Genomic DNA, 60948 nt, shown 5'->3' with positions numbered 1-60948 from the left:
AGGCCACTCCAAAGAGAAAAGTTAGCTATTACTCATTGCTAGTCTGTTGGCATGTGCATACCAGTAGGGGAAGGTTCATGGTGTCTGCTTTATTGATCCTTCTAGTTCTAGAGCTTGGGGGAAAAAAGATTTAGTCTCCTTACTCCTTGTCACAAGGTTGAATTTAGGGTTTTAAAGCACAAAAGCAGGAAAGGAATGGAACCGCTTTGATGCCCTGCAAAGTATGGGTACCAAAACACCCAAGAAAGGTGGAAGAGAACTTACTGCTTCCTGAACTTGTCATTCTATTGTCAACCTCCATGCCTGGAACAGGCTTGTGCTTCAGGACATGGAATGCACTCTCTCATATTACCTCTGCCGTTTAGAATCCCCAGCTTCCTTTCAAGACTGGCTCATATACTTGTAGTTTGTCCTTTGGTCTTGAAGAGGACCATGACATCAAGAAGGTGATGCCACGACTTGCAGGTGAATTGCTTTTAAGTGAGGGAGGGCTACGCAAAGTCACCAGCCACACTTTCTCCTCCAGAGACATCTGGGTCCAGTGGGCCGATATAGATCAGGACAACTGGAGATGGCCCCAGTGGCTCATAGGCTACCGCCTACAGGAAGACTTTCCTGATGAGTTAGTGGTCTCTCCCTCCTCAGATTGTCATGTATATGTATGTGTATGTATATATGTATATGTATATGTGTATGTGTATGTATATATGTATACACACACACACACACACTCACCTGTTCACATGTTGTATTCTCCCAACCCTTCCCCCGCCCACCCAAGAATATAAGCTCCTTGAAGGCAAGGACTATTTTTTATATTCCCACTACCTTGTTCATATTTTCTTTAAACTAGACCAAAGTAGAAATCTCCCAATGAGGAATTTCTCTGCTGAGCAGGGAAGGATGCGATAGCTCAGTAGGGAATGATAGTGTAACTGAGTAAATGGCCTGTATAGGCCTTCTTGGGTGGTCCATTTTGTGCCATCAGTATGTTCCTGTTTCTGCCATACAAACACTGGCCGCATCACCCATACCTCCTGATTTTGGAAATGGAAGTTAGGGAGTTAGCTCCTACTGATTTACTTCTACCCATGCAGCTCTCTGCAATTTTCTGTGGAAAGACAGGTGCCTAGGGCCCTGAGAAGTTGTGACTTGCGCATATCACACCACCAGTAAATGGCAGAGGCAAACTAGAACAAAGGTCTTTATAACTCTAAGATCTTCTCTCTCTTCTCTGTGGCATGGTGTTTTTCATGTTATGGGCCTTACACTTAATAGGCATTTAATAAATGCTTGATAGGTGAGTTGGAAGAAAGATAGCTATCTCTCCTTTGTCTCCTGCTCATTTTGGACCTGTAGAAATTCAAATCAGAAAACTGGAAAGTCATTCATTTACATATTATATTGCGAAATGAACTCTCAGGTCTCAAGACTAGATGAAGGACTATTACCCAACAGTGCTCCAAAGTCCCTCAGGGACTACAGATATAAGAGCTGAGACTTCTGCCCACATAGGATTGCCTCAGACATTGAAAGCTTCTCTATGTCAAGGAAGGCCTTATTATACTCCTAGAATCTTACAGGAAAGTCTCTTTTCCACTGTCGTTCACCTTGGCATGGCAGGCAAGACTATGTGTCTAAGGCAGCAGTTCTCAAACTTTTTGGTCACAGGAGTATTTTACATTCTTAAAAATTATTGAGGACCCCAAAGGATGGGTAATAGCTTTCAATGTTTAACATGTTAGAAATGAAAATACCTTAGTATTATGAAAATAATTTTGATCTTGTAGATCCCCTGAAAGTGTCCCTCAGGGGTCTCTGGATCATGCTTTGAAAACCAGTGGTCTAAGGTATCACTCTGCTTGATGAAAAGGGGGAAAACTATAGATCTCAAAATGAAATAGCTCTTTAAGGTCATCTAGTCCCTCAATTCTCGTTTTACAGATGAAGAAACTGAAACCTAGAGAAGTTAAGTGACTTGCCTATAGTCATCCAGATAGTAAGTAACAGCTGAAATTCTAACCCAGGCCCTCTGGGTTAGAATTCCTTTGGGAGGTGAGAGTAGGAACAAAAAATAAAGAGCTCCTGACTGTGACCATGACATGGGGGGAGGGGAACATGAGAGAACTTTCTCCTCTCCGCCCCTCCAAAATATCAAAATCTATTGGACATTTGCCTAGGTGTCTGTGGCCTTTGCATTACTTTTTCAGACTGAGATGGGTAGGAAAAAACTAATGTCATGCTACTTTTGGAAGCTCGGCCTAGTCGTCTGGCATCATGGGAAATTGTCTGAAAATGACCATGGGAAATTTTTTGGAAGTCATCGAAAGCTCTTCACCCCATCTAGTATAGTGTCTCTGTTCCCCTCTCCACCAGCCCTCCCTGGGAAATGTGAAAGACCATTTCTCCCTCCATTAACCCCACCCATCCCAGATCAGGCAGGCAGGATGCAGCTCATAGGGTGGGATTTTTTTTTCTGAGTAGATTTTATTTGAAAACCCCAGGAGGTGCCCCACCCTCACCCAAGCCCACCCCCTTCCCAGACATGATGGCTGTGAGCTGACATATGATGACAAGTGACACAAGGCTGTGAGCTGCTCACAGGAACACAGGGGCTGTGTTCAGTATAACATTGAAAAAATATACATTATATATAAGACACCCAGGGCACCTCTTCCACCATCCCCTGACCCATCCTCATGGAAACAGGGACAGGATGTAGAGAACCCCAAGACTAGAGGAGGGGACTGGGCGAAAGATAAAATGGAGGGACCTTGGGAAGAGGTAGGGGAGGGGAAGGAGGAAAGGGGGACTCCCCCCCCCCAGAGTAAACTGGGAAAAGGGAAAGAATACCAAGAGAAGGAGTGTCCACATTGAGGGGAGAAAAGCTTAAAGGGAGGGGAGGGAAGGGGAAGCAAGGGGTTTTCTCTCATCATTTCCTCAACCCCATTGCTATTAGCCTTTCTGAAGTGTAGTAACTATTAAGCCCAATCAGCAGTAATGAAGGAACAGAAACCCCAGTAGTGTTGGCTGTCATAGGGGACAAAATAAGTAACCCAAGAGGGTCCCTTCACCCCACCCCTTTCTAGTACAAGCATCCTGGGTTCCTAGAGGGGAAAGAAGATTCTTGGGAGTGGGAGCAGATGCTGAAGAGTAAAGGTTTAACAGGGAAGTGGGAGAGACACTATTTGGGGGAGGGGAGAAGAGTAGGATTCCAAAGATAGCTCATTCCAGGACTTCCCTAGAGAGGGTCTCACTCTTTCACACTCAATTGCCCTTCTACTCTAAGATGTCTCATTCCTTGTCTGTGTGGGTGTCTCTTCTCTCCTGGGTAGGGTGCTCTCTCTCTGGGGAAGAGGCCTTAGTAGCGGTGTGGGGCCGACTCAATGATGTGCCTCTCTTCATTGCTGGGAGAGTCAGCTGCCTCCGAGTCACTGCTGTCCTCGTCCTCCTGCTGCCCCCCAGCAGCCCCTGCTGCACATGCCTGCCGATTCTGGTATGACTGGAGGGGCAGAAAAAGCATAAGGGAGAATAGAATCAATGCTTCCATCATGCATTCTAGTGCCTCTCCTCCTCAATCACACCTCCCTTAGTCCACTCCCAGCCTCCTTTATCTCTCTTTCTTGGTCGACTTGGGCTGCCAGCCCTTGGTACTTTCCTTCCTGGAGAACCCAAGTTCCAGCCCCAGCCTTTGTGCTCTAGAATTAACTTCTTCTTCTTGGGCCCCACCACAGCCCTAGCCCTCACCTCCATGGGGTTAACAATGATGGTGAGAGCTGAATCATCCCAGAAAAGGTCAGGGTCTTTGGGATCATCCGAAGCCCCTGGTGAACCTCCGACTCCTGAGACGCGCTGGTGCAGGGAATGGATCCGCACCAGGCCCAGGACAACCATGAGTGCCAGGAAGCCCACACATACCACTATGATGAGAGTCGCTGCACTAGGAACCACTGTGGGGAAAAAGGAAAAAGAAGATCCTGGAGATGGAGGCATGGGCCAGTTCCCAGAGAGAAGAACAGGGGGCGCCAAAGGGCATAAACACAAAGTAGAGGAGATACAAAAAAAAAAAAAAAAAAAAGAAGATAAAACATAGACACAGAAATGAGTTCAAATCCAGATTCTACCAATAACTACCTAAGCTGGGCAGCTTAGTCTCCTCTCTGGGACTCAGTTTCCTCATTTGTAAAATGAAGGGATTGGATAATCCAACCTCCAAAAGTCCAAAAGTTCCAAAAAAATCTCCGAAGTCCTTTCTAGCTTTAGACCGATAATTCTATGACCCTCAACTTGAGATGCACAGATGGAAATAGGACTAAACTAGGAAACAGGGTGAGGCAAGACAGGCCACAGACACTGCTGAATCAGGGACTCAATGTTGGAAGGAATCTTGGAAATTTTCTACCCTAAATGTCTATCCAATGCAGAAATCCACCCTACAATACCCCTGACAGATAGATGATCATGAAGTTTCTGCTTAAATACCTCCTGTGATGAAAACACATCATCTCACGAGGCATCCTCTTTTGTTTTTAGATAGTACTAATTCAAGAGTTCTTAACTTTATTTTGTGCTATGGACTTCTTTGGCAATCTAGTAAAGCCTTTTCAAAATAATATTTTTAAATGTATAAAATGCTTAGGATTACAAAGGAAACCTATAATTTTGAAATACAGTTATAAATAATAATACAATAAATAAAATAATAATAGTAATAAATGGAAACCAAAAAAAAAAGTTCACATAGCCCAAGTTAAGAAAGTTCTTTTTTACATTGAGCCAAAATCTCCTTCCCTCTAACTCCCTTCTAGCAGCATATATCCCACGGCTATACAGAACTGATAGCCTTTTCAACTGATAACCTTTCATCTTCAGTTCTCTAAATAATTTCTCCTCTGACATTTTTTTTTCAATCTTTTCAGCATCCTGGTTGCCTTCATCTGGATGCACTCCAATTCATCAACCCCTAAGGTTATGTCACCACCCAGAACTAAATAGTGTTCTAGTTAGAGGAATTCTGACCAGCTGCCCAAAGACCATCGCCACCCTTGCTCTAGATACTTCAGGGAGCAATGATTTCAGTAGTATGGATAAGATCATAAGATTTAGGTTGCCTAGCTCAAATCTCTCATTTTACCTGTCAGGAAAATGAGGTCTGAAAAAAATTGGGTTATTGCCCAAGTTTACGGGTTAAATAGCAGAGCTGATATTTGAAAGGAAGTCCTCCACTCTTCTCACTGTGCTATGTGGGTTATTCCTTCCTCATTCTGGATATTATGCTTCTAATAAAGTAAACTAAGATTTAATTAGCTTTCTTGGTAGCCACAATCACAATTGATTGAACTTTTGATCGAATAAAATCCCTAGGCCTGTGTCTTTATCTTTCTTTTTAGACATTCTTTAAAATTTTTCTTTTGCTATTCTGAACTTGACAAACACTAGTAAATATGAACTGGTCCATGTACAATGAAGAACAGGAAAAGAAGATTGTATATGAAACTGGAAGTTACTATTATGTGAAGCCTAAGCCTTTTTTCACATGAACTACTAAGCCAAGTCTTCCCTGGCTTATATATACATTTAAGCTTAAAATTGCATTAGCACTTTTGGAAGACACTTTATAGAGTTGATTATTAGCATTTAAGTTCGAGATCTTATATTTGTCCATATTCAAGTTCATGTTTTTAGATTCCTGTTGTTTAGATTTTTTGAAATCTTAATTTTGTCAAAGGCAGCAAGGTGGCTCAGTGGACAGAACTCTGGGCCTGGAGTCAGGAAGACCTGAGTTCAAATCCAGCCTTAAACACTTTCTAGATGTGTGACTCTAGGCAAATCACCTACCTTCTGTTTGCCTTAATCCACTGGAGATGGAAATGGCAAACCACTCCAGTATCTTTGCCAAGAAAACCCCAAATGGGGTCACAAAGAGTCAGATACAACTGAAAAGACTGAACAACATACATAATTTTGTCAAGCCATCTAAGCATTGTGTCTTCTACAAATCTGCGGAGCATGGCAGTTAAATCTTTATCTAAATCATTGACAAAAAAACACTCAACACTCAGGGGTAAAGAAGAGAGACAGATGAGATTTATGAGCAAATAGAGGAGGGAGAATGCACAGTGAGAGGAACACTCAATCCACCCAAATTTCAGGGTGTTTATGAGCAAAGGAGAACAACCACTTCCCACCTCTAAAGATAGACACAGCATCAGCTTTTCCTTGTCTTCTCTGGAGGTGAAAAGAGGCCAAGCAGGGCAGAGGAGTTGGGGAGGCAGCCAAAAGCACGTGCAGAGGGATCTCTGCTACTTTCAACATCACCTCTATCCAAACCTAGCTAGGAATGAGGAAACTACAAGTAGCTTTTGGACCTGAATGAATCAGGCTGAAGCGTCTTCAACAGGGAAGGAACGCGGTTGTAGGATAAAGAGAATTGGAGCCCCAGGTTGAAGAAAGAAGAGATAGGTGTGAACAAGACAGGGAAAAACTGAACAATAGAGCAGCATCCCATTCCATTCACCCACCTGAAATGGACTCCCTCCGGAAACTTGATGGGTTCTGTTTTCTTGTGGACTGGGTATTTTCCGAAGTCTGAAGTTCCTGCTCCCCCAAATTCTCTTCCTGAGAACTATCCAGCTCCTCTCTATCCCTCCCTTGTCTCTTGCCCCATTGCCTCAAATTGACTCTCAAGTCCATTGGGGCATGGAGCCTGAGGGGCAATGAGAGGCGGAAAGGGGCATGGACCTTCACTGAGACCTTTGAGCTTATAGCAGCAAAACAAAAATGTAGGCTTAGGCCTATGCCCACCAGGACCGTGTGGGCGAACATCCCAGCAAAGATTAAGACTGGCCTTACCTGGGACAAAATATATACAGAATACCTGCTAGCCTTTGTGACTGCCAAGATCAGCCATACCATGAACTGCTTAAGCGAGGACTTCATGAGAAAATCCCTGAGTGATTTCAGTATGGCCCAGGAGGTTTGTATATGCAATGTCACCAAGCTCATTACCAACTGGGTGACCCAGGCAGTCCCTAGCAGAAACATGCAGACACAGCCAATATGGGCCCTGTGGGCCACAAATTGAATACTCAAGACCACAAGTTGAGCTCCTGACTGTGCATATACATATGGCAAATGAAGAAACATATAGAAATACAATCTTCCTACCCACAGCCCCAGGTCCCAGAGTTTCATACATACACCTACAGCCCATAGACGGGGAAACATAACACTTGTGAATCCACTTGGACTCACAGAGACCCAGCTATTTGCAGAGGAATCCATTACACCCAGAATTTAGTCCTGAAGGGATATAATTGCCTGAGGGGGCACAACATACCACTGCCACACCCCAAATAAATGGGCCACACAAGCCTACATATAAGTAGTATACCTATCCCAGTATACAACTGTACCCTGAGAAGCAAATTTATACATAAAGAGAGAACTGAACAGACTACCCCTTCCCATAGCACCTGGAAAAACTCACTCAGCAACACACTTCAAGAGCAACAGGTGAAGCAGAATGTAGAAAATAATCCTTCCATACAGTCTTGCCTTTGAACACACATGCCCAGTCCCACCCCATAAGGGAGCAGCCATCCAGGCTAGGTGAGACTTGACCCATCCCACAACCCACACAACAGGCCCTTCCTCCAGTTAGACCACACTCTCCAGAGGTACCTCCCCAGGGCATTGGCATCATCCCCCTGAGAAGAGAGCAACCAGTTAGACCAATGTGTCCTAACCATGCAGTGGTATGGGGGAGGGAAGAGGAGGGAAGAGTTGCTCCTTTCTGGGGCCTCCGAGAAAACAAAAGATTGCTCAAAATCTTTTAAATGTGGCTTTGTAAGATCTATGGGATCTTTCCTCCCCACCCCCCAATCCCCAGCAGCAATCTCATTCTCACAGTGGTCTTTGGCTTGTACCAATATGCCAATGCATTTGCTCTCTTACTACACACAGCCACTGGATTGTGGCTGCCCAAGAAGGTGTTCGTAATGTAACTCATCATCATTTCACACCCTTCTCCAAAACCTCTTGTCTTCCATACTTCCCTTTGTTGTCAAGGGTATCATCCTTCTAGTCTCCTAGGCTTGAAACCACAGTGTCATCCTTTACTTCTCGATCTCTCTCATCCCACATATCCAATCTGTTGCTAAATCTTATCTTTTTTTAACTTCATGACATCTCATGTACATGTCCCCTTTTCTCCTCTCATAGCTGCCTCCATAGTTCAGGCCCCATCACCTCTTGCCGACTACCGCCTAAGACTTCTACCTGGTCTCCCTTACTTGAAGTCTCTTATCGCTCCAATCCATCTTCTACTCAGCTGCCAAGATGAAATCATTAAAGCACAGGTCTGACCATGCCTCTGTACCCCGGCCCTTGACACTCCCACGGTCAACTGCGGTGGCTCCCTATTAACTCCAGGATCAAGTACAAAATCCTTCCTTAGGCATTGAAAACCCTTCCCAACCTGACGCCTTCCTACTTGTCCAGTCTTCTCACACTGTACGTCCCTCTGTGGTCTCTATGACACAACACTGCCCCGGTGATTCCTCAAACAGGCCTCTCCATCCGTGCCTTTTCTGGATTGCTCTTGCTCCTCATCCCTACCTTCTACTTCCTCTGGCTTTCTTCAAGACTCAGTGGGAATATCACCAGCAGTTTGCCCATCCCGATGCTAGTTGTCTTCCCTCTGAGATAACTTTCCATTAATGCTTCCATTTATATCTTGTACATATAATTTTTTCCATATTGTCTTCTCCCTAAGAGTGTGAGCTCCCTGGGGGCAGAGGTCATCTTTCATCCCTTCTTTATATTCCCAGCACTTAGCAGAGTTCCTGGTACATTGTTATTGTTCAGTCATTCCACAGTATCCAACTCTTACATGACCTCATGGACAAGTCCATGGGATTTTCTTGGCTAAGATATGGGAGTGGTTTTCCATTTCCTTCTCCAGTGTGTACTGATGAGGAACTGAGGCAAATAGGGGTTAAGTGATTTGCCCAGGGTCACACAGCTAGTAATTGTCTGAAGCTAGGTTTGAATTCAGATCTTCCTGACTCCAGGCCCGGTGTTCTAACCACTGTACCACCTAGCTGCCCCACCTGGCACATAGTAAACCGCTCATCAGTGTTTGTTAACTGACTGATTAAAGGAAGGAAGGTTCTCAGGAATAATCATGAACCACTGGAAATAGAAAAAAAAATTTTTAAATGATGTTTTATTTAATTATACTAAAAATAGATTCATATTACTCCCAATCACATTCAAGAGGATGTCATTTCACCAGAAATATGCTGAGTAAAGGTAGGGGTGATAGCAGACTTTTTAAGCTTGCTGCAGATAAAGAGTTTAAAAAATCACAATTGCCTCCTCCTGCCCACCACATGAAGTCTGAACTCCTCATTTAAAGCCCTATTCAAAACCCCTGGACTTATTTCCCACCCCTTCTCAACAGATCCCTTCAGCTCCAATCAGAGAAGGGCCCTTGATGCCTCTTCCTCCTCACGCATCACACTCATTCTGGCCTCTATGGCACTGCTTGACTGAACAATGAGCTTCCACTCTCCACTTTTTCCCGCCTGTCCAAATCCTACCAGTTGTCAGATGCCATTCCCTTCCCTGACTACTCTAACATATATTGAGTCCTCCCATTTCTGAAGTCCCTACTGTATTTAAAAGTTATTGGGGGGTGAGGAAATATGACCAGTTTTTACTTTTTAAAATATAACTCCTGACTATTTTCACCTTTAGAGGCTTTATTATCTTATCTCAGTAAAGTTGTCATGGCTCACATTTCTGGAATTCATTTTATAGAATTGCCATCAAAGTCCCTGCCACACAGTTATGGGAATCAGGGACTATCCAGAGGCCATCTACTTCACCTGGAACATTATTCTGCTTCCCATGGTGGGAAATCTTCATCCCACAAGGGGAGATTTTTTTCTTTAGAAAGAGTCAAAAGTCATTTAAATTCTAGTCTGATGGGAAAGGTAGGTTATCAAGCTAGGTAATATTATTTTTGGTTAAAAGATATATGACTATAAAATAAAAAGGTTAATCGTATGCATGTACATGCATACATGTATGTAGCTCATGAACTGGTTCTAATAGCAAATCCAAAGAGAGATTCCAAATGACTTTTGACTCTTTCTAAAAAAAAAAAATCTATCCTTGTGGGATGAAGATTTACAACCACTGGAAGCAAAATAATGTTCCAATTGAACTAGATGGCTTCTGGATTTTCCTCGATTCCCATGTTTTGAGTAGTGGCAGATGTTTAGTCATTTTTTCAGTCCTGTCTGACTTCTCATGACCCTTTTTGGGGTTTTCTTGGCAAAGATACTGGAATGCTTTGCCATTTCCTTTTCCAGCTCATTTTACAAATCAGGAAACGGAGGCAAACAGGATTAGGTGACTTGTCCAGGGTCACACAGCCAGTAAGCATCTGAGGTCGGATTTGAAATTCAGGTCTTCCTCAATCCAGGTCCAGCCCTGCGCCACCCACCTGCCCCCAGCAGAATAGGCCATTCAATCTAACCTGTATTCTGTAGGAATCTATTGGACGGTCTGGGTTTGAATTCTAGCTCTATTACCTGTGTGACCTTAGGTAAATCACTTCCCTTCTCTGGGCCTCAGTTCTTTCATCTCTACAATGAGGGAGTTGTAGTAGAATAGTCTGAGGTACCAATCTTTCTAACTCTAAATCCTATATTCAATAAATAAGTATATAACTCCCCAGGTTGACTACTTTGGAGTACAACAATCATTTGGATGTATAAGTTTTCATTTGTTTAAGAAGTCAATCATATCACGTAAGTGAAATAGGGAAAGGAAGGAAGGGAGGGAGGAAGAGAGGAAGGGAAGAAAGAAGGAAGGAAAGAAGCAAACATTTATTAAGCACCTACTAGATGCCAGGCTGTGCCAAACACTTTACAAATATTATCTTATTTGAATTTTACAATAACCCTGGGAGGTAGGTGCTGATATCGTGTTCATTTTACAGTTGAGGAGGCTGAAGCAGACAGAGGTTAAGTGACTTGCTCAGAGTCACACATCTAATAAGTGTCTGAGGTCAAATTTGAACTCAGGTCTTCCTGAGGCCCAGCACTCTATCCACTGTGCCACCTAGCTGCCTAGGAGACTATCACCATGCCAGAATGCCATAGGCTCAGCACATGATCATTCTCTATTTATTTTTTGTGTGTGCTAGTCTTGTCTTAAAGACCGAGATCTGTTAAGGATGAAGGCCCCCCCTGCCACTGCCCAAGCTGACATAGTTTATTATTTGTACCCCAAATTGGACTCCCTGTGTGTTCTTGGGAGTCAAGGCAGGCACCAGTCAGTCTGCACTAGGCTGAAGAACTTTCTTGTGCATCTGGGACCCCTGTAGTTACCTTCATGGTCCAGCAGTTCCCAAGAAAAAAGAATGCAGTTTTTGCTATGGCCTTGCTCCTCTCCTTCAGGAGGAGTTTTGTCCTTTTCCCACCTTTACAGCACCTTTCCCCCTCTCATGCCACATCCTTTGAGGTAGAGATTTGTGTTTTCTCCTCCTCCCTTTGTTATACTGTCATAAATATGCAAACTTCCGTATGGATTGTGAACTCTGAGTTCCACATGCACGTCCATTTCTCTTGTAATAAGCCTAGTTTTCACATAAGTTGTGATTGCCTGTTGACAGATCAAACCTGATCTTATATCTCCCCCTGAGCAGCTGTTCTGAGCACATAGTAAGTGTTCAATAAATATGATTGATAGGAGACTCTTTCAGGTCAAGGACTGACACAATGTGATAGAGGGGAAGCAGCAGCAGCAGCAAGAGCCTGAAATCCCAACCAGGCCTCATCATGCTAGTGATGAAGACAAGGGAAACTAATGGTCCAGAAGGAGGAAGGGTTAGGCTCAAGGTTCCAAAGCAAAACAGAGGATGAGAGGTCTGGACACACCCACTCCCCCACAATTTCCATTGCTTCCCACCTACGGCTACGAAGTGGAGGGACAGCACTAAGCCCAGCACGATCACCCACTATCCCCCTCTATTTGTCCTATCCTACCCCGCCTTACTTACTGGAGTTTTGGTGAGTGCTGGCGATGCTGTGTCCAGCCATCTCCGCAGGTGGCTGGTGTCCATGGTGCAGAAATTGCTGGGAGCTGAGCACATGGCTGGGGTAGGCAGCCCGATTCATGCTATGCAGGACATTCGCCTGGAGACAGAGAGTCAATGACCTTCAGACTTCCTACCACTCCCGAGCCCAAACCCCAGTTTTTACCATCTCCACTCCTCCACCTAAAACAGTGGCAGGATTCTGTCTCTTAATGTTAGGGCTCCCAATCCCACTAACAAGATATTTAGCCACGTCATCCAACCCCACTGGGCTCTCCCAATTGGAGCAAGCTTGTAGAGGGAGGGGAAGTCATCTTGTACCTCTACAATGAACTCATTGCTGGAATATCGGCCATTCATTTCGGAGCAGGAAAGCCTGAATTTCCTCGAATAGAGGGCGGCCCCATGTCGCAGCTTGTAGCGTGCTTGCCTCAGCACCTCCTCGTACACGGTGATGCTTTCCACTCCTGGAAAGGTGGGAGGGTGATTTGGCACAACCCAGATGGGACCCACCAGCTTAGCAACCTAAAGGTGATCCTCTGGCTCATATGTGTGACTCTTACCTACTAAGACTTCACTTAGCCAGGGGCGCTAAGATGGTGACTCTAAGTAATGGAAGAAGCTTGTGCCTTGTATTCTTTAGTAATAAGTACTAAATCATATCATTTAAGTGAAATGGGGAAGGAAGGAAGGGAAGGGAAGAAAGGAGGAAGGAAGGCCAGTACTACAGACCTCATTGTACAGAGAAGTATTAAAAACACATTAGAGTATGTAGCAAGAAATCAAAAGAAAGAAGCTTGAGCCCCAGCTGTCCTGGAGGCCATTTTAAAAAAATCTAGATGATGCCTAAAGGGGCAGCAATGCAGGTGGAGGTTTCCTGTGAGGGCTAATCACAACCCTATGTCACCCTGAGCAGCACTCCTGTCCCCTCCTTCCCCAGCCCCACCCTGCCTTCTTCCTGAACTGGGGATGGCCCAAGGACCTGCCCTCCTTTTGCTCTCCTCACCTTCTCTTGCCTTCCTGATTTTAGAATTTGTCATACCTACTGTTTTAATGAAGCTGAGGCCCTTATTAACTTACCTGACTCTGGAGAAACTGTTGGAACTGTGCATGGAGCTGCCCAGAGCTAGCAGAAATGAACACTTGGTGCTGGGTCTCTCCTGGGTTTTTTGGAGAGTTTGTATTTCCTAGTACCGATTTTCTGCCTGGGCTCTACCAATCTGACTTTATAGGAAAACAGGAAGACCCAGCCAGCACCATGAGTTTGCGGAATATCTGCATCTAGAAGGGGCATCAGGTTCCTGGCCCAGCTATGAGCAGGCTCTGGCCACTCTTAATCCTAGCTTGTCTTTCCTTGGCACTGCCCATCTCTAGTGAAGCTAGATGAAACTTGCAGATTGGGAGGAGATGAGTCACAGCTGCCTTGTGGCTCTCATGACCTTAAGCACAATTCTAATGGGCTTATGCATACCTATCTTCCACTGTCCCTTGAGAGGCTGGGCTGCCTCTGCCTAGCCCCCGATAACCTAGATTGCTGGCTGGTGGGGGGAAGAGTGTCAGCTATATAAGAAAATGAATGATCCAAATGGTGACTTCCCTTAACTCCTTAGAAGGGGATCACACCTCCCAAAACTTCTTTCTGCCTCATCCCCCTCATTCTCCTTAAGATGTGAGTCCTGTTCCAAAGCTTTCTGCAAGTTGCCTGAGCTCCAGAATCCTTTGCTTTCACCTGCAGCTGTGCTGCCTGGGACCACATAGACCTCCCCTAACCCTGCTGCTCCCTGTACAGACTTTGTATTCTGAATTTTGTATCTAACTGACTGCTGTAAATTTCTTTGTCAGTGGAACTTAAATTATGGTGGGGATACGTGATCTTAAAAAAATAGGAAGGAAGGAAGGAAAGAAGGAAGAAAAAAGGAAGGAAGGAAGGAAGAAAGGAAGGAAGGAAGGAAGGAAGGAGGGAAGAAAGAAAGGTAAGGAAGAGAAATTAGAAAAGAGGAAGGAAAGGAGGGAGGATAGAAAGGAAGAAAGAAAGAAGGGAAGGAGAAAGGGAAGAATGGAAGGAATGAGGAAAGGAAGGAAAGAAGGAAAGAAACAAGTATAAGTAGTAAAGGATACAATATTCTAGCCTCTTCCATTAGTTTGACCTCAATAGTTATGATGTCTGTAGTTGTGGACTCTTTTTGCAAAACTGTTTCTATGTGTTAGAAAGAGCTTGGAGGCATTATTGGGAAGTGACAATGATGCTTTAAAAAAAAAAAAACGGGAAGCATCAACAAAAGACAAAAAAGCAGTATGTTTTGGAGGCAGATAAGCCCCTAATGAGTTGAGAGATACAGGATAGACTAATAGCTCCTTGGCCTCTAGGAAGGGAGGGAAGGAGGACTGGAAGATGAAAGAAAGATAGAAAAAAATGAAAAGGGAGAGAGAGATGGGTTAATGGATAAGAAGACAGGCTAACTGATATGCTGGTTGGTCCCTGGAGAAATAGAAGTCTCCCTTCAGAAGCCACAGCACTGCACCTTTTAATTTTTTTGGACTGGACTAATGACTTCATTGGAACAAGGAATCCCCGGTGAGAAAACTCTTGCAGATTGGCAACTGCTCCGCAATTTAAAGTCTTTGAGAATTAACTGGGGCACTGAGAGATTGGATCAGTCAACAAGCATTTTATTAAGTGCTTGCTAGTGCCAGGCATGTGCAAGGTGCTGAGGATACAAAGAAAGGCAAAACCAAACCAAACCAGAAAACCATAGTCTTTGCCCTTGTCAGTCTGTAGGCAGGATCTGAACTCAGCCCTTTCTAATTCTAATTCTAGTTCTCTTTCCACTATAACATCTGCCACTCTAGATTTCTGCCTTTGATCAGGGATTGAGGCTCTAGCTTTGGGTTCGGAGTTTTATTTTATTTATAAATAGGTAGACTGACAAATGGCTAAAGGATTCATTAGACAAAGTAATTGATGCTTATTGGATTGAATTGATTTAGTAGGCACATGAACAGAGTGAAGGGATGAGAGAATTTTGTAGTTGGAAGGGACCACGGTGGCCCACTAGGCCAACCATTATCTGAGTGAGAATCCCCTTTGCAACATTCTCAACAAGTATTCCCATCCAGCCTTCCCTTAAGACCCTCTAGGGAGGGAGGTCCCCCTACCTCATGGGGCAGCCCATCCCACTTAGGGGTAGCCCAGATTGATAGGAAGTTTTTCATTATATTCAACCTAAAGGTGCCCCTCCCAGATCTCTCTACCCATTGTACCTACTTCTGCCCTTCAAGGTCAAAGAGAACAAGTTGGATACATGCTGACTCTTCCACATGACAGCCCTTCAAATAGACAACTCTTCTGTCTCTTCTTAAGTCTTTTCTTCTACAAGCTAAACATTCCTAGTTTTTTCAAATGATTCTTGTATGGCATGTGGTCTGACCAGGGCAGAGTATAACAGGAATCCTACCTCCCTCATTTCAAATATTATTCCTTTCTTTTTTTTTTTTGGAGGGGGAAAGGCAGGGCAATTGGGGTTACGTGACTTGCCCAAGGTCACACAGCTAGTAAGTGTGTCAGGTGTCTGAGGCCAGATTTGAACTCAAGTCCTCCTGACTCCAGGGCCGGTGCTCTACTCGCTGTACCACCTAGCTGCCCCCACTGTTCCTTTCTTCATTAACTTTTTCTGGATCCCATAATACCCTCCTGACTAGTGTGGAACTTGCAGTCCCTTAAGACCCTCAGATCTTTTTTTCTGACAAACCGATGTCTAGCCACACTCCCTGCCTCACCCACTGGTTATATTTGTGATGCTGATTTTTTGGACCTAAGGGTAAGACTTGACATGGATTCTTACTGATTTTCATCTGATTTGAACCCACCCAATATTCTGGCTGGTTGAGGTCTTTTCAGATCCTGAATTTGGAATCAAACACTATCCCTGCTAGCGTTGGATCACCTGCAAATGTGCCCAGGGAGAGGGAAGATGGAGGTGATCGATGGAACAGATTGCTTTGCTTTTGCATTTGTGTCCCTAGGATCTAGTGCATTGTCTTGAAGAAAGCATGTGTTTAATGAATGTTTGTTTAATTCAGGGCTTTGGGTGTGGATGAATCTCTAGCAGGATTATACACAGAAAGATATGAGAGGAAAAGAGGGGAAAGGCAAATATTTGGAACCTGGATTTGGAGTCGCTTTCATGAGGTATGAACATATAAGATAGTTTTCTTTCTCTGGAAGGATATAAACAACACCTGGTCACATCTAAAAGAAAGGGCCCTCCCTGTTTCCTGTTAGGTCCTAGGGAAAAGTGAAACAAAGGTCAAAGCAGAGCTCTAATGAGCGTGGGGCTTTGCCCCAGGGTGCTGAAATGGGTGGGGGGCTACTTAGGGTCCTCCACTAGCCCCTGCACCCATTCCTCATCCGTGACCTGTCCCTAGGCTGCCATCCCCAGTGTTCCATTGCTATGGCTTTCCCCTTCTGTGGTCTGTCTCCCATCCCACCCACCTAGATAGAGGGATGGGAGGGGAGCCAAGAACAGTCAGTCATTCAAGTCAGATCTTAGAGGACTGGCTACTTCTCTCCTGGCATAATCGCACCATTGATAGGTTGGCTTCTAGGCTGCCCTCCCTCTCCCATGAATTGAATGTATCCCGGGCACAAGAGTTCCCAGTTATGATTCTAGGTGGAAATAATCCTGGGGCCCCACTAACCAGAAATGGTGATGTAGGCAGAGGTATTACTGATCTCCAGTCCTCGCTGCTGCAGGGATGCTGCATCTAACAGCAGGCTTTCTCTCTCTGGGTCCAGGTCATCCCCAACCAGTGAAATTTCACAGCCATCCAGATTGTGCACGATCTCATCAGACATTCGAGTGTCTGTCACTGGAAAAAGGAGAGGGTCACAGATGAAGGCTCTCCAGAAGCAGTGGATGCCTCCAAACCCCATGAAGACAACTATCCTCTCATGGCCTGATATCTTCCTTCTGTAAATAGTCATTTCTTGCAAAGACAAATACCACCTGGTGTTTCTAGAACCTTTTCCAATCCATGATCCCCAAACTCCCTACAATCCTCTTCCCACCAACATTATTTCTGAGGGCCAAGTACTCATGCTAATTCCTCTTTCAAAATCAAGTTACTAATTTGGAACTCAAAGTTTTAAAAACAAATGTTAAAAATTTACATGCAACTGGGAAATAAGATATACAGGCAATGGGGTATGAAATCGATCTTGCCCTACAAGAAAGTAATGGGAAGGAGGATAAGGGAGGGTGACAGAAGGGAGGGCAGACTGGGGAAGGGGAATCAGAATGCATGCCATCTTGGGGTGGTGGGGGAGAGGAGAGATGGGGAGAAAATTTGGAACTCAAAATCTTGTGGAAATGAATGTTGAAAACTAAAAATAATTCAAAAAAAATTTTAAAAATCAAGTTACTTTCTTTTTATGAAAAACTTGTTTTGCAACTCCACTGTCTCTTTCTGACCTTGTTTCTAGGGCAGCCTTACCTGTACCCTGCCAGCTCTCATCTTTTTTGGCCTCCACCTGGTGGGAGATGGAGCAGGTGATCTGGAGCTCAGGAAACAGAGGGACTCCCTCAGGCCCTTCGAAGTCCACAGCAGGGCGCGCTAAATGGGTCATACCACTTAGTAGGATCTGAGGAGCGTCTGGCTGGAGGACCACAACATAGCCCTCCACATCAGGGATAGAGACACAGGACTCCTCACTGAAGCACCTGTGTTGAGAAGGATTGTAGGAGAGAGTGAGCTATACCATGATGCAGTATTCTTTTGCATTCTCTTTCTAAGCCCTGTCTCTTTAGGCAAAGACCCTCTCTCACAAGGAGGGTGGAAGAAGAGGAAGAGTTAGTAATTCCAACCACCCACACCAGTGGAGCAAAGCAAGGGGAAGAGACTTCCCTTCCTGATGTCATTCCCAACTGTAGGAAAGGTTCTGGGTAGGGAGAATTTGTCACTTATTTCAGTACCTTTTAGTCCTCATAGGGGACCATGGCTTAATTGCTTTCCTTATATTTCTCTGTCCATTGTCTGATAATGTTATCAAACATAAATGAAAAACAAAATCAACTTAACACTGACCTGCAAAAATAATGTGCATAAACACCTGTGTTTTGTAGCATATTTAATAACAATGGAGACTTTAATCACCCAAAGAGCATTACTATGAATTCAGTATCATAACAAGCAATGTGAAGAGACAACTTCCTGCTCAATGTGAGAAGGGCATGCTTCAGAGTGATCTACTCTGGTTATACTGGTTCAAGTCCTACCCATTCCTATCAGTCCTTACTGATTCTGTCCTGATGGCATCATGACATTAAGCCTTGCCTTGAAGGAAGAGCCAAAGCCAGGCAGAGCATAACTGCTCTGAACCACCCTTCCAGGACGACAATATCAACACCTCCCAAAATAAGTTGGGCATCCAGCTGGCGTTTGCATGTTTGCTAGCTAAAAGATTCAGAGAAAAAGGTATATACCCCGTCCTGTATTTTCTCAGAAAGTGTCTCATCTTCCTGAGTAAAGTGAGTTTGTTGTGGTGAGGAGGGACTTCCTGTGTACTAATAGAGGCCATTTTGCTTGGAGAATAATTACTGTTTGTGCTTCTAAACAGGTTTGATGTGATTGCTGAAGCCAAGGGAGAGGGGGCAAAGTACAGCAAGTATCCCTTGGAGGGATAAACAGTCTGGAGCTTGTCTCAGCAGGGAGGAAGGAATCTCCAGTCCCAGGGTCACTGTGACATTGAGGAGCAGAGTTCCCAGGTTATGACATCCACATCATTATCCAAGGCAGCCTAAAAACAATGCAGTTTTGGAAACAGTCCAAGATGAAAGGCTGGTAGCCATCTGTATGTGGTTTAGAAAAGGATTTTTACCAGCAAGGTGAATTGTCCGTTTAACTGGTTCTAGACTGAGACAGTAACTTCCCAAAGTCACTCTCTGGTTGTGTCGTCTATACAGCTGAGGGGAGTTTGGCAATTAGCAAACACAGAAAACATCTGGAAAACATCAGCTTTAAGATTACTTTGGGAGCTTTGTGAAAGGTGGTTGGGAGAGCGGGGACCGGAAGCAGGGAGACCATTGAAGAGGCTGTTTAGCAATAGTCCAGGGAAGACACAAGGAGGATCTGAGATAAGGTGGTAGTCATGTGAGTGGAGAGGTTGGGATATAGGAGAGACTTTTCTGAGATAGAATTGGCAGATGGAATCATCATTAGGGAGGGGCTACAGGGGCTGAAATTTGAAGGGCATTGCAACAATTGTACTGCTTCTCCAACATAGAAACAAGTACTCTTAGCACCCAGTTAGAGAGGACAATTAGTTAAAATAAGAAGCTACCAAATGATGCCCTCCATCCCTTGCCCCACTGCCCCAAACTCTCCCACATCAGCTTCCTCAGCAGCAGCCTGGTAGTATTACAGGATCTCTATCCCCATCCTATCCTCATACGGCTCTTAACTGAATTGCCTGTGTGACAAAACTGCTGGTTGTGGCTGATTGCACCTGGTGACTGGTTGGATGTGGAGAGAAGGAGGAAGAGGGAGACGTAAAAAGTGACCCAGAAATTTTGCGCTAAGGCGATTGCGAGGAAGGTGGTACCATTAATAGAAATACAGAAGTCAGGAAAAGGGTCTGACCTCAATTTTGAACATACTGAATTGGAAGAGACATTAGGACAATGGGGCAGAAATAATAATTAGCATTTATGTGGCATTTTAAGGTTTGCAAAGTTCTTCATCTATGTTATCTCATTTAATCCTCATAACAATCCTGTGAGGTGCTTGCTTTTACTGTACCCATTTTACAAATGAGGAAACTGAGGCTGGGAAAAGTTGAGTAACTTGCATATAGTTAAGTACTCAAGGCAGGATTCAAACCTAGATCTTCCTGACTCCAATCCAACACTATCCACTGTACCATCTACCTGCCTACAAGTAGGTACCTGGAAAAAAAAAGCAAGTATGAAATAGATCAGGGTTCAAGATAAGGATTTGGATCATATGATTGAGATAATCATGAAAGGCATGGGAGTGGAAAGAGATGATCAAGGCAACCTTGGGGGAAATGCATGTAGTCAGTCATTGCATCCACAATTCTGGATAGTCTAGTGACTGAGACCTTTCCTCACTCTCCGCACACCGTTATTAGGACAGCCCTCGTGTCCCCACTTCTATTTATGACATGATGGAAAGGGCATTGAATTTGGAATCAGAAAATGTGGGTCCAAATCTTGGCTCCATCATCTACTACTTTGTAACCTTGGTAACAAAGGCTCCTCTAGGCCTCAGTTTCCTCAGTGTATGAAATGAGGGCATTAGAGTAGATGGACTAGATGCCAACTCTATAATGTGATCCGTGATCCTATGATCTACTTGTTAAGGAAGGTAAGTCCCAGAAGAGTTATTCTCTTCCCACCCAACAAAGAGAAGGTTAAATCTATCCTTGACCAGTGTGGTGGTCAAGGCTTCAATAAAGAGCTCTGAGTCAGAACAGAAGATATGGTCCTTCCATCCAAAAAGAAATTCCAAAAGCTGTTTATCTTCCTTTGGACAATTTAGGAGGTTTTTATCTAGAGAATAAGAGAGTTTATCTCCTTCCTACACCTGAACTGAGCTGAGCTGTCCCCAGTTTAACTTCAACTATACCTGCCCTGGCCAAAGCTTGGGCCATACCCTGGCTCTCTAACCTGGTTTCCAAAAACCCCTTCCCCCACAGCTCTGGCATGGAATCTGTTATCAGTCGCCAGTCACCACCAGCGAGTTAAGAGCCCACCATAAATTAAAGCCCATCCTTATTCTCCCTAGGAGATAGGAAACTGTTAGGGAAGTTTCTTCTCAGGTTGCTGATGGAGAAACTAGGGCACAGCAGGGGAAAGGGATTTAACAACCAGTGGGGGGGGGGGGGGGCGGGGTGCAAAGAAAGTGGGGGCAGGGGAGTAAGATAACCAGTTCCATCCACTAGATGGCAGTATGTCCTAAAAATAGGTGCTCAATAAGAAAACAACCATTGAATGACCAACGCATACTTGGCACTGTGATTTTAAGCAATCGCTTGTCTCCTCCTAAAAAAAAATCAAGCTCAAAATGTTTCACCTATGGGTAAGCAGTCCCTCACATTGACTTGGTGAGGCAGGATTTGTAAGAATAAATGAGGAAAAAAAAAACCAGAGAGTGAAGTGCCTTGTGCTCAAGGTCACTCAATGGGTCAATCGATAGTCTGGCAGGACCAAGAGCTAGGTCTCCTAACTGAGCTCCATTTAATAGCACTACAGTGAATCATCCTTTTTTCTTTTCCTGCTTAGAGAAAGGAACAAAGAAATAAATGGAGACAGAGAAGGGAAGAGATTTCCCAAAAATGTCATTGAAATGGGAGCTTGATTCTGCCACTCACTATCTGTGTAACATTGGGCAAGTCATTTAACCTCTTGGGCCTGTTTTTTTTTGTCTCTAAAATGCAGAACTATGGCTTTCGTGAGGTCCTTTCTTACTCTAAAATTCTCTAATTCATCCCCACACTCACTTGACAGCAGTGGCAAGGCGCAGGGGCCGGACACCAGGTGTTGCAAAGCGCAGAGTGTTCATGTAAGCCACATGCTGCAGGGCGTGATTGAAGGTCTCCACGTCATCTCCCTCCAGGGTGAGTAGGGACTGCGAGGGATTCACGTGGACCTGGGCCCCAGACATAGACATAGCCGTGAGCAAGACCAGGGGCAGGAAAAGGAGGGGCCAGAGAGGGCAGGGGGCAGGAAGACATGCTAGGCAGGTAAAGGAAGGCCTGTACCTTCATGCCTTTGCCCAGGCTCTCGAAGTCCCTATAGTCCAGCCCCTCCCGACATGCATAGAGGCATTCGATAACCTCACGGCTCTCCAAGCGGCCTGAGCGCACGCTGAAACCAGCCAGGTAGCCATGGAAGTAGTGGTGAATCGGCAGAGGGTCTCCTAGGGCAGGAACATAGGAGCAGGAGCAGGAGATGAGGGAGATAAGAAGAAAGAGGGAAGAGAGAACAGGAAAGAAAGAAGGAGGGAGACAAAAGAAAAAGAGAAAAGGGCAAAATAGAGGAGAGAGAAGGGCAAAAGGAGGACATGGGAGAGGGAAGGAAGAAGGAAAAGGGATCAGGAAAAAGATGCAAAGATACAAGGGAAATAAAACTAGAAGGGAAAGGATAAACTCCTGAAGGCCAAAGGAGAAGCAACAGCACCAAATGACCAGTCCGGTGGAGCATGAACTGAAACAAGGAAATCAGACCAAGGAGAGAAGAGGAAAGGGGAGCCACACAGGAGTCTGAAGGAGTGGTCTGCCAAGACACAGTCCAGTTCCCAAGCCAGGCTGTACACCTTCCCTCCTACATGGCCTAGCGAGACTACTCAGAAGGATTGGGTGGGTCAGCTTCAGAAGATGCTCAGATATACCACCAACTCCTCCTCCTTCCTACCTCTGTCACCACCACCCCAGTCAATGTCAGGCTAATTAGAAGACCCCCTTACCTCATTCTATGGAAGTACACCACAGAAATTAACGGGCCCTGTACTGCTGTCTTTGCTTAGCTCATGGTCCCCTAAAGAGGGATGGAGTGGTACGTGATGGGGCTGGAGAGGGTATGGGGGAAGAAATACGCATCGTTCCAGTTCCCCAATGGAAACTGCTCTTTGCACAAACATACCATACCTTGGTTCACATCTGTGCTGTTGTCTCCCCCTTTTTCCTTCTCTTTGCTTTTTTCCTCTGCAAGGAAAAGAACCTGTGAGCTTGGGGTGGTAAGAGCAGATGAGCCAAAAGGAATGAAGGAGAGACCCTGCCCTTCTGCAACCAGAATCCTAGCCCCAAACATGTCTTACTTAGGATTCGCTGGACAGCTTCCAAACTGGACCCTCCTCCCACCAACTACTCAATACCAATCTCCCAGACCTCAGTGTGATCTGATGAAATTTCAAAGTGGTGCTCTGGAATCCATAGCCTCAAATAACAAAAGTGAAAGGAGAAAAGCTTTATGATGGTTTCTGAAGGGTTCTTCTCCAGAGGACATGATTCTCTTCTCCATCTCCACTAATGATGGAGCAAGGACCAAAGAGACAAAAATTACAGGAGTGAACCTATAATTAGGTGATTATTATCGGTGAGCCATTAGGAAGGTTTTTCTAGCAGTCTGAGATGCTGCCCAATTTCTATGGCTATGGAATCTCTTTCTCTCAAGCTCTTTAAATAAAGGAGATTTCTGTTTTTCTTTCTTTTTTTTTTTGAGGGGGGAAGGCAGGGCAATTGGGGTTAAGTGATTTGCCCAAGGTCACACAGCTAGGGAGTGTGTCATGCATCTCAGGCCGGATCTGAACTCAGGTCCTCCTGACTCCAGGGCCAGTGCTCTACTCACTGTGCCACCTAGCTGCCCCAATTTCTGTTTTTCTGAGCTCAGGATTTGCTTACTCTGATATAAGGGGATGCATGAGACACCTTCTACCAGTCTAGCAAGTATAGGCTACCGTTTCCCTATCAGTCACCCTCCTTTCCCTAACCCTAACTCACCAACCACTCCTTAGTGGTCCTCATCTTGGTTTTGTTCTTGAGTGGCTTCTGCATGGGGGTAAGAGTGGGGCAGGACTCACCAGTCCAGCAGGCCCCAATCATGAGGGCAGGCTCTTGCCGAGGTGGGTGGATGAGGCCGTTGTCATGGATGAGAGCAGGGTCAAAGGAGATTCCATCCACATAGAGTGTGACTGTGGGGAACTCAAGGTTCAGAGCATAGTGGTGCCACTCATCATCACAGACCTGGAAGGGGTTAACAGAGACAGGAGGGGAATTAAGGCAGGACCCAGGACCATCCTCCCCTAGTTAGTCACTAAGGAAGTCTCAATAGCAATAATCCCTGCCTCCTGGGTGAGGAGGGAGATGTTATTTTTCAACATCAGGATCCGCCTTCAAAGTAGGTGATAAAAAGAAAAAAATTCCATTACCCAGGTGTCACAGTGCTTGAATTTCTACCATTAGAGATTCCCTTCTTTTAAGTATTGCCCACTCCATGTATGTTTCTAAATATGGAAATATCCCTTAGAGTGAGCTCATTTTTCACATAAGAGTACTGGGCCATTGGGGTCTCAAAGGGCAGGGAAGAAGGATCAGGAAAATGGGAAAACCTAAAAGGCAAATTATCTCTTTCATACTTTTTCTGGGACTAACCCTGACTACATCTGGAGTCAGGAGGAGAGGCTGAGTAATGTAGAAAGGACAGAGAAGGCAATACAAAACTTTAGAGCAGGGGTGAGGAACCTGTTGCCTTAAGGCTACACGTGGCCTTCTAGATCCTTAAGTGTGGTCTTTGGAATGAATCTTTTCTGTAAAATTTGGATTCAGACAAAGGAGGAACCTAAGAAAGCTCTACATTATCCCAGGACTGAGAATCTAGTTCCTAGATTATCCAGACCTTTTGCTTCCCTTCTAATCTCTGCCCATTTTGCATGTGACCAGCCACTTGACTAGAGCATAAACAGGAAATATCAAAGGAGAAAAAAAATCAGATTCAGCTGCTTCTTGTGGTCAACTAGAGATAGGTTGGTTGAAAATGGCTCTTGGCTCTAATTAGCCTTCAGATTTATCCACAGATTTTTAAATTATACATGTTCTTTGTCACTTACAAGCATAGATAATCAAAGGTCAGCAGCGTGAGGACTATACATAGAAAAGAACTAAGAATAAGGCCTGTTTGAGGTTAATGGCAGTCTACTCCCTACTCCCTCTCAAAGGCTTTCTGTAGGAGTCAGGCTTTGCAAGAAGAAAAGAAGAAAAAAAAATGGTAGCTGTGGAGAAATTTCTATAAGCAGAAGACTCCACACTGGAAGAAATGAATGGGAAATAAGGGATGAAAAGCGTCTCTTCCCAGTATTTTTCCCATCCATCGAGTGTCTCCAGGAGTCTGAATTTTCCATCGTGCATCCTCACCTGCTCCAATTTCCAGAGGAACTTGACTGGACGGGCACTCTCCAGCAAAGGCCAGTAAAGGAAGGCAATTCGGCAGCCGTGGACTGTCAGCCAGTAGTGAGAGAAGCCATCCTCTGTGGGGATAGGTAGAGAGACAGAAATCAAACATCAAGACTTGGGACAAGAATAAATTAAGGCAGAAAGAGAGAGTAGACATTTGAGTCCTGTGTCAAGGTCAGGGACCAAGCTAAAAGAAGTGACTTGCCTAAGGTCCCACAGATAGAGAAAGAGTAGGAAGGTGGATGTAAATTCATGCCTAAAGATATCCCATTAGAGTGGGGGAAAGGGTGGAGTAGGCCCATACTGGGGGTGGGGGAGGGAATTAAGCGTGAAAGAGATAATGATATTCTGCTAGCTATCCATTCATTCACCCATTCAACTTTTATTGTTGTTATTTGGTTGGTTTTTCAGTTGTGTCTGATTCTTGGTGATGCCATTTGAGGTTTTCTTGGTAGAGATACTAGAATGGTTTGCCATTTCCTTCTCCAGCCCATTTTATAGATAAGGAAACTGAGACAATCAGGGTCAAGAAACTTGCCCAGGGTCACACAGCTAGTAAGTGTCTGAGGCTAGATTTGAACTCAGGAAGATGGGTCTTCCTGACTCCAGACCCGGTGCTCTATCTACTGTGCCACCAATTCAGCTAACATTAATTAAATGCCTGTTGTGTTTGGAATATTGGGCTAAGAATTGGTTTGGTACCAATGCATGATGAGGGTGAACATTCCAATGTATTGCAGGCATATTTGGTTCTCTACCTGGCCACATTTGTGGGTAGAGGTGGATTGTATATTTATTAAGCTGGAAGGGACCTGAAAAGTCATCTAGCCCAACCCTTTCATTTTATAGATGAGAAAACAGGCCCAGAAAGGCTCAGTGACTTCGACTTCACAACTAATTTACTGCAAAACAAGGTCTAGATCCTCAGCCTACTGCCTCTTGGTTTCATGCTCACCGTTCTGCACAGTGTTGCACACGATGGTTTCCTCCTCTTTCTTGCCCTTGCTAGGGGTCACTCCATGTTTCATCCAGAAGGATAAAGTGAAGTGGTCACTGAGGCCATCTTGGGAGCCAGATCCGACCCCACCCCCATTGCCTAGGGGGACCTGCACAGCCTGGGTCCCATTGAACCAGTAGATGAGGCTGCTGTCTTGACTGTAGTGCACTGAGAGCCCTGCTGTCCAATTAGCATTAGGGCCAGGCATAGGGAGCAGATCCACCTCCCCTGTGGCAGCACCTGTAGGGCATCCCCCCACCCCCAAGAAGACAGAATCATTAGAATCAAGATGTGGATTGAGTAGACCAAGGCAGTTGTTCTCAAAATGGGGGATGGAAAGAAGAAAACTTTGAAGTATCTTTTCCAGCTTGCCTTACAGAAGTCATCATGCTGCTCTTTTAAAACTCAGGTTGAGGCCAGCTGCACCAAGAAGCCTTCCCTGGCCTTCCCAGCTGACTCTCCAACCCCTGTTCACCCTCAATGCACTTCAGCCATTGTACTGTTGTGTTAGAATTGTTTCTGTTAATTATCTCTCCCATCTCAACTTTTTGGAAATGGGGAGAAAATCTAATAATCCAATCTTTCCTATACCCCAAGTACCTAAAAGCTATAAGTGGGTACTTAGCACATACTTACTGACCCCTAGATGGTACAAACAAGGATTCTTGGGAAGAGGGAGACAAGGTCAAGGGGTGCTGAGGAAGAGCAAAAAAGAACATGACTCAGGATTGGGGTAGAGAAGGGGGGCACACCACAGAGTTTTCGAAGGGCCCTTTCTGAATAGTTGTCTCGATCACAGCCTTTGGCCACATGACTGGTCTGCAGCTCAATGGTGGCCTGGATGTTCCACAGTGGCTCATCACAGGTTTCTAGGCGGATGCCAGGAAATAAGGCCAGGCTCCCGGCACCAGGGGCATACTCAATCCTTTTGCTCCAGCCTATAGGGAGTGGGGGGCAAAAGAAAAGAAAATAAGTCTTTTCACCCATATTTGCCATCCTATTTCCAATTCCCCACAACCATCTTCTCAGATTCCATGGAGTCTAGCTTAGTCCATGGCTGGTTTTCTCAGTCCATAGGTAATACTGCAAAATCCCAGTCTGTTGCCTTCTACACCTTTTGTCCCTCTACTTTGTCCCCCAAGCTGAATCATGTGAGCATCATGAAAGCCCAGAGATGGGCAAACAGAGCCAAATGTTAAGTTTACTTCATCCAGGTCAGGATGGGACCAAGGGATTAGGGTGAGGTCTGGGATGCTCACCTTGCCAGCTGGGCTTGCATGTGGGCTTCACCTGGATCTCTACTTCAGCATCGTCAGCTGCCCTCTTCTTCCCACAGTCATAGGCTGTCACTGTGAATTTATAGAGCCGCTCCCCACTGTATTGCAGTTTCTCCGTGTTCTCAATGTTCCCTAGAAGATAAGATGAGGGCCCAGAGCAAGTAAAGAAAGGCAGGAAAGAGGAAGGGAGAGAGGAAAAAGAAAGAGGGAGGAGAGCAAGAAAAAGGGGAAGGAGGAGAGGGAGGACAGTGAGAGAAGAGGAAAGGGGAGGGAGAAAGGGAAAGGAAGAGAGCAAGGGAAGGGAGAGAGAGAGGGAGAAAAGAGTGGAGAGAGCAGGAGAATAGAGGGAAGAAGGAAAGAGACAGAGACAGAGAGAGAAAAAGACAGAGAGATGGAGAGAACGCACAATGATGAAGAGTAAATTGGATAATAGGAAGTTGTCTAGGAAGATGTGGAACGGAGTAAGGGGTAAGCAAGGATTTGTGTTCCATTTGAGAGACTGGGGGACAAGAGTTACGAAAGAGGGTGGAACTGCGGATGAACTCACCATCATTGTCAATGAGGAAAGGAGTATTGGGGGTAAGAATCTCATAATAGCAGATCTGACTGTATTGTGGGGAGCAGTCACCATCAATTGCCTCCACTCTTAGAATTCGGTCATACAACTTCCCCTCTGTCACTGATGCCCGGTACAGCCGTTCCACGAATACTGGGGCAAACTCATTCACGTCATTTACCCTCACGTGCACAGTTGCCCTGTACAGATAAGGAGAAGAAGGTTAGCATTTTCTCAACATCCAGAGGGTTTAGACTGCAAAAGCTTGGGCCAGAGAGGGAGAATTCCAGAACAGAACCACATCGAAGCAGTCTCTGAGTCTGTGGAAGGACTATATTCCTTAGGTCCCCTTGCCTCAGTCCCCACCCAGCCCCTAAATGTCCTAGACTGAGCTATCATAGCCCTTAGTCAGACCCCATGGTAAAGAGCATGAGCCCAAAGGGAAGAGGTGCCCAAGGAAGGAAGTGAAGCACCCACCTCAGGGGAAGGGGTTAAATGGTTTCCTAAGAGATGATGTAGTTAGCTTTATAAGGGGATCATGGGGAATCTGGTCTCCTAATATGAGGCTGGGGATGCCAGACAGTGAACTGGAGAGCATTAAGAGTCCTCCTAAGGGTTCAAAGCATTTGTCCTCATGAAGAGTTGACAGCTAGGTGGCACAGTGGATAGAGCACTGGGCCTGAAGTCAGGAAGACTCATCAGACACTTAGTAGCTGAGTGACCCTGGGCAAGTCACTTAACCCTGTTTGCCCCAGTTTTCTCATCCATAAATTGAGCTGGAGAAGGAAATGGCAAACCACTCCAGTATCTGCCAAGAAAACTTCTAAGGGTATCATGAAGAGTCAGACACAACTGAACAACAAGAATTGACATCAAGTATTTGGGAAATGTGAGAAATGAAGCCAAGAGCAAAATCCAAAGTGAAAAAGTAAAACTAGGAGCAGCTGGATGGCACAGTGAATAGAGCACTGGCCCTGGAGTCGGGAGGGCCTGAGTTCAAATCTATCCTCAGGCACTTAATGTTTACTAGCTGTGTGACCCTGGACAAGTCACTTAATCTCTATTGCCTTGCCTTCCCGCCTCCAAAAAAAAAAGTAAAACTAGCTATAAAAAGTAATGGGGAATGCATGCAGCATTTACATATAAGGGGCATGTGCCATGTAATGTATGTGTCAAATGTTTGGGGAGAAAGAATGTTGTCTGTGTGGCATGTGTTACAGATCTGTGTGATTTGTATGGATGAAGTGTACAAATACAATCTATAGGACATGCGTACCTATGACAGGAAGCTTCTGAAGGGCATGGAGCAGCATGTATGACACTGAATGTTCTAATCGCCACCCATCAGTGTGGATATTGGACAGTCACTGAACAGACGTGCTATGGGAGTGTGCTGATATTAGTAAGGAATCAATATGACCTTAGGAGAAGGGACAGAAGAGGACTCTAGAAGTGAAAGACTCCCTCACTTGTGTGATTTCTTGGTATTGGCCCCATCTGGACCTTCGCCACAGTCATAGGCCTGAATGGTGAAGCTATGCTCCTTCTGAGCCTCACAGTCCACTGGTTCCTTGGCTCGGATCAACCCCTCTCCAGTCGCCTTGTCCAGGATAACAGCCTCAAAGGGAACCCCAGCCCCATGCAGTCGGAACCCACAGATTTCACCTGGTTGAACGAAGACCATATGATTCCCATCAGCTTCTTCTCTAGCTTCTCCTTTACCCCCACCTACAGTAACCCCTCCCATCTTCTGTTGTAACAGGACCTGACTCTCCTCCCAAACCTTCACAACCATCTCCCTTTCCCTCCCTGCGACCAGATCTATCTAGTTCTAGCCCTTTGCCCTCCCCATGTTAACAAGAACCCAGCCCCCTTCTTCCTGTGCTTCCGGAATGGAAATCCTGATAAGCCCTACTGAATTCAACCCCTGCCTATGTCTCTGAGCTCCCTTTTTCCTCCCTTATCCTCAGGTTCCCCTTTCCCTTGCCTCTATTCTGCCTTCCTGAAGTTTTTCGTATTCTCTTCCTTCTACTCCGTCTCTCCCTTCTTCCTCCCCATGCCTTCTAATTTCCTCCATATACATTCCTATGCCTGTTTCTCCTCTTCCTTGTCTCTGCATACCCCACCCCTGGTTTTCCCTCCATTACCAGCATAACGAAGAGGGGCATCCTTGTCCAGGGCAAAGAGTGGTGGATTGAGTAGGACGGTGTTGTCATTCTCCATGACAATGCCCTGATACTCTGCTTCGATCCATGGCTTGTGCTTGTTGGCTGACACCCCGGGGAACAGAGAGGAAGACCCTGTGAGTCAAGATCCCACTCTATGAACAACCCCTCTAGGCCCAGGCCTTGGCTACCCTCCCCCATCTTCTTCACCCACCCCTCCCCCACCTCCAGCTCCTTGCCTTTGTTATCCTCCCTCTAAACTTGCAAAGATAATCTTTTTTAGAGCTGGAAGGCTCTAAAAGGGGACCTTGGAGGCCACTTAATTTGACCTCCATCATTTTTCTCCTAAAAAAGCTAAAGCCCAGAGATGTTAACAGACTTACCCAAAGTCAAACAGGTAATTAGTAGCAAAGGCAGTATTCTAACCCTGGTCTTCTGCCCCCAAATCCAATGCTCTTTCCATTCTACTACATCCTGCTGGTAGGGCACCAGCCCAACCCCAGAGAATGGAATGAGGACATGACACAAGCTATGGAGGTGAAGGGCAGAACATATGGTCTGTTCCTTCTATTTCTGTGGCAACCAACTATACATAGGAGACCTAAGGTCTGCTCTGAATATCAGGGTCAAGAGAATGAGTGACTCATCTTGAAAAGGCACTTCAGGTCCTTGGGAGAGTGTCAGGGAGGGGGTAGGTGGGATAGGGAACACCAGGAATTGACCAGGAAAAAGCCCTGAAAAGAGGATAAGGAGAGATTGAGGTCATGGCAGAGATAGGGAGGGAGAGAAGAAAGGGTTAGAACCCCACTTCCTCTGAATTTCAATTTAAATTCCCTCATTTCTCACATCTTCCATCCCAGCCAACTCTCAATCCAGAACCATACCCTCAGGGGCAAGTAAAGGAATGGGGGAGGAAGAAAGAGATATAGGGCAAAGGGAGGGACACTCCATTGGAAAGATCAGGGATAGAGGAGAGAGATCAATGCCAATGATTGGACCCAATGGTGCCAGCATCCTAGAGAATTATTGAGCTGGCCTACATACATCACTAATCCTCCCTGCCCCCACTGCTAAACACACTCACTCAGTACACATCTGCCAGTCCCCAGAATTGTATCTCCTACAGCCTTTATAACTAATCCTTGCCTGGAGTTAGCATCTAAGGAACTTTAGCAAGCCTTGCTCCTACTGTTTTGTTTCTTATCCACATCCAAGATTTAATCTTCATTCTTTCTTGCTATCTGAGATCATTCCAAAAGGGGCACAGCTTCTCTCCCCATTTCCACCCAAAGGGCTCAGGGAACCCTCCCCCAATCCTCCCTCAAAGATCATGTTGGCTCTGAAGTGAGGGATTTAAGACACAAGATAGGCCATGTGGAGGAGCCATATCAGTGTCCCAATGAGCCCAAATTTCCCAGTAAGAAACTTGGTTTAGAATTTCACCTTCTGCCTCACTGCCCTTGCTTGCTACTCAACCAAAAAACTCCACTGGGGAATAGGCAGCTATATCTGTCTTGAGCCCTTCTTCACCACCAAATCCTAGGCTCTTAAGTTATATTAATGAAGACACAATTTCCTTTGTATGGGAGGGAGAGATGGGAGTCATGTCACCAAAGAACAATTGAGTCACTGAGAGGAAGCTTATCTCGGATGTCATATAGGGAATCTGCTGCTGAATCCAGAATTCCTGACTGCCAGGATTTTGAGGGGGCAAAGCAGTCACCTGAGAATGGAACTCTCATGTACTGGACTCTCAGCCCCTTGTGCATTGTAGACATCATGCCCCTCCCTGCTCCCCTCCACAGCTGAGGGATGAGCCACAAGATGGTGAACAGGATAGAAAAGGATGTGGCAGGACACCAAAAAGCTGAGGTTGAGGCAGGAGATACAAAGAGAAGAACACAAGCTATAGGCAAGACAGAGACAGAACACAAGATGGAGGGGGACAGGTGGAACAAGGGCAGCTTCTCTCCCTGGTTCTCCCCCTCAGCTGTGTCTCCCCTTCCTCCCCCCCCTTCCTTCCTCTCTCAGTTCTCACGCTCTCCTTCTCCCTCCTTTTTATCTATCTTCTCTCTCTTCCTTCCTCCAGGGTTCTTCTCCCTTCTCTTCTCTCCCTTCCCTGCTCCAATCTCTCCTCTTTCCTTCTTTCCTCCCTTCTCCTGTCCCCTCATTTCTCTCCTCCCCTTTCTTCTCTCCCCACCAGTTCTTCCCTTCCCTCTTTCTCCCCATTTCCTCTTCCCCTCTCTTCTCCCTCTCAGTTCCCTTCCCTTTTCTCCCCTGAATTCTCCCCTCCCCTTTTTTCCTCTCCTTTCTTCTCCCTCCCCCAGTTCTCCTCTCTCAGGTGTCACCTCCCTTCTTCCCCCCCACCCACTTCTCCCCTTCTCTTCACTTCTCACCTTCTCCCCAGTTCTTTTCCTCTTCTTTTCTCCTAGTTCTCCCTTTTCTTCTCATTCCCCAGGTTTTCTCCCCTCCCCTCCCCCCCAGTTCTTCTCACCCTGTATCTTTCCTTTCCTCTCTCCCTATCCTTCTTCTATGCCTCATCATCTCTGCTAAATGAGTGTCTTTCCCCTCTCTTCTCATTTCTTCTCTTTTCCCCTTATTTTTCTTCTCATCTCCCCCTCTATTTTCATCTCCCTTTCACCTCTGATAACTCTTTTCTCTCTTTTCCTTCCTCATATTTTTCTCCCACACCTGTTTCTCTCATCCTCTTCCTCCTACGTCTGTCTCTCCATTAGCTTTCTGCCCCAAACCTCACCCTCTTCCTCTTCTCTCTCTCTCTCTCTCCAGCTGAATTTATGAATTTATCACCTGCCCTTTTGCTAAAGGGCTCCTGGGCTCTGGTAACCCACAGCCCAGCTGTGTGCTGGCATTAGAACATATACACACATGAACATGCAAAAACATACGTGCTCTGAATGGCTGAACTACAGAGAATGGTTTCTCCCTGGGACTGTATAGAGCAAAATCAAACAAATTTGCCACACACTCACAGAAAATACACTCCCTTGAGAATTGTGTAGATATGAAGAAAGATATGTATCACCCCTCAGATACAACTTCTCCTGAGAGCTGAGAAACCAATGTGCAAACACAAGAAGAGACAAGCAATTAATATGGTGTGATCAGGAAAGAAAGGTGGGGAAGGACATTGGGCTCAAGAAGAGGGGAATTACCTGGGGGTAAAAAGAAGGGGAAGAGTGAGAAACACATGGGTGAAGAACATGTGAAGAAGCATGCAACACTGGGGAAAGGGATGGAGAGAGGGATGGATGGAAGGAAAGACACAAGTCATACTCAAAGAGCCTTAGTATCTCCTGCCCAACTCCCTATCCCCCTTCCCCCCTCCAGTGCCCACCCACCCCCGTCACTCACCTTTATTACAGAAGCTGGTGGGGAGCAGGGAGGTCAGAAGGAGGGGGAGCAACAAGGGGGCCATAGTGTGGGGCAGGGCAAGGCGAGTGCTCTCCCCTGGGAGCTTCTCTCCTTATTCCACCTTCAGGAAAGGATGCTGTGGGGAGGAGGGTCAAAGGATAAGCAAGGGAGTGACAATGAAGGGGAACCTCATGGATTAATCCGTCGGAGCAGACCAGGGCAGACCAACCCGTGTAGATAAGGTGGTGGGGGAGGGGGGCTAGCAATGGCTCTCTTTCCCTCCCGCTCCCCGGGTTTTCTCGATCCCTCACTCACTCCCACCCCATCCCTGCTACTGCAGAATGATGTCAGCATAGCCGGGTGGGGATTGATGGGACCTCTAGCCAATGGGGCGACTGGGGGGGCTGGTGCTGCAGGGAGGGAGGGGACCAATGGGACTGTGGTGCTGGTGCTGGAGAATGTGGTGGGGCTTTTTTTTCCCTGACTGCAATTTGGGGAGCAGGGGAACTGCAGGGGAAGCAGGAGAGCCATGGAATGAATGGAAAACCAGAGCAACGTGAGATGAAGGAGCTGTACAACAGGGGGTGGGGATGTGAACCTTTAGAAGATTGGGGAGAGAGCTGTCTCCTAAACATGGCCCCTCCTCTGCACCTATGCACTAGCCCCCCCTTTGCCCCAACTTTCCCAAAGTGATCCTTCAGCTTCTCCTATAAGCCACAGGGACTAAACCCATAGTCCCAACCAAGAAGACCTCAACATCCCAGCTCCCAGCCTAAAATATTCTAAGAGACATCCTGGGCTTCTCAGTATGAAAGCAGAGAGAACTCCAGGGTTAATGTAAGAAAACCAGTGTCCCCTTTCTTACATCCTCCTGCTGGGGCAATTCACCTGTAACACCTACAATCCACCCAGAATGTGGGGAAATTCATCCAGTGGACCAAAGATGGACACAGACACAAAGGCATCTATGGACATCAACATTTTTTTTCTGTCAAGGCTCCATACTAGTGCCTTACCATTACTTTCCCGACATTCAAAACCAAGCTAATACCGAGTCCTGCTTACTCCAGGACTTGGGAGTTTGGGAAAACGATATGTAAGAACTGAGGCTGGGACCCACAACAGAACCCACAGCTTAGATATAGGAAGAAGCCAAGAGAGATTCTAGGGGCAGAGATGTATAGACAAGGCCAGAAGAGGAAGGAGCCATTGCTGTGGGAGGGCTTTTTCCTGGTGGCAAAGGAGAAACCCTGTGTCCCAAGCCAGAAAGTTGAGGGTTCCTCTAAACACCCAGCCAGGCTCATCATTCTTCCAGGGCATTGGAGCTGTGGCCCAATTCCTCCTCAAGCTGCAGGTTTCTCCTTTAGGGTCCAGTGATTGTCACCACTCCTTACTCCTGGCCTCAACCCAATGGAAGGAGAATGCCATAGTGAGGGGGTGGTGTGTGGGGGAACGGATGCATGGAGTTCAATTCCCCTCAATGATAGCTGGCCAGCTGCCTGGCTGGCATCATCTTCTATCTTTTGATTCTCCTGGATCTGTGACTCAGTATTGGACTGTCAGGATCCTGTTAGCCCACATCCCAGTTGAATGCTGAGTGGTCCCATGAGATCCCTCTGCACTAGCCACCTACACCCAAGAATAGTTATTCTGCCTACAGAGAAGACATACTCAGCCTTCTGAAGCATTACTAGGAAGAAGTTCAGAGTCTTCCTACAAGGAAAGAAAAGGCCAGTTTTAAATCAGGAAAAATTCAGGTGCTCTACAACCAACACTAACACCCCAACCCCTATCTCCTTTTGCCTAATTCCTCAGGAAAAACTGAAGTCAACAACAACATGGCAAAATTCCCATTAGTCAATAAGTTATTGTATCTGAAGAACCTACTATGTAGTAGGCATGTTGCAATCCAGTCCCAATCCCAGTCATCTGGCTGACGCTAGCTTCTAGTTTACTTGTGCTTTCCTTTAGAAGAAATCTACTAGGAGACCCCAGCCTTCAACTTACCAGCCCTACTTATTTAGATAAGATACTTGCCATACTCCCATCTGTCTGTCTGTCTGGAATATGGGTTTTCCCCATCCTTCCTATTCCTTTTGCTTTACAATCTTTACCCCTTCTACACCTCCCTCCATCCTTTGTTCTCTTAGACTTTTTGATTACTTTACCAACCCCTTAGGGAACATTCCCCAGGTCTTCTTAATATTTGGATTGGGATGAGTAAATTCCTTTCAATTCTCTTCATGCCCTTGGCTGTTAGCACTGAAGCCATGCAGATTATCCTAGAGCTAGAGGGGCCAAATGGAACTATTGACCTATGTCCTGTATTCCTGTAGCTACATACAAATTGGTGCCTTCCTTCCATACTAATATTTGTAATTATTTGTAAATATTTGTAATACCTCTAAGTCACATAAAATACAAAGGAAATTTTTTTTATCAGGGCACACATAAACATTCATCAGCTACACAGTATATAACATCCATGTTACAGTTACATGTAGAAGCTGACACATTTCCTACAGAAACATAATATATAGCACATAGGCAAAATTGTATACTATAAACCAAATACATCAATCACATGCATTACATACCATGTAGCATATTACATAGCCAAGTGGCATCCTGCAGACCACATTCATAGGTCATATGCAATGCATAGCATACAGAGACAAATTACCTACTGGAGACCAAATATGAAGGTCAGCTGTGATATACAACATGTTACACTTTGAAGTTATATGCACTTCACCAAAGGGAATCATGTGACTATATGGATAACTTTCTCTACCATTATATCTAGAGTATCATAATTTATTCTGGTCACTGGCCAAATAGATGCCTCAGATATAGATGGTGCCTTAGATTGTAACCTGCTGTCCTGAGATCCAGTGACCTATAGAACTAGTCCTAGTCCGTGGATGACTCAGTCTCACTCCCTCTGATTTCAGTCACCCACAAAACAATTTTAATAGGAATTCTTTGGTGTCTTTGGGCCTCCACAGCTGGAATACATGGAGGAAAGGGGCAGCTCCTGAATTTAGCTCTTCCTGTCCCAGCAGAGGTTCGTCTTTGGCCAGGGAGGTCAATTGAATTTACTGACTCTCTTAAAGGTTCCAATGTGCATTTTATTCTTCACCTAAATGACAATTTGGATCCTTTCCCTATGAACCATTATCTGGCATGCAAGTTTTAAAGGCTAGCTGTTAGTTATATTCCCCAGGTAGTAATACAAATTGGTAGCAAAGCCCTTTGAACACTCCACAGGCACAGTCTCATGCTTCCTATTGACATCTGAAGCCAAATTTGGCCAGTAGCACATATTTCATAACAGCTCCAGAACTATCTCTTGGCCCAAGTGTCCAAAATCACCATGGTTATGTAGTAGTTTGCTTATGGTGGCACCAATTGTTTTCTTACATCCTGTGTTGAATCAGTCAACATTTGGTACAGTGCATAGTTCCAACATCTTCCATTCTCTCAGTAGTGAGGTGTCTTCTAGGGAATAATGCATGCATACTTAAGGGTCATGGCCTTATTTCTTGACCTGTATAATTTTCCAAAGACCTTCATTACATAGTTGCTCTTGTCCATCCAAGAATAACTGGAATAAAAAGAATTAGTACAATACCATGAAATTTATATTTACTGATTTCACACTTTCCAGAGGAAGTCCTAGCCATACATTTATGGATTAGTAGCATGTCACAGATCACCTTCACCCCTTCTATAGGCTCTATCATAACTTAGGACACATGAAACTATTAGCAATAGCTTCTATACAGATAGATAGGTAGACAGACAGATAGAAGGGCACAAAAGTCTTCTAAATTCAGAAAGAAATAAAAGGCTAAGGGGATATGTAGAGGAGAGAGGCTAAGGGAGGGATTTTAGGGTGGGAGGAGAAGACAAGGGAGAGATCTTTGGTCATGGATAGGTTACAGAATAGGAGAGCAAAGTAGCAGGTAAAAGTAAAGGAGTCAAAAGAGATAGGAAATAGGAGATACACACAAACATAAAATAAAGATCAAGAGTAGAATTTATTAGGAAAAAAAGTAGGGGCAGTAATTGTGATCTCAGACAAAGTTAAAAGATCAAGTGTGAAAAGTAGGGAAACTGTTAATCAGTACTGTTTTGGACTATTTAAAATAACTAGACAGTATAAGGTTGGAATGTTGCTGTAGTGTAGTAAATGATGAGCTGGTAGACTTAGAAAAATATGGAAAAGCTTGGAGCTAAGCCTCAAGTGTCTCCTTTCTCCCTTCTATCTTCCACATAGCTCCCAAAATGACTTTCTTAAGCAGTCATCAAACCATGTCATTCCCTTAACCAAATAAACTCCAAAGTTCCCCATTTCCTCAAAGATCAAATATAAACTTCTTTGGCTTTTAAGGTCACACTTTCCACAACCTGTCCCCAACCTCATTATATATTACTCTTCTTCCTGCATTCTAGCCAAATTGGCCTTTTCTCTGATCTTCTCTCAAAGCACTCCCCTTGCCTCAGTGCCTTTTCACTGTCTGTCCCCAACGCTCATCTCACCTCCACCTCATGAAATTCCTCACTTCCTTCAAGACAGCTCAATGACAGCTTCTGTACAAAGCCTTTTCTGATCTCCCCACCTGCTAGTGTCTTCCCTCCCTCACTATCTGGCATTTATTTTGTGAATGTCATCCATGGCTCAAAGTCTGCACAAAACTCTCTTGATTATACTCAATGATTCCTGCCTTTGTGAAGGGTGGAATCAGTGAGAACTGTATATACTGTAGAAATGGCATTTGGTGGGAAAGAAGCTATATATCCAAGCTATGTATCCAAGGCTTGACTCCCTCCCTACCAGATGCCAGTTCCACAAAGCTGATAGCAAGCAGAAACCAAAAAATGTATATAAATGAGAAATACAAACTAGACAATGAACTGAGTGAACAATTTCTTCCATTGGGAGCAAAATATCTCAGCTCAAAAAAGAGTAGTACCAAATCTCATCTAAGAGGAAATTCCCAAAGTCTCTAGCGTGGTAAGCTTAGGATAGGAGACATAAGTGAGGTTAGGCCTCCTCTACATGTCAGCTTCTTCCTAGAGTCTTTCTCTTCCTTCAGGGAGCTGAAGAGAATATAGAAACATATCTTCTCTCTCCAAGGTGGAAGCCAGAAGATCAGGATCTCTTGTCCCAAGCTTTTACCAACTCTGCCTCTCACCCAAACATGGGACATTGAATAATCAACATCCACTAATCAGGAAAGTCATGTGGGAATGGACTTTGAGGCAGGGATTACATATTTATTCTATAATAACATTACATATTGTTTCTCCTGATAGAATATAAGCTCCTTGAGAGCAAGCACTGTTTCATTTTCCTTTTTGTATCCTAGCAAATGGCCTGGCCTATAATAAATGCCTATTGATTAATTGGTTGACTGAGTAAAGTATCATGACCAGAAGTGCTGTATTTTCAGTGTATTGTCAAAAGCAGGTCCCTGGAAGCTCTCTAATAATCATATATGTTTCTCCGCATCAGTCCCCTACTGCCTTTATATCATATCACTGGTATGTTCCAACAAGATATTAAAGGCTTCCTTTTCTGGTGGGCAGAGATTTACTCCTGAGAAGGACAGGAACTTTCCATATTGAGTCTCATGTAGCAAAGTAGTTGGGCTGACAGTCAGACATCTTATAGTAGCTATTACCAGAGGAGGATCGTTGGTCGCTGGGGAAATCCCAAGTTTCCCAGTTACCCAGGCTCACACCTCTGTGTCATCCTTGACTCTTCACTCCTACTCATAACAAATCTCTTGCCAAATATTTGTTTTTACCTTTTGACATCTCTCATACATATCCCCTTCTATATACTTACATAGCCACCCAGTCTGGCACAGGCTCTCATCACCTGTGCCTTAACTATAGTAATACCCTTCTGGTTTGTTCCTTTGCCTCAAGTATCTCCCCTTTCCAAACCATTCTCCACTCAGCTGTCAGAGTTATATCCCTGAAGCACTGGGTCTAATCAGGTCTCTCTACTGCTCGACAAAGGCCAGTGGATTCCTGTTACTTTCAGGATCAATGACAACAACAGTAAAGAATTACTAAGCACTATGTGCCAGACACCATGCTAAGCACAGGGAAGACAAAGAAAGACAAAAACATAGCTCCTGTCATCAAGGAATTCACATCCTAGTGAGGGGGACAACATGCAAATAACTATGAACATGAAAGATATATACAGAGTAGATGGAAGGGAGTCTCAGAGGTGGAAAGGAAATGGAAGGGCTTCTATGGAAGGTGGAACGTGAACTGAGATCTGAAGGAAGTCAGGAGGCAGAGGTAAAGTGGAAGAGCATTCCAGGTTTGAGAGACAGCCAGTGAAAAGACACAGAATGGAGAGATAGAGTATTGTGTGCAAGGTTCAGCAAGAAGGCGAGTGTTCCTGGATGGTACAGTACTTTTGTTGGTGTTGTTAAGTAATTTCTCAGTCATGTCTGACTCTTCACAGCCCCATTTGGGGTTTTCTTGGCAGAGATACTGGAGTGGTTTGCCATTTCCTTCTCTGGCTCATTTTACAGATGAGGAACTGAGGCAAATGGGGTTAAGTGGCTTGCCCAGGGTCACACAGCTAGTAAGTGTCTGAGGATAGATTTGAACTTAGGAAGATGAGTCTTCCTGACTCCAGGCCCAGAGCTTTATGCACCATGGTGCCACCTAGCTGCCCCATGCTACCATACAGCAATATTGGCCTTGCTGACCCTTGCAAACAACACCCCATCTCCCAGCTTGGTCTTTTCACAGGCTGTCCCTCACACCTGAAATGCTCTCCCACTTTTGCCTCTGTCTTCTGACTTCCCTGGCTTCCTTCAGTTCTCACCTCAAATGTCACCTCCTCTAGGAGGCCATTTTAGCTCCACTCTACTGTTATGCCTTCTCTCTGAGATTCCCTCCCATCTACTCTGAATGTATCTTCTATATTCATAGTTGTTTACATGTTGTCTCTTTCGTTAGACTGTGAATTCCATGAAGGTGGGGACCATGTTTTTGCCTTTTTATCACCAGTAACTACCACAGTGCCTGGCACATAGTAAACGCTTAATAAATGCTTGTTGGTTGGCTGTTGATGATGGTGCTACTTCTGAATCATGAGCTGCTGAGGAAGTGTTATTCTTTGTCATCTTTACTCACTTCTCTCACCAGGAATTCTTTAAATCACCTCCCCATCAACATGACGGAGTTGTTTAATAACTAGTTTCCCAAACAGTCCCATTAACAGTTATCTCTTTGGGGATGCTAGAATGTATCACTGTTTCAGGCAGTTTACACAATACAGCTATGATGTCTTCATCCCTGTAGTTCTTAACCCATACATTACATTCTTCCAAAGTATCCATGCAATATCTTCATCATCTCAGTCAATAGATACCACCCAAACGAATAGTCTTTGAAGAGCATCGTATCCTGTTTAAAAAACAAAACATACAACAATTTTTCAACATCTGCATGGCCACAGTAATTTTATCTTCATGTGCAAATATGCAATATACAATAGCAGCGTAACAACATACACACACACACACACACACACATACAACCTCTCATTAATGCTTTAGCACAAAACAATATCCTGGCTATCAGAATTAATTAGTTGGTGGTGGGGTAGAGAATAAGCATTTATTAAATCCCTACTATATGCCAGCCACTGTGCTAAGCACTTTTAAAAATATTATTTCATTTATTCCTCACAATAACCTTAGGAGTTGAGCATTTTTATGATCCTCATTTTACAACTGAAGAAACTGAATGAGACAAAGATTAAATGACTTAATTAAGATCACACAGCTAGTAAGTATCTGAGGCTGGGCTTGAACTCAGGTCTTCCTGACTCAAGGACCAGTGCTCTATTCACTATTCAATGTACAATATGCACCTATTTGAAACCTTTGGCCCATCGGATGTGTTTTCTCATAGACCAGTCAGTCAATGAGCATTTATTAAGCATTTACCATCTTCCAGGTACTGTGCTAAGTGATGGGGATAGGAAATAAGGCAAAAGGCAGTCCCTGCTCTCAAGGAACTCACAATCCAATGGGGGAGAAAGCATGAATATAATTATGTAAAACAAGAAACATACAGGATAATGGAGATAATCAAGTCACTAGCATTAAGGGGTATCAGGAAAGACCTCTCAGAGAAGGTGGGATTTTAGCTGGGACTTTAAGGAATCCAGAGAAACCAAGAAGAAAAAATAAAGAGGGGGAGAATTTGAGTCACAGAGGACAACCAATGAAAATGGCCAGTGTCTTGTTTGAAGAACAGCAAGGAGGCCATCGTCACTGGAGGGGAGGAATGTAAAGTATAAGAAGACCAGAAAGGTAGAAGGGACAGGATAGAAAGATCTTTTGAATGCAAGAGAATGTTATGTTTGATTCTAGACGTGATAGGAAGCCACCAGAATTTATTGAATGAAAGGAAGTGACATGATCAACTTTTTGCTTTAGGAAGATTAAATTAATAGCTAAATGGAGGACAGACTGGAGAAGGGAAAAACTTGATGTAGGCAGACCAACCAGCAGTCTATTGAAATGGTCTAGGTGTGAGGTGATAAGGGCTTTCACTAGGGTGGTAATAGTGTTAGAGAAGATATGAGGGCATATATGAGAGATGTTATCAAAGTAAAAATGACAAGACGACTCCTAACTGGATATGGGGGAGTGAGAAGTCAGGATGGCACCAAAGTTTCAAGTCTGGGTAACTAGGAGGATGGTGGTACCCTGAACATTAATAGGTGAGAGAAATGATTATTAATAACAAGTTAGGGGCAGGTAAGTGGCACAGTGAGTAGAGCACCGGCTCTTGAGTCAAGAGGACCTGAGTTCAAATCCAGCCTCAGACACTTGACATACTTACTAGCTGTGTGACCTTGGGCAAGTCACTTAACCCCAATTGCCCTACCTTCCTCCCTTCCCTCCAAAATAGAATAACAAATTAATATGGGGGAGGGGGAAATCTAGGGTGTTTTCCCTTCCTATTTCGTTATTCAGAAACCAGGCCCTGTAGGTTATTCAGGCGGCCTCTGAAGGACAGGGCTATTGATAAGATTGGGTTAACATTCTCCTCAATCTTGGGCAGGACTCCACCCAACTGGGAAAGTTTAATCTAATATAGATGAATTCCCCCATTGTTCAACTACATAAGTGGTTTGGGTGGACATGAGTCTCTTTGTCCAAGAGCTAAATAATAGGAATCAGTTCCAGCCCCTTATTAGAATAAACCCACCTCTCTTTATAATATTGATTCTCTCATTAATTGTTAACCAATCAGAGCTGATTTCTGCCTGTTGGGAATACACACTCTTCTGAGGGTTTTTAAGCATTCAGGTGCCTCCAAGGTTCATCTTTGGTTTCTGAGATGGCCACTTACCTCAATTTGTTGACTATTTGTTAGCCATAATTAATAAATTGATTATCAATTACCCAGAAACTATGTCTCTCAGACTTTTCATCTTCAATATAGAGAAGTTAGGAAGAGGGAAGGATTTTGGGGAAAAGATGATGAGTTCAGTTTTAGACATGTTGAATTTAAGATGTCAGAAGGACACCCAGTTGAAATGTCTAGTTGGAGACTTGAGACTGGAGGTCAGGAGAAAAATTAGGGCTAGCTAAGTCAACCTGAGAGTCATCTGCATAGAGATGATAATTGAAACCATAGTTAATAAGATCATCAAATGAAATAGAAGAAAATGAGAAGAGAAGAAGGCCTACAAACAGAGCCTCAAGCTAACACCAATATTAGTGGTTATGACATCTAATGAACATCCAGCAGAGGAGACAAGAAAGAGCAGCTGGACAAGTAAGAGGAGAACCTGAAGAAGGCAGTCATGAAAACCTAGAAAGAAAAGAATATCAGGGAGAATAGGGTGATTGATAGTGTCAAAGGCTGCAAAGAATAGTCAATAATCAATAAGCATTTATAAAGAGCCTACTGTGTACCAAGCTAGGGAATACAAATACAAATAAAAAGAAAGCCAATCTGCCCACAAGGGGCTTACAATCTAACAGGAAGCTGAATCTAGCTACAATCTAAAAGGAAACTGAAGGGGTAGGGAGTGGGGAGGAAGGTAAAGAAGGTACCCAGTATGGAGGCATGATGGAGGAGACTGAAGAAGTCCAAAAGCAATACAGCTGGTGGGAAATGGGAGAAGAAATGGGCCGTCTCCTTAAATGGAGGTTTTGAAGCTCATAGCTCTGCCCACCAGTTAGAAGGACGAGGATTAAGAAAAGACCAGTGGATTTAACATTAAAGATTGCATTAATAATTTTGGAGAGAGCAGCTTCAGTGGGGGTTTCACAAAGTTCATCATCTTGAAGACACAAAGACCCATAGGTGTGCATTGAATGTAGGCCAGATGAACCGGTACAATGGGCACACCTGGCCCACTATCTACGCATGGCTAACTATTCTGTGTTACTGACAGTAATGTGATAAATATAGCTCATACAAATCCGGGACACAGAGGCGGAGTACCAGAGATTGCAGAGGAAGACTTAGAAGACCATGACCTACATACTCACAATCAAATCTGCTCTATGGAAAACCCTCAGCATGCCAAGATGAGCACTGGGGGTAGAGAGAGGGGCACAAGCATTTATTAAACACCTACTACGTGCCAGGCACTGTACTAAGTGCTTTTACACATATTATCTTGAGTGATACTCACAACAACCCTGTTAGGTAGGTGCTATTACTATCACCACTTTGCATTTGAGGAAACTGAGGCAGACGATGCTTAAGTGACTTGCCCAGGATCACACAGCTAGAAAGTGCCTGAAGCTGGATTTGACCTCAGGTCTTCCTGACTCCAAGTCCAGTGCTTGTACCACACCAGCTGCCTCTACCTCTTCAGGATCATAAACAATAACCAGCAAGATATAGGACTCACTCGTGGCTGCCAAGAAAAATGTAGAATGGGATTTAGAGTCAGAGGGCCTGGTTTCAAATTCTGACTCTATGACCCATATGACCTTGGGCAAGTCATCAGGTGACCTTTAAGATCCCTTCTGACATTGAATCTACCATGGTATGCTCCATACATTTCTACTATATACATTGCCACCTGTATTAGGAGGGCAGAGTTTATAATCTCAAAGAGGATCATATATATGTCTGAAAGGTTCGGAACTGCTGGATATAAGAAACTCTCAAAGTAGGAGGCAGAAGAATCAAGGCATATATTTAGGCTCCACAGTAACCAACCCATGAACCAGCATCCCCATTTTGACATATTGATCAAAAGCTTCCAGGCCCAATAAGTACACCTTACAAGAGTAACCAGGAGGCTACAGAGAAGCATGATGGTGTAAAGCGAAATCATGCTTCCCTCTCCATGGTAAAAAGATTACCCACTGGCCTCAAGTCCTTGTTCAGCTTCCTCCGTAGGTCAGCTCTGCTACTGGCAGCTCCTGCTTCAGCTTCAGCTGTGGCTGTAGCTGTAACACCCTCTGGCTCCAACGGAAGCTGTTTTTAACCATCTGGCTTCTGTGGGGGTGTAAGGTACACCGGGAAAAGCACAGGTTCTTTCAATCTGCTTAAGCAAGGTGAAGGGGTTGACCAGGAAAGCACAGGTTCTTTCCATCAGCTTAAGCAAGGGAAGCAAGGTGAAGGGGCTGACAAGCTTACTCCAGTCCAACAAACAGCATTCAGTTCAGGGGAAAAAGCCAAACTAGTCAAGGGCATTTGTTGACTAAGTGCTAAGGAGCTCATTTTTGGTTGCCAACACACCACCTGATAGGTTGAGACTTCTGTGGTACTAGTTTATTTTCCCAAGGTGTCAGATACCTGAGGCACCTAGAGCCTCAGCTATGTCAACACCATGGCCAACAGTCTATTGCTTATGTAGAGCTATATAAGGAGCCAAGGGAGACAGAAAGAATGAAATGAGGACTGTCAATAGCCACAACTTTAATGGTATGACGGAGTCAGGAGGGAGCACAGTGGATCAAGCCTATGACAATGACAGGCAAGGTTGGAACATGGAATTCAAGCACACACAAAAATCAAAATTACAAAAATAGTTTGAGTCAAATCCACAGTCAACTGTTTAAGGCGCTCTAATATACTAAATAGTTTTTATTTATTGCATTTATTTAGTATTTTATTTTCCCCTAGTTCCATGTAAAAACAATTTTTAACATTCATTTTTAAAATTTTGGGCTCCAAATTCTCTCCCTTCCTCTCTCCTCACCCTACTCATTGAGAAGGCAAGCAATTCAATATAGGTTATACATAATACACTCAATATTTTGCCTCTTTGTCTAATATCAACCTTCCAGCCTTTTCACTCTACCATGCTTTTGTCTCAGCCCCTTGGATTTGGGTACTATGAAACCCTTGTCCCAACCTGACCTCCTAGTTTAAGCTTTCTGGTCTCCACATCCCCCTCTTTCCCTTCCACCCCCCAAAAATTCACTTTACTTACTCTGAGTTTGCCTAGTTATCAGTATCTGTTGTAAGACTACCATTTCCACGTTACCCCTAGTCCAATGAGCAGAAAGAGCACACCAAACCTTAGAATTGTATCTACAGTGTGACACCTTCTACCCTCAGGATAAGTGGGTTGCCCTATAACCCATGGAAAGGCATCATGCAGAAGACGGTCCTTGAGCAGCTGGGTGAAGAGGTGGACAAAGTGCTGGACTTGGAGTTAGGAAGACCTGAGTTTGAATCCTGTCTCAGACTCTCACAGTCTCATTTAATCTCTCTCTGTTACTCACTTTCCTCTTCCGTAAAATAGAGATAATAAAAATACCTACTTCATAGGGTTGTTGTGGTGATCAAATGAGTTAACATATGTAAACCCCTTTGCAAACTTTAAAATGCTACAAAAGTGCTAGCTATGGAGCTATCTTTTTTCCCCAGTTAGTGAGCATTTACTTTCTCTCCCTCTCAACATTCCTCCAATGGAAAAAAGTATGCTTGAAACAAATATGCATAGTCAGGCAAAACAAATTCCCACATTGGCCAGGTCCAAGAGATGTAAGTTCCGATCTGCATCCTTCATCCATCATTTACCTTTCTTATCTGGAGGTGGGTGGCTCCTTATCAGTCCTCTGGAGTACTGATTGTTGATTACTTTGATAAGAGTTCTTAGGTATTTTAAAGTTGTTTACTTTTATAATGATGCCATTATGGGATACATTTGCCTCCTGGTTCTGCTTATTTCACTCTGCATCCTTTCATACAAGTCTTGTTAGGTTTCTCCAAAACCATCCCTTCTGTCATAAGAATTGTACTTTAGTATTGCATTTCATTTTTATACCATAATTTGCCCTGCCATTCTCCAATTAATAGGCACCCTTTTTAGTTTTCAGTTCTTTGCAACTACACAAAGAGCTGCTAAAAATATTGCACAAGTGTCTTTTCCTCTCTTTCGATCTTTCTGAGGATATAAACCTAGCAGTGGTATTGCTAGGTCAAAAGGTATGCACAGTTCAGTAACATTTTGGGACATGGTTACAAATTGCTTTCCAGAATGACTGGATCAATTCACAATTCTGCCAGCAGTGTCTTAATGTGCCTCTTTTCCCTCAGCCTCTCCAATATTTGGCATTTTCCTTTTTTCGTCAACTTTGATAATCTGATGAATGTGAAGTGGAACTTCAGAGTTGCTTTAATTTGCATTTCTCTAATTATTAGTGATTTGAAGCACTTTTTCACATTGCTATTGATAGTTTGGATTTCCTCTTTCAAAACTGCCTGTCGGCCAATTAGGGAATAGCTTTTATTCTTAAAAAATCTGAATCCATCCCTTCTATACTTAGAAATGAGACCTTTAGACACTCTCTGGATAGAATGGATAGAGTCAGGGAGATCTGCGTTCAAATCCTGCCTCAGATACTTGCTAAATACATGACCCTGGGCAAATCACTTAATCTCTCTCAGCCCCATGTGTAAAATGGGAATAAATACCTACCTCACCATATTGTTGTAAGGATCAAAGGAGACTAATTCATGTAAACCACTACAAACCTTAAAGCACTATAAAAATGCTAGCTATTGCTATTTAAAATAATAATATTTATCAAGGAAACTGTTGGGGGAGAAAAGAAACCCAGGAATGTAGGAATCTCAAACCAAAGTTCCCAGGTCGCCTGGAATGAATTCGCAGACCCAAGCATTCTTTAAGTCAAGGAGACAAAGATTTATTAATTATGCTTTTCAGTGGGCAAGAGTTCTTAGGGAACCTGCAACCATACAGGGCTACAGGGAAAGTTTAAGTATAAGATTTAGGGATGAAATCTGTCAATTAGGTGTTTTGGGGTGGGATTAGGGCGTGGTTAAAGCATGGTTAAGAAGTGGTCAGTTCTTAAAGGAACATGCACTTTTTGTATCTGCTGCACAGGTATCTTACCCAGAGTTCATTGGGAAATAGTCCATGGGACTAGATGGAGGTATGATTTTGACTGCGAAACGTCATTAAGTTACCAAAAGTTCATGGCTGACTGGGAATATCCAGGTGGATTCCATCACATGTCTTGTTAGTCAAGATTAATGTAAGGGAGTATACATTTGACTATGTCTAAGACATAGGTTACACTCAGTATATAGTCAGTTATCAGCATCCTGAATCAATCCATAATTGGGCATAGCTGCTTACTGAGGAAGAAGCAGAGATAATTTTGGGGGCATGCTGCCCTTTAGCTAAAGAGAAACTGCTAGGGTCACTGCTTTGAAGCTAGGGAGAGATGTGATTTTAGAACAGGATTTCAGGCATAGGCACCCAAGCAGAGGCTAAAGGGAAATGTGATGTTAGAATTAGGGTCCAAGCACAAGCACCCCATCAAAACTTGCTGCAAAGATTTTCCCCAGTTAACTGTTTTCCTTCCAATTTTAGCTGCATTGGTTTTGTTTATGCAAAAAACATTTTAATTTTATGTGATCAAATTTGTCCATTTTATTTTCTGTGAACTTCTCTATCCCTTGGTCATGAATTTTTCTCCTATCCATAGATCTGAAAGGTAATTTCTTTCTTGCTTCTCTGATTTGTTTATGATGTAACCTTATATATCTAAGTCATTTGCTGCTTATCTTGTTATATGGTATAAGTTGTTGCACTAAGTCTAATTTCTTCAAATGCTTTCTATTTTTTCCCATCAGTTTTTGTCAAATAAAGAACAGGCACCTGCAGTCTTTAAATTTATCAAACACTAGGCTACTAAGTTTTTTTGCTTCTGTATGTTGAATATCCAATCTGTTTCACTGACCGACTTCTCTATTCCTTAACCAATACCAAATAATTTGGATGCTAAGCCCCCTTCCTTCCCACTATGTTTCATTATATTCCTTGAGATTCTTGACCTTTTGTTCCTCCAGATGAATTCCATCATTATTTTTTCTAGTTCTATAAAGTAATTCAAAGTTTAAGTGACACCTGATCTCCCCACCCCTTCCTCCTTGTTTGTATGATCTTCTACTTGCAGACCTTGAGTATATGAAATAATACATTTCCTCTCTTTATAATGTATCCATTTTCCCTTCCATTCTTTTATTTTTTCAGATTATAATAAAACTACTTCCAGATCCTCCTTCTTACTTAACTTCCTTAATTGACACCCTGATGATATTAGAGTTCTGAGGAGAGCCTTGTACCATCTTCTTCCTTAGAACCTAACCATCCAATCTGTTTCACTGCCTGACATCTTCATTTTTTTAACCAATACCAAATAATTTGGATGATTAGTGCTTTGTTGTATATTTTGAAGTCTGATACTGCTAGGCCCCTTCCTTCCTGCTATGTTTCATTATATTCCTTGAGATTCTTGACCTTTTGTTTCTCCAGATGAATAGTCTCTTCCAATTGCTCTGATAAAGTATTTTTCTTTTTATATTTCTCTTGACTCCTATATTTTGTTTCGTAGTTTCTACTCAGCTTTAGCCTTTTCATCAAGAATACTTAGACATCTTCTAATTAATGAAAGGCTAGGTAGCATAGTAGAGAGATCATTGGCCCCAGAGTCAAGAAGACATGAGTTCATGGGGCAGCTAGGTGACACAGTGAGTAGAGCAGCAGTTCTGGAGTCAGGAGGACCTGTGTTCAAATCCAGTCTCAGACACTTGACACACTTACTAGCTGTGTGACCTTGGCCAAGTCACTTAACTCCAATTGCCCTGCCTACCCTCCTCCAAAAAAAAAAAGACATGAGTTCAAATCCAGCCTCAGATACTAACTGTGTGACCCTGGGCAAATGACTTCACCTCTGTCTGCCACAGTATCCTTAACAGGACTTCCCTCTCAGAGTTGTTGCAAGGATCAAATGAGAAAATACTTGTAAAATGCTTAGCACATAGTAGATGCTTAAGAAATACTTATTCTGTTCCCACCTTCATGAAAGTTCCATTTTTTTCTCCATAGGATTATATTGTTTTACTGGGTAACTTATTCTTGGTTATAAGTCTTTATCTTTTGCCTTTTTGAATATTCAAAACTCTCTCTTCTTTTATAGTAGTAGCTGATAACTCTCTTGTGATCCTGACTTGCCCCTCACCTCATGAACTCTTTCTTTCTTTCTATTTATTTGTAGCATTTCTTTCTTTGACCAGGAAGCTGAGTTTTGGCTCTTATGTTCCTGGGAGTTTTCATTTTGGGACTTCTTTGAAGATATGACTGGTTGATTCTTTCCATTTTCACTTTGTCTTTTAGGGCTAATATGCAGCTTTCTTTCATGATTCCTTGAAATATGATATCTAGGTTATTTTTTAATTTAAAAATTTTTTTTGTTTACAGTTTTCAGGTATTCCAGTAATTTTTCAATTCTCTTCTCTTTGGCCTGTTTTCTGATTAGTTGCTTTTCAAAGAAAGATACCTTTTCTTCTTTTTCATTACCTTTTTGTATTTTTTTTTCAGACTTTTGACTTTGTTTTAAGATTGTCTTGTAGAATCATTAACTTCTGTTTGGTCCATTCTAATTTTCAGAGAATCTGTTTTTTGGGTATGGTTTTATACCTCTTATACTAAAAAGTTAGTTCTCCTCAAAAATCTTTCCTCTAAAGCTCTCATTTTAAAAATTCTTTCCTTTAATGTTCTCATTTAATTAATAACATAATTTTAAATTCTTTTTTAAAAACCTCTTATTTCGCTTCTTTAGGGAATTAACTGTAGTTGACCTTGTGGCTAAGCTGTGAGTTTTTTGTTTGTTTTTTGAGCCTTTGCCTCTAGATGTTTTGGAATTATTCCTTGCTGCTGGGTTTGTGTCTTAAATGTCCCCAAAAGTCTAAGAGGTCTTTATCATGAGAGGCTTTTTTGTTTACTCATTTTTCTAGCCTTAATTCCCAAATTAGTACTTTGTATTACAGCCAGGCTCTATGTACTTCTGGAGGCAATGTCAATGTCTTATTTCTATTAGCTGGGGACCTACCAATATGTTCACTGAGTATTGAGTACTATGTCCTTCAAGGATCTCAGAGGCAGCTCAGTTCAGGGAGCTGCAAACTTTTAGCAGGCCTTCAGAAGTCAGATCCAGGGCACAAGGTGATTGCTGCCTCCTGCTCTGAGTTTTCCAGGGTCCTGACCAGGTTTGTGTCTAGGTGACACATCTACAGCCTTCCCCTTGGGTGAAACTCCAGTACACAGAAACTCCAGTGCACAGTTTCTGGCCCTAAAGTTCTAAAGGTTCAGAGCAATGGACCTATAGGCTGACCTCTGGTTCTGCAGCTTCTACCCTGGTCATTCACCCCTAGGCCAAGTCCTAGATATAGCTCCAGAGTCAGAGTGACAGAGATAGAAGCACATTCTTTTTGGTTTGGTTTGGTTTGGTTTGGTTGCAGGGGGGAAGGCAAGGCAATTGAGGTTAAGTGACTTGCCCAAGGTCATACAGCTAGTCACACAGCTAGTAAGTGTGTCAAGTGTCTGAGGACAGATTTGAACTCAGGTCCTCCTGACTCCAGGGCCAGTACTCTACTCACTGCACCATATAGTTGCCCCTACAGGCACATTCTTGTCCTACAATTCCTATCTTGGTCACTTGCAAGCTGAATTCATAGTCTTCGGCTGGAAAAATGACCTACTGTAGTTTCTTCTTTGATTTTTGATCACAACCTAGTCTGGCATTCTTTTTATATTTGTTAAAGTCATTGCAGAGAGAGCTGGTCTATACTGCTCCCTCACTATCACCATCTTTGCTTGTCTGTCATTGTGCTTCATTTTAAAGAAGGAAAGGCACTCTTGGACTTCAGTCCTTAGATATCCTGTTACTATTCTACCTTGGTCTTTAGATTTATAGATGCTAGACTCTCAATTTGGACCCCAACCTTCTCCCTGGAAGAGAATTGTCTTCTACCTCCCATCCCATGCTCACAGGCAAATATAGTACTGGCACTTCCCCCTTGAAGATCCTAGAAAAATACCAATGAATGGTTATAATCTAAAATCCTCCTCTATTTGGCAGGGAGGGGATTAAGGGGCATTATAGGGTTCATAAGGCTCATTTGTGATAAACTGCTCTATCACAAAATCACAGTATCTCAGAATCAGAGTTGACCTGAGAAGCCCTATAGTCCAGCTTGCACCTAGATTCGTCACTTCTTCCTCCCTCTTTCCAGCCCCTCTCCCAATTTGGAATCTTCTCTACTTGGAAATATCCATGTCTCATGACTGTACATCTGAGTTTTCAGGACAAGCCAATTCCTTGTATCTGCCTGCCTGTGGTGTCAGAGATAGGGAATCAATCTGGGGGTTGGAGGGGAGGAGCCGAGACCGCAGAGTGATAGGAAACAGTGTAAGGAATTCCCCTCCAAAAGCTTCTCCAAACAGTAGAAAATATACCAGACCTAATCCTGATGGGGAAATACAGAAAAAGTCACAGTAAGTCATTTGTCCAGCCCAGCTCAGCAGAGGGAGATAGAAAAGGAAGCTTGTAGGCAATGGGGCTGGGGTTGGACCAGAAGTACACTGAGGAATGAGCTCTTTAGCATCCAATAAGAAACTGTACAAGGCAAGAGATCTCAGACAATACCAGTACTCTACCAGATCTATACTGTCTGGACAGTGCTATGGGAAAGGTGTGGACTAGCAGCTTTTCACCCAGTGCTCAGTTCTGGGTCACCAATCCAGGTCTTAGTGGGAAGGTGACCTGCACAGCGGAGCAGCATTGCCAGTTAGGGAGGCCTGAGAAAGGAGGAAGTTCAGAAGCTGGCAGCAGCAGGGGTCTCACTTCCAGCAGCTAGCCCAGCCTGCAAAGAAGTAAGCAAGGTGGGGATCCCAGGCCAAAGAAGAGTCTACAATTCTGCCACTCTGAACTAACAGAACTATCCAAGAAGCTGAGAAGGGCAGAGTCCAGCAGTAATCTACTTTTACACAGACCCAAACCCAGGTCAGGAGCTTGGAGAGTTCAGACTAGGAGGGTAATAATCAGACTTTGCCCTGGATCTGACCACTATGAGAACACTGAAAACTTGTAGGTCCCAGCCTGTCCCTGAGATCCTGAAAGAACACAATACTCAACATCCCAAGAAACAGGACCAGTTCAGGCCTTTCCTCCAGAAGTGTGGCAGAGCCCAGTGCTAACATCAAGTCCCAAGTTAGGAAGTGACCTGAAAGAATGGGCAAACAAAAAAAGAATTATACCATAGTGAGCTGTTATGGTGGCAAGGAAGCTCAAGGCTTTACAAATATAGATGAAGAGAACATTCCCAAAACCTCTACAAGTGATGCCTCAGAGAAAAAAACATAGGTTAGACACAAACTCAACTAAAATTCCTGTTAGAGATGAAGTTAGAATTTTTTAAAATAGTTTTTAAATGCTTTTATAAATGCAATGAGAACATCTGAGGGAAAAAATTCAAAAAGAAATGAGAGCCATGGAAGAAAGAATTGGGAAGAGAATTAACAGCTTGGCACAAGAGGTACAAAACCTTGCCCAAGCAATAAACCCCCTAAAAATTAGAACGAACCAAATAGAAGCCATTGACTTCAGGAGGCAACAAGAAATATTAAAATAAAGTCAAAAGATTGAAAAAATAGAAGAAAATATAAGTTTTCTCATAGCAAAAGTAACTGACCTGGAAAATAGATTGGAGAGAAAAAAATACAAAAATGATTGTACTATCTGAATGCCACGGCCAAAAAGAAAAAAGCCTAACCATCATATTTCAAGAAATTTTAAAGAAAACTGCTTAGATTTCTTAGAACCGGAAGACAAAGTGGAAATAGAAAGAATCTACCAGTCACCTCCTTAAAGAACCGCAAAATGAAAAATCCCAGGAACATCATAGCCAAAACCCAGAGTTTCCAGGTCAAAGGAACCACCCAGTATATGGAGTTACAGAGGTACCATGTAGAGCCATTGCCCTAGTTTACAGATTTCAGCCGCCTACTCTAGCGTGGGAATTGCTGTCCTGATATGGAGGAGACAATACCTCAGCCAGCTCCCATGTCTATTAGGAGTGATGGATCTGGGGAAGCTGGGTGTACCATGGCCAAAATGTCGTCTCTCCACAGGATCACTGTTGAACCCCCTTTATCTTCCTGTCTTTACAACAAAGACCTAGCAACTGCCCTGGTTGTACCTTTCTCTCTTGCCTCTGCCCCTAACGTTTCCACCCCATGCTCCCCACCCCCCCACCTCCTCCTCCCCACCAAATTCTCCTCCCCACCCCCTACTCCTCCCCGCTCAAGTGCACCGTATCAGGTTCTAAGTCTTCTCTTGTGTGAACTAAAATGTGCCAAATAACAACCTATTGATTTCAGCATTCACAGACTAGCCAGTCTGACTCTTGTGAAGACTCCTTTATGTCCCAAAGCTACTGCAACGAATTGAGACAATGATTTAAGTTTGTGTCGAGCTCACTAGGTAACCTGACACCTAGAATTTACCTGTTCTGCATGGTGTTGGTAATCCCCAATCCCCTCAAACTATAATATAACCCCAATGTAAATAGCCCCTCTCACACTTTCGTTACTGATACTATATTTTTGAGAGGAAATAGAATTGTGGGGAGAGCTCCTCATGATTCTATTCTCTCTGACTTAAAGGTACAGTATCAGTAATCAAAGTCTCTGAAAGGAGCTATTTAAACTGAGGTTACAATGGTATCACTGTTGTACATGTTTAAATGGCCAACTGTTAAAGCTGTACTGAAATGAAATAGTTGAGGAGAGCTCTTAAGAGTAATGGGAGAGGGCTCATTTGTGTGAAGTAAAAGGGCAGGGGAGAGGTAATGGAATGCCATCTTGGAAGTTTGGAGAGTCTGCTGTATGGAGATACCTAGGGGGTGCTCTTTTCTAGACATCAATAGAATTTTAGGATCACCAGAAAGAAGGAAAGGAGGCATCAGGTTGAGATATGTGGTCCTTCTAAGCTATAGTCAGTCAACTAGTATTCATTAAACACCTACTATATGCCAGACACTCTGCTAAGTGTTAGGAATACCAAGAAAGCAGTCTCTGCTTTCAAGAGTCATGGCTATAACGGGGGAGACAATAAGCAAACAACACGCTCAAATAAGATGTATACAGGATCAATTAGAGATAATCAGCAGAGAGAAGGCACTAACATTAAGAGAGAAAGGAAAAAGCTTCTTATCAAAAGTGGAATTTTAACTGAGCCAGGGAAGCTGAAAAGTAGCCGTCATGAGGGAGCTTCAGGCATAGAGGAGAGCTGGATAAAATGCTCTGAGTTGAGAGACTTCATATGCTACATGAGAAAGTTTGGAGTTAAAGATAGCAAAAAGGGGTGTGTATTTAGAGGGCATCTTGGGGTTGTAGGAGAAGACATAGGAAACTGGAATAATTGTGAGGGTATATGTGTAATAGCAGAGGGCGATCACAGGTGAGACAGCCCTGAGATTTCCTAGTATCATTATCTGACATGAAACTGGTCAAAGGGGAAGAGTTGGCTCAGGATAGCATTCTCATTAGGCTTATCTTGCCCAGGCTCTAATTTGCCTCAAGAGCTTATCTATATTAGGTCTAGGTATGCATTAATTATGGTATATGTTTATACACTCTCCTATTTATGGGAAAGGGCAGCTAGGTGATGCAATGGATAGAGCACTGGACCTGGAGTCAGGAAGACTCATCTTCCTGAGTTCAAATGCAGCCTCAGACACTTACTGGCTGTATGAGCCTGGGTAAGTCTCAGTTCCTCGTCTGTAAAATGAGCTGGAGAAGGAAACGGCAAACCACTCCAGTATCTTGGCCAAGAAAACCGCAAATGGAGTCACAAAGATAAGACACAAGGGAAATGAAGGAATGACAAAAATGTATGGAAAGTTTGTTTTTCCCCATTGGGTTATGATTATGGTTTGTCTCTCGCCTGTGGGAAATCCAAATTGGAAACAGATCCACATCTACCCTGGATCTCAACCTCATGCTTATAGAGGGGTAATGTCTCCTGCCTCTTTAGAAGGGTCAAGCCTCTTCCCAAATCTCTGTTAATGCCATCATTAATCACACAAATAAGGATATAGGTTGCTGCCAGGGTTTTCACTTATAATCAGACACATAGACAGACTTGATAATGCAAAAAGCAACTGACTGGGGAGGTAAACAATGTGTATCAAGATTTTAGGGGTCCTTTACCCAACTTCCACTTGTAGTAGCAAGTTGGGTCCCCAGAGAGAGGCTGCATAATTCTCGTAAGGTTTTAGGGGTACCTCTGAGGGGTTGGGCTATCTTTCTAATGCTATATGATCCAGCCTCATTCCAGTATATTCTTCTCAATATCAATAGACAACTGTCCATTAATCTTCAGTATCATCAATAGAATTGATTAATATCCAACTATCAGTTTAGCCAGCTGATGTCTCCTTGACAGCAAGAAGCAACTAACATCAATGAACTTTTACTAAAGGAAGTTGACTGAGAAGAAATAGGAGGAACACAAGTACAAACACATTCCCTCAAGTGTGTTGCACTCTTCCCTCTACCACTTCAGTCCCTTGAGAGAGTGGCTTCAATGAGGTTGCTAATAAAACATTCAGCCCATCAAGTTCCTAAATGTCGCATAGTCAATGAATGGAGTTATCCCCTCTCTTGCAGGACATGTCTCAGCTTTTGGGTCGATCCACTACTCGTGTGGGTTATCAGGCCTCCTGGTTCCTTTCCAGATTTGATGGTTGGACATCTGGTAGTTCTTCCAACTGTCTGAGATCTCACAAGGTCCTGTACCAGAGGAAAGAAGACATAAACAGATCTGTTCCCAGATACAGACTTACCCAGGAAGCCATATGCTCATAGGTTGAACCAGTGGAAGTAAGGACAGACCTCTACTAGCCCTCTGGAGCTCCAAATGTCATCCTTACACCAATTAGCCAGAAGGAAGGAAGGAGAAAGATTTAGTGCCTTTCCTATGTACACTCAGTTTCAGCTCAGCAGTCAATTAAAAGCTTGTCATCATTTACTTAGCCCGCGAGAAACAGTCAAGGAATACCTATGGATACTCTGAAGTAGGGGGCAGAGCCCTCTATTCCACTTTTCCAAATATCAAGAATCCCCAGCATCCATGGGTTATGCCACTAGTAGGAGTGGACTGTATATACTCAAATTTGTGCTTTATAAATATCATCTCATTTTTAACAAGTTAGTAGCAGGTACGGAGAGACGACCCAGCCTGGCTATATGTATGGGTTGCCATTATTTAACCCTACTATAGGCATCAGTGACAAGGTAGACACTATGATCCTTTAGGTCAAGATCAAAAGCAAACATTTCTGGAGTATCGGTATTGATTGTGACTACCTAAAGGACGGGCAGAGTAATGTAAGTATTAAATTGTGGCTCAGCATATTAATATGCTGCCAACCCAGGCCTCCTTTGAGAAAACTTATAGGAAGAAAGAACATAGTGATGAAAAGGAGAATCAAGGAAACTCTGAGCCCCCCAACTCAGGAATGGTTTGGGGAAAAGTTCATCTTTACAATCTCTCCAATGGAACTATGCCCAAAGGGCTATAAAATTGTTCATACCCTTTGACCCAGCAATACCACTTCTAGGTCTATATCCCAATAAGATTATAAAAATGGGGAAGGGACCCACATGTACAAAAATACTTATAGCAGCTCTTTTTTGTGGTGGCAAAGAATTGGAAATTGAGGGGACGCCCATCAATTGGGGAATGGCTGAACAAGTTGTGGTGTATGAATATTATTGTTCCATAAGAAATGATGAGCAGGTGGATTTCAGAAAAACCTGGAAAGACTTATGTGAACTGATGCTGAGCAAAGTGAGAACCAGGAGAACATTGTACACAGTAACAGCAACATTTTGTGATGATCAACTTTGATAGACTTAGCTCTTCTCATCAATGCAATGATCTAAGACAGTTCCAAAAGACTCATGATGGAAAATGCTATCCACATTGAAAGAAAGAACTATGGAGTCTGAATGCAGATTGAAGCATACAATTTTCTCTCCTTTTTTGTTTTTTTCTTTCTCATGGTTTTTACCTTTTGTTCTGATCCTTTTTTCACAACATTACTAATGTGGAAATGTTTTATATGATTGTACATGTATAGCCTATGTCAGATTACATGCCATCTTGGGGAGGGGGGAGAGGAAGAAGAGGGAAAATTTAGAACTCAAAATCTTATAAAAGTGAATGCTTAAAACTAAAAATAAATAAATAAATAAATTTTATTTTAAAAAAGAATCTCTCCAATGCCTGAAAAATAGAAGGATCCATAATAAAGAAGCGAAGTAAGAGGAAGTGAGATCATGTTCACTGTATTAGGAGGATAAAAAAAAAAATGTGTTCAAGTTCTGGCCCAAATGATCTAATTCAGTAACCAAACTTTTCTAGAACAGTCTCCAAAAGCTGGTCTCTCAGAAATGGAGAATGTTGGATTTAGAACTAGAAAGGATTTTGGAGGTCTCATTTTACAGATAAAGAAACTAAGACAAATGAAGTGATTTGTCCAAGATCACACAGGTACTAGTTGTGAGAAACAAAAGAAGGAATTCTGTTTCCACACAATTAACGCTACTCCCAGCTTTGCAGGAGTGATAACAGGAGCGATAATAGGATGTAAGTCAGAGGTGACTGGTTCTAATCAGAGCTATGACCTAGCAGAACCAGGCTTCTGATCAAGTAAAAGGTCAGAAGCTTGTACACATGTTTAATGAGCTGTTTAATATTATCCAATACATCCCCAGGGTAGAGCAAGCTAATTTAAATGCACATGCACTACATGACAAGGGAGGGGAACACATCGAGGAGAGGGAATGGAATAAGCGGTTCACAAAGTTTCATCCAGCCAATGGTGTACAGGGGGGAAATTTGAATCAGGAACAAGAAATAAATAGCTTTGTATTAGCCTTAGCAAGTGTGCTCCTTTAGGGAGTCACTCATTCACAATGAAGGTAAAATAAAATAAGAGCTTTCCCGGCTTCAACAACAAGAATTGTTCTTTCTAGAGTGAGCATGTTTCTCATATAGTTGACAGAGTCAAAATTGGGATCCAAGTTCCCTGGCTCCAGATCCATCATTCTTTCCACTACACCACATTGTTTCTCACAGGAACTACCTTTGTGTTAATCAACCTCATCCCAGAGTCCTAAAGTCCATATTTTGCATCACCAATAGTGGCGGCCCAGGAAAAGACTGGAAAAATTAAGAGGAACATAGAATATCAGGCTTTGAATAAGAAACTAAAGTGGATCTGACGGGGTACAGGCTCTGGAAACCCCCTTGAACTCCTTGAATTTTCCTATTTGATCAAGTTTCTAGCGTTTACCTGAGTCTATAATCCTCTCAACTGACCTTTCATTATTGATACCCAATCTCCCGATTATCTGTTACCCCTAACTTAGCCCAGCCCTTCATTGTCTGTTACCTCCAGATCGCCTCTGACTGCTTCTTACCCTTAACCCTATCTAGACCCCATTCACCCTAGCCTACTGTCCACTCCCATCAAGATCCTCCCTAAACCCCTCCTCCAGTCACCCCAACCTACTGGCCATTCCCATCAAGATCCTCCTTAGACCCTTCTTCCAGTCACTCCAACCTACTGGCCATTCCCATCAAGATCCTCCCTAGACCCCTCTTCCAGTCACCCTGACTACTTGGCCTAGAACCCTGCCAGTCTTTCTGTATATAAGATCCATCTTATTTCCATGGAAGTGCTCAGATTTAATCTGGCCTGCTTGCATTAGCAATACAAATGTTCAGATTCCTTAAGAGTCAGACCAACATGGTGGCTCTTTAATAAATCTTGTTTTTCTTTGACTGAAAGAAGGCTTGGATCAAATTCATTCAGGCAGGACCTGCATCCTATTTTGGGGTCCCAGCACCCCTAAACCTCAACAGATCAATACAATGTGTTGAGAGTTCAAGATGCCTTGAACAGCTGGGCATCTCTTTTCAACAACATTACAAGAAGAGAGAGGACAATGCAGGCAGAGAGCATCAAGAAGGCACTGACCCCTCTGCTTCAGGAATGGTTCCAAAGAAGTTCACATTTGGAGACTCTACAATTCCCCCTAAATAGAAGGAGCATCTGAGGAAGAAACCCCAAGTGATTCTCAGTGTTGGACTTTCCCAGTTGACACTATTAGAATCTCATGACAGAAAAGGATAAGGTGACAGCATTCATTTGTCCAGTTGAATTCTACCAATTTTTGAGAACACTCACCATCTTCTGTGACCCCTACAACTTTTCGGCAACTTATGGAGGAAGTGGTTAGGGATTAAATTCTTTGAGGTGCTGATTTAGCTTGAAGATACCATATTGTAGGAAAGATATAGAAGAGCAAAAGGAAAGACTACTAGGAGTCAGTGGTCCAGAGATGTCAGCTCACAATGCCAGTTCTCCAGAGCCTATTGAGTTTATAGGTCACATCGTACTTCAGAAAGGAGTAAGGGCCTCTCTTGAGAATACTGAAGCACTCTTCCCTTGGCCATGTCTGAAGAATTATCAAGAAACTGAAGAACCCTTAAATTTGACTATAGCTAGGAGGACATATCACAAACAGTACCTGGGATAATGGTCATAAAAAGCATACTCAAAGGGAAGGAGCCAGTAAACATGACCTTAATGGATCTGGAGTGACACAGACCTCACAACACTGACCCTCTTAGGCAGAGACCCTAGGATACTTCAATGCTGCTGTTATGGAGGCTACTTACCCCCACTCCACAGGAAGCAGCTCATTTGGCAGCTTACCTTTTTAACCAATTATTCTTTATAATTAGGTGCTATGGCCAGTTGTTTCTTCAAATTTGTTATTCAAGAATCCTGTATGCTAGGAAGGGGGTAGAGTGGGGAGCAATAATCCTGAGAGGAATGATTATTAATAATTAATATCTTGGGGAGATTCAGAGCTCTCCCCTTCTTCCAAAGTTCTGATTTTAAGTTCAGTCTCTTGAAGGACGTTACTGATAATGAGACTGAATTAATTCTCCTCATTCTTGTACAGATCATACCCAACCTTACAAGAAATTTAATCAAAGGTGGGGAAGCCCATTGTGTTCTACTCAAGCTTGAGTGGAGACAGATCCTTTTGTCTATATAGCCTAAGGCTGGG

At 43.6% G+C, this 60948-nt stretch overlaps 1 protein-coding gene across 2 annotated transcripts; it reads right to left on the bottom strand.

Moving 5' to 3' along the window:
• Positions 1-2458: 2458 nt before the first annotated feature.
• CLSTN3 (calsyntenin 3) lies at positions 2459-33789 on the bottom strand. Of its 2 annotated transcripts, none has more exons than XM_036762055.1 (18): positions 33447-33789; positions 30057-30179; positions 29379-29574; positions 27901-28109; positions 27336-27485; positions 26829-27014; positions 26035-26316; positions 25041-25153; positions 23711-23873; positions 22779-22835; positions 21894-22051; positions 21633-21781; positions 17606-17832; positions 16811-16981; positions 12434-12579; positions 12077-12212; positions 3748-3950; positions 2459-3502 (listed from the first exon to the last, which is right to left on the bottom strand). In XM_036762055.1, the coding sequence occupies exons 1-18, from the start codon at positions 33508-33510 to the stop codon at positions 3362-3364; spliced, it is 2874 nt and encodes a 957-aa protein (XP_036617950.1). In that variant the 5' UTR covers positions 33511-33789; the 3' UTR covers positions 2459-3361. The 2 variants fall into 2 exon arrangements, with proteins under 2 accessions (XP_036617950.1, XP_036617949.1); XM_036762054.1 differs by having other exon boundaries at positions 30057-30209; positions 33447-33747.
• Positions 33790-60948: the final 27159 nt, after the last annotated feature.

This window comes from Trichosurus vulpecula, chromosome 5 (genome assembly GCF_011100635.1).
Source record: "Trichosurus vulpecula isolate mTriVul1 chromosome 5, mTriVul1.pri, whole genome shotgun sequence".
NCBI lineage: Eukaryota > Metazoa > Chordata > Mammalia > Diprotodontia > Phalangeridae > Trichosurus > Trichosurus vulpecula.
Note: the sequence above shows the minus strand (reverse complement) of the source record. Positions and strands in the feature narration are given on the sequence as shown.

Excerpts from the sequence above, each read along its gene's own strand:
- CLSTN3 (XM_036762054.1), bottom strand. The coding sequence starts at position 33,510 with ATGGCCCCCTTGTTGCTCCCCCTCCTTCTGACCTCCCTGCTCCCCACC. Across the intron at positions 27,015-27,335 it reads ATGCAAGCCCAGCTGGCAAG|GCTGGAGCAAAAGGATTGAG; the intron begins GTGAGCATCCCA and ends CACTCCCTATAG. Across the intron at positions 16,982-17,605 it reads TGAGAGCTGGCAGGGTACAG|TGACAGACACTCGAATGTCT; the intron begins GTAAGGCTGCCC and ends TCCTTTTTCCAG.